We start from the raw sequence: 72089 nt of genomic DNA, 5'->3' as shown, positions 1-72089 counted from the left end.
TATGGAAAAAATGGCATGCGCCTACAGTAGCGAAGTTTTAAGTCTATGTAAACACAAACGCATATAATTTCAAACGCGTTTTAAAGTCATTATTTACGAATTAGAAACTATTACGATAAATACGAACAATAGTGGAAGTTTTAAACGCGCGAAATTAAATTATGTGGCCTTGAAAACTAGAAAAATTGTTTGATTGTATCTGAGTTTTTAGTCTTTGAAGTTTCATAAATTTGGATCTCCATAGAGGCGGTCGTACGCAACTTAATTTTTTTTAAGTGCACTAAAAGAAAGCCCTATTCATTCTCTATGCACTGATAAAAATAGGTTGCCATGACTACAATCGTTTTCAAATAATCAATTATCATCCGCCATTTTTTTTCTTAAAGTCAAACTAACTTAAAACCCATAAATGGCAGATATCGACATATGTGTATCAAAAGAACTGAAATTTCACGTAGAATCCAAAAATCCAATAAAAAATAGGGGTTGCTATTTAAAATAACGAAGTTACTGGCCGGAAGTGCGGCAATTTTGAAAATATTTTACATCGTTTTGGCCTTCAAAGTAACTCCTAAGTACAAATTTTCAAAAACCTATCTATTTTACTTTCCCAGAAACGTTTAACTAAAGCTCCCAAAAAAACACCCTGTACAGTGGGAACACAATATTGAGAATGAACCAGATTTACAGGACGAATAAAATGTACAGGGTCTCCAAAAGGTGTACAGTCTATGATTGACAGAGTCTGAACAACGTATAGGATCTTATATATTTCACCGAATCGTCATCTTCTTAACATTGTAATTTCCATGCAAGAGTTTAGCGCAATTTAATATCTACAGGATCTTCACATAATGCACAAAATCTATACATAATGCATAATGTAAAATCTGTAGAACGTACGAGATCTAATGGCCCTACCGTATCTAGAGGAGAATTTATAGACTTGGTTTCTTCGCTGGAAAATATTTTCAAGTTCTAAAAATGACCAACAGAGGGCGTAACTGCCATCTTAAATTTTAAAATTGCATTTTCTTTCAATTTCGCAATATAGCAGTTACTACGACCGTTCCGTGGTCCATCTTCTTTTTTTGCAAAAAGTTAAAGTCTCACCTAGTGCGAAGATTAGCGTATTACGAACATGCAATAGAAGAAGTATTTAAACGAAGGTTGCCACACTGAATGCCAGTTATATGTGATCTTAAACAATCAAATAATTTCGCGAGACAATTTAAGGTAAAGGTATCATTTTTAGCGCATTTCCACAATAAAAAAAATGCGCTATTGTGGTCACTTTGTCCGTCCGTCCGCTCGTTTTGCGACGCTACTAGTTCTTTATCTTAAGAGCTATTGTTCTACTTTTTTCGCTATTTGGTTCGTTATGGTGTCGAGTCTTGTACCAAGGAAGGATTTTTTCTGTACCGCTTACAAAAAAAGTTGTAAAAAAAAAACAAAAAACCGTTTTTTACATGTTCCATAATTTTACACTTTTGCCGTTTGCCATATAATGGATTTATGGCTCAGTGGTAAGAGCATTGGGTTATAAATCCGGAGGTCGGGTGTTCGAACCTGGGTTGAGGTGAATTTTTCATCTGTGGCGGAGATGGATATTACCTTAGACCAGTTCCGAGCATTCTACCGGCTACTCCAAATTGGTTTTCCTGCAGTTTTCCTAATTCGTAAGGTAAATACCGGAGTAGTATAGACCATCTTAAGACCTTCTGCAGAGGCACCTCTAAATAGCATTATGCGGGTCACTCTGTAATTGGGCGCATGCCTGTTGAGGACCCAAAACAAGAAAGGGATAATAAAAAAATAAAAAAATAATACGCAATGCCAAAAGTTGAGTCGAATCGATTCAAAATTTACAGTGCCCTTTTCGCATCTCGACCATTTATAAACGGAATTGCAAACTTTTTTAATTATAAAAGTATTTAAATGAAATTTGATACATAGCCACTTGGAATAAAAGCAAATTTAACGCCAATTTCAAAATTTGGTTTTGCGCATGCACAATGCCAACTTTCTTATTTATGGAGGGATTTTAATGAAATTTGATAAATAACCACTTGGAATAAAAGCAAATGTAACGCCAATTTCAAAATTTGGTTTTGCGCATGCGCAGTGCCAACTTTCTTATTTATGGAGGGATTTAAATGAAATTTGATACATAGCCACTTGGAATAAAAGCAAATTTAACGCCAATTTCAAAATTTGGTTTTGCGCATGCGCAGTGCCAACTTTCTTATTTATGGAGGGATTTAAATGAAATTTGATACATAGCCACTTGGAATAAAAGCAAATGTGACGCCAGTTTCAAAAATTGGTTTTGCGCATGCGCAGTGCCAACTTTTTTAGTTATGGGCGCATTTAGATGAAATTTTATACATAGGCACTTGGAATAAAGGAAAAGCGAATGCCAGTTTCAAAATTTAGGTTTGCGCATGCGCAGTTCCAACTTTCTTATTTAGAAAAGCATTGTAATGAAACTCTTCTTATAAACTGAAATTGAAGTAGCACGTCAAAAATGGATTGCACATGTGCAACGCTATCTTTCATATTTGTGGCCGGATTTTTACAATTTTAACAAAAGTTGCATCTTACAAATAGGAAATGAATGCAAGTGGAAATGCACTTTATGTAAATCGTTTACGATTACTTTTTAACTTGTTTTACGTTACAACAACAATGATGAAAGGAGTTGAGTGCGTTTTATCGAGAAAATTAGAGGGTAATTGTTGTCGTTTAGTGTGTGGGAATGTGACTAATTAAATTACTTTTGAAGTGATTTCACATTGAACGTTTCAACATTGCGGTGCTGTGGTTTTTCGAAAGCGACAAACAGTTACGTTGTACCTACATAACCGAAAATGGCCAGTCTTGTTAAATAGGAAACGGGTAAACCACGTCAAATTTACCTCATAAATAGAGCGCTCTTGCGGTTCATTATATTGCCCGTAAATTTCTCGCAATGCACGAAAGGTTTGTCAAACAGCACATGCAGCTTGATCATAAATTTTATGAACTTCTACTCCTATCAGAGCACCATATATCTTAATAACTTGCTGTAAAACTGAGGTAACAAAGTCTGTGCATTGTATGCCAAATCATGATTAAATTTGAATTGATCGTGCAAAATAAGTACAGACAGTAAAACGTTTCCTGAACAATTCTGATAAATTGGAAAGAGTAAATGATGAGCAAAAGATATTATCCTCCATCAAAATAATGACAGGCGTAAGCTGAGTTTTATTGAAGTATATTTAAATTCCGCTTATATATTATGAAATAATAAAATCCTTATTTAATGGTTTCCAGCACGGAAATTAGAGTGTTTGTGAAGTAAAGATAAAAAATGAAGGCAAGGAAACTTTAATTGTTGGACTACTTTAGTTAATGGTTGGGTAGATCATCATCAATTAAATAAGATGTCTCGCGAAGAATGGAAAAATTCTCGCTGCGGTTATGCTGCCATCCCAACTTGGAATTATTACTTAAATGTGTGGGTCCAAATTGTTTATGGCAAACCTTTCTCGTACCTTGCAAAATATGTATAAAATATGTGTACAAAATAGCACGAACTCTGAAAGGCATTCGTGGAGTAATTTCCTGGCATCGGGATACAATTTCCGTGGATAGAAGTTTTTATGTTTATGATCGCTGCAAATCTCGTGTTCGCTATATTTCTTTCTGCTATTTTGTAGTTGTAACACCATATTAACGAAAGAGGTTGTAATAGTTAGATAAGGTTGCTGAGACATTTGTTTTTCTTTGACCTAGAGAAAACCTGGTGTTTTCCCAAGTAACATTAAGTTCGATATATATCGGCTCAATTTAAGTACATGCCTCGATCTCCAGTGAAAAATTGCAAATAAACGTAACGCGTTGCGTTCTAACATCTTCACCAGGAACGAGTGCCGTGACGTCATAAGCTGAAGAACCTAGCTACCCAAATAGTTATTTATACATCAAGGGCATTAAGGTGATATTTATGCCGAGGGCCTCCGGTCCGGGGGATTGTAAGTCGCTCAAGGGTTAAATATCGAGTAATGCCTGAGGTGCATACAAAATTTTATTTTTCATCGTTTCAAATTCATACGGATCAAGTAGCATCTTTTTTTTATTACATAATATAATTCCATCAATATATTTGACAGGCCGTTTGATGGCATAATGAGATGACAATCCATTATGCCCCCTCATTATGCCCTTGGGCGTCATAGACTGCTTTCTATATCTCATGACAGATATAATTGGCATATAATAGGCAAATGAAAAATAAATGTGTTATATATACGAAGGGAAGTAAGCTACAATATTCATATACTTATTATCAAAAATGTTCTTATTTTCGTAAATACCCCACTGGAAGAAAGTACAAGTTAGTAAATGAGCAGTAAGACAATTGAAGCAGATAACTAAAGTACGCATAATGTGACATTTTCTTATTTTTTCTTTGTTATTTGAACATTAAATTTGTTTCGGGGTAAATTTAATTTTTCTGTAAGGAATTTTGGGGAAAGTTCTGGGTTTTATTTTAGGTTTATGATTATTATTATTATGATCGTTACACGTGTTCATGTCAGTTTGGGCAAGCCTAGATATAGTAGTGGTAGTTAATTTTGGCACCCAATAAGGTTTGGTGGGATACCAGGATTTTTTTTGTTTTTAGTGTGTGTTCTATTTGAGATATTAAAGTTAATAAGAAAAAAAGGAAAGAGAGAGTAGCAGTCGTGTAGGGTGTAACGGTTAGTTACATTATAAGGGTTGAAGACTCTCGCCAGTAGTAAACAAAATTGATCCTCTACGGCACATTTTAAAAATTCTTCTATCACAATTAATCTTACGTCTACCTCTGTAATAAAATTTTTAAATTAAAACTTGACGCTTTGATTTGACTACATAACATATTAATATGTTTCATATAATTTGCGATATCGTGGTTTGTTATCTATGCCATCTTTCTCTACGTCAGCATTTCACAGGTCCTAAAGTTACAACATCTGCAAATCTTAAATTTCTGAGTTTGTCAAAGGTTTCATTTAAGAGGGCGATGAAAAGGACAATACTTACAAGTAGGTCGTGATTCTTTAGTTACCTGTCGTATTGTAATACTTATATACTGCTTACCGAACATTTTTTTTAAGTTTTGTGCTAGATATTTAGTTACGAGCATAGGATAATACATGTTTATGTTGTTTATGTATATATGGTTGTCATTGCAATTTTATTTTATACCTAGATTTTATTGTGGTTACAGAGGGAAGAACAAATAACTGTCTTCAGTTTATCTGACCCTGTGCATTCGAATTGAATATGGTGTAGGAGCCTTCAATATTCAATAAAAGCTATTATTATTATTATTATAAATACAAAAAAAACATCTCGTGGCACATATCAGTTATAATTTTCCGCAAAGGATCACTTACATGAAACATAAATTCCGAACTAATGATCAAAATTCCTTTATATGCATCCACTTATACTAATTAAATTCAATACAGATTACCGACTATACTTTCGTTGGAATATGGCCCACCCTTGAAAAAGGCTCCCACCAAGAAAAATTGAAAACTGGATCGCTTTCCAGTGATACGGGTGTACCCTTTTGTGAGTTGCTCTTGCACCAAATTGTCTCTCGCAGTAGGGGAACCTTTAGGATAATGAAGCTTGTATTTACCTCGATCGCGTTCAAAAGTTGCATCAAATTCTCGAAGGAAATAACTCGCGGTGTTGCTTGTGCACAAAAATAAACAGCCAAATTCCAAACTACCTTGCACATGATAATTGTTTGGGCTTATGATCTGAGTTTGTACGTATGAAACATTCCACTTTAAATACGATTTCGGCGTCTTTCATCGTCTACGACGCGTTCGTTTAATTTGCCTTTCTAATCTAAGTTATACGTGCACATACACGAGAACTGCGTTGCGCACTTTTTCTCCAACGTTTTATCCGCAACAATTGCGTACACGAGTTTAAAATATGGCCCCACTCCAATTCAGACCCACTAACGATTTAAGTTTTATTCTCCAGTAAGAGTTGTTTGGGACTGTCTCGCGCGATTTAACCTGAACGGAAAATCGGAACTCTTTCCTTTCCCTTTCTAAGTTACTAATGTACGTGCCCAACTACAAAGACTAAACGGAGCCAAAGCCTGTGAGACAATAATCTGCTCGTGGTTCATTTCCCTACATCCGTCTCTAAACGACTCTACGCAACCTCGCACCTAGCCGGGGAGCGGAATAATTGCGGCAAAGTGCACGCTTTTCTAACAACGTTCGTTTTATTGCTATACTCACTCGCGTTCACCTTTCGTATAAAGCGGTACATACGTATTGTTGTGTAAACCGCAGGGGGGTCCCGTTTCTCTAGGTTGAAATATTGCCGACAATGAGAGCGAGTCACCCTGTAGTTGAAAATTTACGTGCTGTAAACGTAATTTAGGTTTCGCATTAGAAGTTTCAGGTGAGACATCTTGTTTTGTATTTAACGAGATTGAGAAATTTAAGGAACATTTAATTTGAAATCGAAGTAAGAAAAACTGGACAAATGTGTGTGTAAAAGCCGATATCGGACAAATTAATTCGCCGGTCGTAATAAAATAACACATGTATGATAAGAGTGCACATATGGGGATCAATTTGATGACGGAGTTGGCTGGTCGTTTTACGGGTTAATGGAGTGGAGATGATGAATGCTTAAATAAGTGGAGAAAGTTAAGGACGCGGCTGGTCGGATCATATTAACAGCGTGCGTAAATCATTTTTACGTGAAATTTGATACGCTTATTGTTCCAGTCATACTGTGAGTACTCAATTTTTATTTTTTGAGATCTCTTGAATTGGTTTATTCCGTTCTGTGAACGGGTTGTGTACAAAAAGGCGTTATGTCGCCTTAGAATTTTTATTACAGGGTTTTGTACTTGTGTTTCGTTTGTTTGATAAAAAATAAATAAATAGTGGGTATCGTTTACGAAGTATGTAGAGCTGAATTGTATTAGAATTTAAAGGAGGGGGATGCTCAGATGCAGCATAATGCTACCACCCTATACCTTATAATTCTCGACAATTAAAACCGCGCTACTATAAAGAACAGTCGCGTTCGCGGGCTCCCGTTACAATTAGTATTCAAGTGTAACCGTATGACGGACCTTATGTTGTGAATAAGGGATAGATACACGTATGAGTTAAGTGTTAAGAGTTAAGGGTATGAATAAGATAAGAGGAAGGTTTCAGGCTGATTTTTTCTAACAAGACGTTGAAACATTTGATACTTAAAAAATGGGGGTGTGTTCGCTAGTTTGTGAAGTGCCGTCTTTCGAAATATGGAAGTGGAACGCGACAAGGCGGGGTGAAGAAAAGAAGAGGGACCGGGTCATTCAACTTGCATAATCATAATATCTCATTCATTTTTTATTCCCATCTTCAATTCAGAATTAGCCGACCTGCGTAGCTCAGATGAGTTTACGTTAGTAGCTCTAACTTTTGCTACAAGGGTCGTGGGTTCGAACCCCAGGTAAGGCATGGCTGTTTGTGATTGTATAGTGGGTTGAGTGGGGAGAATAGCTAATTAGCTAACACTGCGCCTACTATAAAATAAGGGCAATAAAAAAAATTACGTCATCGATGCTAAATTTGAAGACTTTGTGTCTCACAAGTAACTGTTTTTGCCGTCACCCAAATTGCCCAAGTATAATCAACAAGGACGACCCAGACCGTCGTTTAAGAAAAAGTGCACTGCAAAATTACAGGCATTATCTCAGCTTTTCCAATAGAAGGCGTGGGAAAATTAGCGAGAAAAGTCAGTAAGTTTAACACACAGCGTATAGTAAGACACATTTGCAATTTTCTTGTTTGTCATTTGACGAACATTAAATTTCTTCCGGGGTAAATTGAGTTTACCCTTTGGGTTGCATTTTGGATTTAAGGTTAGTGTAATTGTTTAAAAAAATTCTCACGTGTGTTTGCGAACCCACTAAATTTTGAGTTTCATGTTAGCTTGGGCAAGCCGATTGATAATAGTAGTTAATAAGATAAAAATTTATAAGAAAAGATGATTGTTAAACTAAGACAAATAAATTTTGTGTAAAAGTTTTTGAGGATATTGTCAGTGAGAAATAATGGGATGACGATTTCATTTGTTTGAAGACAATTTTTGTCCCAAAACAAGACTATGAATACAAATTTAGTTCTAATATCTCCTGAATGTGACATGTATTAGTCTTGAATTAAGAACCCGCATTGATGAATTCGAAACACACGTGCTGCGATTTGTTTTGCCGTTTCCCATATTTATGGGTGTACGTTCTACAGAGGACGAAATACTTTTTTAGCGCATTTTTGCAAATTTATTTGTAAAAAGTAGCTTTTAATCTCACTTTGGCTGGCTGGCTGGCTGGCTGGCAGCAAATGTGGGCGCGTAGAAGAACTCTTGTAGAAAGGCAACGGGTGTACGTGTATCTACGGGGCCGTGAAATTTGTCAACCTTAGGGACATGGCTACATGATGTGGGGTTGGCGACATCTGGGCGTCATCCTCGAGCGTAGTATACTAACGTGAAGGTTTTTCAGTTTTTTTCTATCTTCTACTACAGTTTTGGTCCGATTCTTTTGAAATTGGTGTCGTCGGAAAGATGTTGTAAACGCGCACAACTCCTGCGTGGCGGAATTTTGTTTTTTTGTCATAGGGGCGAAATTAACGACCTTTTGCGAGGCGCGCGCGCGCGTCTTCGAGAAGTAGTCAGGCGCCTTTTACCTTCCGTTGCGAACTCACGCGGTTTAACGTTTCGTGAATCTCGAATCGCTGTCTCTCTTTCTCGTGTCGCCAATAGAAGTGAATTGCGAGTGAACGGGACGTCGGAAGTGGGTACCGTCAAAGGAAATGTGGTAGCCCCCGACACGATCTTCCTGATGGTGGAGTCAAATCTTCAAACGCGAATTGCGGGGGAACGGGACGTCGGAAGTGGGTACCGTAAAAGGGAATGTGGTAGCCCGCGACACGATCTCACTGATGGTGGAGTAAAATCTTCAATCGCGAATTGCGGGTGAACGGGACGTCGGAAGGGGGTACCGTCAAAGGAAATGTGGTAGCCCCCGACACGATCTTCCTGATGGGGGAGTCAAATCTTCAAACGCGAATTGCGGGTGAACCGAACGTCGGAAGTGGGTACCGTCAAAGGGAATGTGGTAGCCCCCGACACGATCTTCCTGATGGTGGAGTCAAATCTTCAAACACGAATTGCGGGTAAACGGGACGTCGGAAGGAGGTACCGTCAAAGGGAATGTGGTAGCCCCCGACACGATCTTACTGATGGTGGAGTCAAATCTTTAAAAGCGAATTGCGGGTGCACGCGGAAAGTGGGAAGCGGTTTGTGAATGTAGTAGCCTTCGACAAGATCTGTTATTGATGGTTGAGTCGAAAGTGGCTAATAGAATACTGATCTGCCACACAAAAATGCGCTGAAGTCCCTTCGATCTCAAACGAGGACTTTGATAATTTTTCTTTATTAAAACCGTTTAAATATATTTTTGTTTTAACTTCCGGGTTTAGTACAAATTAAACCTCGGAAAGTGAAATGCTGGCACACCGAAGACCTTATCTAAGTATCCTAATAAAACGAAATGGGCTTTCCTAAGAGAACTTCTTTACAGTTTGGATTGCTTATTGCTACCCTATGTAGTAAAAATTAGCTTAGAGAGAAAGGCATCTTATATCGGGCAATTGTTAGGGAATTACTACAGTCAATTTGACTTTTTATAAAAATTGTAAAATCTTTTGTGAATGCCTCGTAATCCTCTACCGAATTCATTATAAATAGTACGTTCCATTGTTTGGAACGAAAAAGCGAAACGAGAGGAAATATCGGCGTTGTGAAAAAATGGGTTAATTACCGGCCAAAGTTTAATTCGTTATTACATTTTGCGGTTTTATTAAATTATTTTGTTACAGAACGTTAATTTAATCATCGTTATGGGATTATTGCGGAACACGTATGGCGAAATAAAGGCAAATTAGCTGAAAAATGTAACTCAATTTACATTTTACATGTCGTTGGTTTTTCATTGGGGGTTGATTTCGAGTGTGGAATTATTGACAAAGGATTCAAAATAGAGCGGCACTGTTCTCATCCTTGTTTGCTACTCATCGATAAAGTGAAGCATCGTTCACTGGACTATAAAAGGAACGCAATCGATAAAAAATTGCAAATATAAATCTTCAGGTCCTGTAATGATAACTGACTGATTCAGATTCAGATTCAAATGTTAAAAACAAATATGCTTGTAGTCCTCGTCATCGATTTCAACTCAAATTTAATTAGGTAGATCATCTTATGTCTTTTGGAGAGGCTTCTTCAAATCAAGCGTTCGATTATGCTGCAATTTAGACACAAGTCGCATAAGGGTGGAAGTGAAATAGAAAAATGCTGGTGTGGAACAACACACGACCTTCCAATACTCGCGGCCCGTGGATCGTGTAACGTGTGCAATTCTCATAGAATATGGGCGTGTAGTGTAAACCCCCTGGTTCTACACTGTTTACACTACAACCGCCAGGAATAAAATTAACACGACAACGTTAAAAGTATAAATTGTATAGAAGTCTTTTGCAGATAAAGCGAATGTTTTTTAAACCGAAATGGTTCGGTTATACGGTATATCGATATTTACTTTCTTGGTAGATGATCCATAGAGAGGCTCTTTACACATAAACATTCAAAATCCTCCGACATTCCATTCTGCAGATATTTGCACTGAAAACTTTGACATTACCAATAGATATGTCTCGTTCTGACATTCCACTTGCCGTTTATGAGTACCTTCTTCCGGGTATTTGCTTCGAATTCACCAATAGATATGTCTCGTCCAGTCGATTGATTCATTTTGCCAAAAACACAAACAAGTGTTACAAAAAGACTAAAATTAAGACTTAATTACTTACATTACATATCCTGGAAATGAAATCCAAATAAACGGTATCCTTACACAAAACACAAAAAACTATTTTCAATTAAACACTCGCTTAAACAATTACACTATAACGACCGGGTAATCATAATAATAGTTATTTATGCAATGAGTGTATAAATGAGGCGTTTTATTGGTGAGTGAGATGTTTAGTCCACGCAAGTTTTGAAGAAAAAGGTAGGTACTAGCGAGGGTACTAGAAAAAATTCAGAGATTTCGCCATCCTTGCAACCATCGGAGACATTGGAAATGATAACCCTATAACCTATACAGCCATAAATAATCCTTATTCACACGGAATAATCTTGCTCCACTCGCTTGCAAACTCGCTCGTGTCGCAAACGTAAACTTTCTGAATAATAAGCGGCGTACCTAAACCTTGGATAACCGACAATGTAAAAATTCTAATGCGTGAAAGAGACAAGTTTAAAAGGAGGTTTCTTCAATCCAAATTCTCAGCAGATATTTCCGAAAATGTCACGTTGACATTTTACCTTGAAAAGGTACGTGAAATTAGAATGTAATTAATTCTTTTGCAACTGTACTAAAGTACGTGTATTAACAGTGGAAGATATGGAAATGTTCATCCCTGTGGTCGACGTACTCAATGTTGAACGGAACGGAAAGTAGTTCCGCTCTCAACGTGGCAAAAGGAGACGCTTTTCCTCTTCCGAATCTTATTTAAAGGGAAACTCTTCTTCCGAAACTCAAAATTATAACAACCAATCATACACAGTTGACAACAGAAAGTATCCCCTCAACTTACGTTAAAAGACCAAAATAATACAGAGCGAATAATTTTACTAACCAAATTCGTATCAGACATTAAGAGATTAATCCAAACTTAATTTCTAGGAAAATAAAAATTCATATCTTTTAACTACGCAGAAAAGGCGATAAATCATATCCACCTGTCAATTAAATTAAGCATTTATAATATTGATAACAGATAAAAGCAAACAGAAATTCCCGGAAATTTCTATGTTAAATAAAATAAAAAGGTAAACAAAAACAACCTTGACCACTTTCTCGTATGACAATAATTTCCCTGCCGTCACATTGACCAATAACAAATTAATAATTTAATTATGAATGTTAATTACACATCTTAATTAAAATTTCCAAAATTTCATCCTGCCGGGCGAAATAAACACAGTTCTTCCAGACGTTCCAATCGCCCTTTGTCAAAACCTCTTCCGACAATTCGTTCTGGAGACATAAGGGAACATATCCTTGAAAGCTCGCAACTGACTTTCCTTTATTACATCTTTATTAACACCAAAACTGAAAGTCTTGGGACAAACCGCTGACTGTGATACACCAAAAGCCTCCACCACACAAAAAAAACCGATTCACGTTCGTCTGTCCTATTTAAAACCAATTCCCATTCCGTTCCACTTCCAACTGCATCTTTGAATAAAACAAATACCTGTGTTTTCTTATCGACAAAACCCGTTTATATACCAGCCTAATTAGCTCACGCCGTGGTAACGCTCTTATCGCAATGACCGGAGATAACATGAGACATCTTTAACTAAACATTTCACGCAATTATATCTGAATAATAACATAAACAAGCGCTTATTTAAACAAAATTACACATCATTAAATAAATGACTTCAAATTCGAATAATATGATAAAAATTGGGTTCATTCTGAATTAGCCACCAATATTTAAGGTCAAAAATAAATCAAAATAAACACATACAGGGTGGCCCATCCTTATTATAGATGCTGACGTCAAATAAAACGCCTGCATGGCGTAGTTTACACAACAATAGATAATAATTAAACTTCGGGCCAAGACCTTTTAAAACAACCATAAATTGAGCAAACATTTAGACCGAGAATTCAAACAATAAAAGTTAACGGCAGTTTCCACACACGTGCTGCCTCACCTCGCACACCCGGCTGACTATAATATACATACCTAACGGTATGATTGATTCTCATACTCTCAAATATACAAAAAATAAATGAATAGTATTAGATAAAACACAAATAATTAATAAAAAAATCCAAAGATTACTACCTGCTTTAAGCAACAAAAGAACAAACTTAAACTATAACGATCCTCTCTCTACGATAATTCAAACCAAGATCGTTGTAGGAGGCGTTCGTGCGCCAAAGACAGCTTTTCCCTTTCTTCTAAAAATTTGCGTGGTTGCCAACTAAAAATGTGTGCATTGTCGTAGGATGCAATCTCTCAGGCGACAAATTGAATTTCATTTTTTATTTTTCACCACAGACTTTTCACCCCAATACATTTCGCTCTACAATAGTCGCCCGATATAAAATCCGTCTGGTACATTTATAACCAGATCTCTCCATAGAAATTTCTAAGAAACAATATATAAGAATATTTGTTTTAATGCTTCGGATCTTCCCCAAGTTTTCAGTGTCTTGCGTTTCTTCAAAGCCCCCAAGAATCCTTCCCTTCCACCCATTTTTTCCAAATATTCGCCGAGCCCAAATACCGAAACGAACCGAACGTAAACCAAGCTTCGGCCACGTTTTTTATACTCGTACATGTAAAGTTATAGCAGAAAATTCGTCCCTCATGCTCCGTAAGAACCGGCAACACTGGCGTTTTGAGTCTCCTCTTTTTGCACACTCGCTGCTTATCAGAAAGCGCTTCGTTCTCTCGCGTTTTAGTTTTGTTCTCTATTACTTATAATATAACAGTAGGAAGAGTTGGCGATGCTTTACCCAAACCCGCCGCATTAACGGCCAACTAGCTCAGGCTTGGAAAATAAAATAAAAGATTGAGATCTGTCACAGCGGTAGTTCGTTGTGGACATATGATCTTCTTAACTTTCTTGCACTTACCGATCGAGTTGAGCGCCACTCAATTTTTTTTCTTAACTCCCCGTATGAAATTGGGAAGGTACGAGGGTAGTAATAACAGTAAAATTTAGGTACCAAAAGAAATATTGGTTTATTCCAAACATCAATTAAAGTGTCTCAAAATATTCTCATTCTCATACGATGATATGGTTTGCATCTTAACCTGCAGTTTAAACTTGTAATCACTCCAAAATAATAAGATGAAACTACAAGTACCCTTTGAACACATACATTAACCTACCCCCAATTAATAAGAGAGTTATTTAGAAATTAATAATAATAATAATAATATCCCAACAGTTTAGAAGTAAATTGGTTCAATCTCCAAATAAAGCGAATATCCTACGAATAACGCGCAAGTGGTTATGCCAATTAACTTGCGTATTCAACAAATCCAATTCTATATCCTCCAAAATGACAAAATTGGTGTTTAAACTTGATCCAACATTAACTCGAGACAGAAAATGCGGTTAATCGCCAGAAGGTAATAAGACTTAAGAACATTGAATTTATTAATACAACTGTGCCGACCACCAATAAGAGTGTTCGCATTGAAAAAGGAAACGAAAAGGTAATCTAAAATGCACATTCCATCTCGCCTTAAGGATGCAGCGTTAAGAATATCGACAGGAACTAAATAATAATACCATTAAAAAGTACAGTTAATCTAACACAAATTAAAATCGAAATGATACAATTCTTCAAATTTTTCAAAAAAACTATTTGAATTCTTGCTTCTTCGAATTCGTCCGATTTTAGAAATTCTACAAATTCTGTGGGTTGTTGGTTTTTCAGATTTCAGATCTATCGAGTTCTTTGGAATATTAGGGTGCTTCCGTTTGTTCGAATTTTGCTGATCTTCAGATTCATCAGATTTTTAACATTCTTTGAGTGCTCTTTCCAATTGAAATTCTTTCGGATTATTTCGGTTAATCGCGCAATCCTAAATTTTCATTCTTGTTATCAAATTCTTTGATTTCTTTAGTCTCTTTGAACCTTCCAGATTGTTGCAGTTTTTCTGATTCTTTAAAATCTTTCATTTCTCGAACAGTTCGATTCTTCAATTTGTTAGAATTCTTCGTATTCTTCACATATCTTTCAGATTCTTGATATACGTTTGATTCCTCATTTTCCGTTGGTTTTTATGATTTTTAATATGCGATTTTTTTAAGTTCTTCTGTTCTTAAAATTCTTCTAATTCTTAAGATTTTTCGAAAACGTTACATTACTGTTCAGACAAATTTTTAACATATTTTTGAATTCTTTTGGTTTTTCCAGTGTTTCCGATTTTTCAAATTATTTACATTTTTATAGTGTTTTGGATTCATTCGTTTCTTCCAACTTCCGTCAAATTTTTCCATATCTATCAAAGAGGTTCGTATGATCTCTCATATTCATTAGATCCCTCACACCCTTCAAATTCATTCCCTTGTTCACCCATTTGGAAAATGCAGTCGGAGTGACACTCCGTTCTCAAGATATTCGCCCTTCCCGCACCGCACCCGTGCCTTTGTAAGCGGTCACGTATTTATAATTTTGTCCATTCTTCAAAATGAGCTTCTTTGCCCGAATCAAGACGCGCCTACATAGCGACAGACCAAAATAGATTTTCCCAAACAGAATTGAGAAATCTCGTTCTGTGCTCTCGAGAAATCGTCGTAATTATTTCCTTACAGACAGAAAATGGCATTTCCGCCTAAAGGGTATCGTCATGTAACAAACCTAAAAATAAGAACATCGGTACATGATACTCAATAACCCTTAACATCTTTAGGAAATAATAATAACATACTTGGCTTTCCCAAATTGAGGAACATTCGTATTATATACATCCCGAATAATAGAATGAATCAACCACCACATTATCTTCAAGTCGGATCGAACAGGATTTACCGCATTTTATCGTGTAATTTCCTCATCATTATAGTTTGCCCTGTAGCGTGTATATTGTATCAGATATGTTACACGCTCCAATTTCTCAAACTGTGAAAATTACCGAATATCCAATTCGGAGAGCCGTATTAAATCTTAAATTGACATTCCTTAAGAAATGCCATATTTAATTCCTTTACATATAAGTGGATCTAACGCAAACGCATCCCTAATTCCAAATTGAATTCCCAGAGGAAGCGAAAGCCCCATCATAATAATGACTGCGAAAGTAATCCTCATTAATAAGTAAAATCTGCTCGTACATATTTTCTAAATACAAAAGAGCTTAACCAGATCTACGGAATAAGTATTTATATTGCATTAACTAAAACGGAATCAAGAGATTACTGTGAGTTAAATTTCTATTTGCTATCCCTTTACAGATGATTCGTCAAAAAGTAGGTAAAGGTTGTTTGCCTGAACAAACAAGGGGCTACTCTGTCACTCTATCGCGAATAAAATTAATTAGAACAAGATTGCACGTAAATCTCTCCAAATTAAATTTAGCAAAAATTGTTTACACACGTGGTGATACAAACCCTAACCTTACTTACGCTGAAAGAGCTTTTTGTTATAACAAATTCAACGCTTTTTTGAGTAGCTACCTCTTTTCTAACTTACCACTTATTTAAACATTAAGGCAATAATAAATGTTCTAATTTTATAAAAAAATTCAACACCTTAAAACTAGAATATTGTTGTGTACGCAAAATAATGACGGCACATCATGTATATGAGCATATTTCAATTTATTAAATAAATCCGGGGGGTTATTTACGAATAAACACAAGGTTGGTTTGTTTTACTTGAATTTATCTTTTGGTATTAGTTTTCCGTTTTAAAAATGTGGTGCATAGATTTTCGTTTTAATTTTATCGATTTTGCAATTTATTCCATTTAGGTACTAGGGGATCGACTAATTTGCGATAAGGAGTTTTATTAGTATGAGCATATTTCAATTTATTAAATAAATCCGGGGGGTTATTTACGAATAAACACAAGGTTGGTTTGTTTTACTTGAATTTATCTTTTGGTATTAGTTTTCCGTTTTAAAAATGTGGTGCATAGATTTTCGTTTTAATTTTATCGATTTTGCAATTTATTCAATTTAGGTACTAGGGGATCGACTAATTTGCGATAAGGAGTTTTATTAGTAATTAGCGCACGTGTTTTATCGCTGTTAAGCAATAATCTGTTGATTTGAAGATTATTGAGGAAGGAGTGTATTTGATGGAGGAAGTGGTGTTTGTTACGCGAGTTCCGCGACGGTAAAAGCGCGTGTAAATTTATTTATCCTATACTTATCTCGGGCAGTCAGCCCTATTTGTTTTGTTGAAGACGCAGTTCGTCGGTTTCGAAGAAAAGTGTGCAAAAGAAATTAAGCAATCTTAATAAAAGATTTAAGTTATCGTGAAGTGAAGAGGTTTGTGGAAAGATTTTAAAACGGTCTGTCTGTGTTTAGAAAAAGTTAGTTCGGGTGTGAGTAAACAAACCAATTATCTGCTTAGTGCAATCTTTCCAAAAGGTTGGTCTATCATTAAAAGTTAAAAGTTTCAACCGTCCGAGCAGACACCGAAAATTTCTCATCTCATTTATCAACATCCAGTTTAATTTTTAAAAAAAAGTGTTTTTGTGTCTTTGATAAGTGCTCCTAAATATCGCAAATCTTTTACGACCAGATTATTGGGATTACTAAAGAAAAAAAATGTAAGTCATTCTAGATTTGTTTAATTTTTTATCGATCATCTGCGTGCGGCGTATTATATCCAAACAAGCTTTGTAAGCTTTTCTTTCTTTTAAGGATTGTTTCATGTGTTTCGGAATAATTTTTTGTCATTGTCGAACAAATAATTGTGTGTTTACTCGAATCCTTTGTGCGAGCCAGATAGAGCTTTCATGTCAGATTTTTTATATTGGTGCTCAAGATTTATTTCAGGTGTTGGACAAAATTTGTGTAACAAATCATTTGGAATTGTCGGAAGTTGATCGATGCCACTGAGTTTCAAACTGAGAAATTTTAAGTCAGTATTTGGATTTTTCTTTATAGCAAGCAAAGAGAGATTATAAAATTCTAATATAATAGTAGGGGAGCTAACACGAAATCCACTGAACGAGAATGATCAAAATTTTAACCGATGGTGTTCCATTTTGCCCTATCAGAGTATGCTAAAATCGATCGTCTGCCGCCTCAGGTCATACGACTTAAGGCGCTGCAGGTACTTCTTGTGGTACCAATTCTGAAAGGTTGTTTTTCGAAAAAATAAGTTATATACCAAATGAAAACGTTGATAATAGCTCTTAAAAAAATATTTAGAAAAATCCCGCGCATTTGGTAACTCCGTAAAAAAACAATTCTTAGTCGGTTTTTCACGAACTTTCTACGGATATAACTAGGTTACGGTGGGACGAATGAAGCTGATTTTTTTTACAGACTCATGATAGGTACTACTAATGACTTAACGGTGTTTCGTTTTTAAATTTTGTCTCTAATTACAAGATTATCTTATTAGCTTAACATTATAAGATATCTTATAATTAGAGAAAAAATTTAAAAAAGAAACACTCTCATAGTCATTGGCTGTACCTACCATTAGTCTGTAAAAAAAATCAGCTTCATTCTTCCAACGGTAACCTAGTTATATCCGTACAAAGTTCGTGAAAAACCGACTAAGAATTGTTTTTTTACGGAGTTATCAAATGTGCGCGATTTTTTTAAATGTTTTTTTAAGAGCTATTATCAACGTTTTCATTTAGTGTATAACTTATTTTCTCGAAAAACAACCTTTCAGAATTGGTACCACAAGAAGTACCCGGAGCGCCTTAAGTCGTATGACCTGAGGCGGCAGACGATCGATTTTAGCATACTCTGATAGGGCAAAATGGAACTCCATCGGTTAAAATTTTGATCATTCTCGTTCAGTGGATTTCGTGCTAGCTCCCCTACTATATAAGTTTCAATCTTGATTTATTTTGAGCTAGCAGGTGTTTTGTGCGTTGCGTAGTGACCTCATGTTATTGCCCAAATGAATACAGCAATATATGTTGTATAGGAAGTGGATGAAACTCAATATTTACACAGACTGCTTTTAAACAAGGGCAAACTCACAAGCGATTTTGGTTATTTTTAGCTCACTCCAAGCGCAAACGTGCTCCGCGTCGCACGAAAGAAGCGTTCACTATTATTGTTTTTTTTTCACTTTCGAATTTGATTGTTGAATTCTTTGACCGTCGGAATCAAACTTTTGATTCATTCGCTGGATAAGACCTGCTCGTACTGTTAGGTTTCTTTATTCGCTTCTACGCACTAATTTGACCGCACGCTTGTGTTACGAGAAAAAGCTTGTGATACTGAATATTCACTGTCGACGAATTTAACTATTCGCGATTTATGATCATGGAATTAATAAAAATTGTTCCTCGTCCCTAGGAAAAAAAAACAAAATTCCGTTCCAGAGTTGTGCACGTTTACAAGACCTTTCCGACGACACCATTTTGAAAACAATAGAAGAACTGTAGAAGAACATTTATGTTCTTCCAATTTCACATATATTTCCTCATTCGTAATGGTTTAGCATTCTTAAGTTGGTAAAACTGAAAACCCTGATCCATTTCAGAAGTGGAAACGTACACAGTCTAAACCTGAACGCCCTGGAGAAGAAGAAAGTTGTAGATAGGGATACATTTTGCCTTTCCCGTATCAACCACCTTATACATACTCGACTTTGATTTAATCCGCCCTTTTTCGTACTGACAGTTTGTGCGGTTTTTGAAATTCGATTTTTTACAGCATTTTGGTTTGAGCTGTATGACAGTTCGACGCTAATTAACTTATGACTTGAGCTCTCCCACGGCACAATGCAAATTAAAATTTCCGCTCTCTTAGAACCAATTAGCACTACAAATAACAAAAGTGACAGTTCTCAGGCTGCGTAACTCCCTTATCAACGACCGGATATGATCCAGCAATACTGCCACGTATTTCTAGTGAAATCTATCATATCGCTCGCAAGGTTGGCGCTACCTAATTCTCTCATGCAATTAAACAACTAGTGACTCATCCGGTAACCACTGACTTAAAAAACAGAGAGTAACAGCATTTTGGAGAAACCTGCCCTCTAATGAAACCACTTTGTATACCGTTACTCTGCATGTAAGTGTGCGCATGCGTAATGATTTTTTCGCGTCTTTTAGTCTGCGCATGTACAGTCTGTTTTTTAAGAAGTACCTTTCCTTAAATTTAAAAAAAATACCCCTACAAATTAGAAAATTTGATCTGCGCATAATAAATAATGGTTTTAAGTAATAACCACTACTTCTTTCTATCATAGCGTTTACCGTTTCCACAATCAAATTGGAGTTTAAAAAAGTACAATGCACGGCAAAAGTTTAAAATGTGAGGAGTGAAAAAAATAGATTTTTTGCTATAATTTCTTCGTAAGTGCATGCCTCGGTCCCATAGCGAAACAAATACCGAAAAAAATAGCGCTCTACCTATCGTTTTTCCAAAAGTGCTCCACAGTTCGAAAAATTCGCTTTTTTTGCAAATTGCGATTTTAGGGGGTTTTAGGTGAGCCCTTGGGCAACCATGGCGCCCTAATCCTCCGCGTGCAAAACTCACCCACTCACACACTTGCGCAATTTGCCAACTTCGAAGGCGAATTTGTCGAGTTTTAGGGCTCTTTTCCAAAACGGAGATGAAAATAGGTCCTGGTGCCATCACTTTTGAAGGCCGTTGATAAAAAAAAACGAATGTAACTTTAGCCCGGCCCTAATTATTTTTTGTTTTTGTTTGTTGGTACTATCCCAAAAGCGAATGTCCTTAAAAAAACCTAATGTAACTTCAGGCTAGTGAATCTTGCACTAATTAACGCGATTATCGCTCTTCCTGGTTACCACCACAATCTCTTCTGATTATTGTAGCGCAGTCTAACGCTTAATCTAATTCGGAACGCGCACCCTACGCTTTAGAAGCCAAAGACCGAATCTTAGCGCCTTCAGAACTTAGCGCTGAATGTCCTCTAGGACATTCCACTGGATGCGGCCCTACTTTTTCCAAGTTTCCAACACACTCCCATAATGGCGACTAATAGGTTATAGCGCCCATCTTTACTTGTTTAGTCAATGAACTTCATCCTTCCTGACCAGTTCTACTTTTTAAAAAGACATTAGGAATAAACCTCTGGAGCCAACTCAACGGTTCCATCGCATCAGAAACAGATATCTATAACCCATTAACTCCACCTAATATGCCGCCAGACAGGCGCTAACAGCTTTCTCACGCAATTAATCGCTCACAGCTAAACCTGGTAACCATTATTTTACAAAACATACAGCAACAAATTTATTGAGAAACAAATGACTTAAAAACTAAACAAAATTTTGAGAAATCAGCCCTGCATAGCCCTTAAAAGCTCACAGCCCTAAAGAAACTGAACTCTAACCACTTAATTTTGAGGACACGACCATTAAAATCGTTTTAACTACCAAAATGTAATAAAAATGGCGCCTACACCCAATTTTTCTATATAAAATCAAGACATTTAAACGCTCTAGCGGGCTCCCGTTACAGGTTGCATTTTGCCAAAATGAGAATAACACGTTCTTATAAAAGGCAGGAAGAAATGCGGGTTTTTTGGTCAGAATTCGAGTTTACGTAATACAAATTAAGGTCGACAAAAAATCGTGTTTCTTAAAAGAAAGACTGCAAACTGCATATTATATTATCCTAACCAAAGATTAAAGAGCTTTTTGCTCACTTAAATAATAAGAAGATGTGGAAGAATGCGAACGCACACCGTAAAAAAGATCCTAAAAGTGTAAAGTGACATTTTTGTTTATTTTAATCTGTTGTGTTTGATGAACATTCAATTTGTTTCGAAGTAGATTAAATTTAGCTTGACAAAGTTAAGGTTTCACTTTAAATTGAATTTTTCTGTAATTGTTTTAAAACAAAATTGTTACGCGTGTTCACGAACACCGGAATTTTTGAGTTTCATGTTAGCTAGAACAAAGCCGAGTGATTATGTATTTGTAAAATAAAATTTTTTTAAAGAATCTAAATTTTGTGTTAAAACATAGTTATTTTTGCCTTTTGAAGTCATTTTCAGCGACGAATAACGGGGCACCAGTTTCATTTATTTTGGTAAGTCACCGTTCTGAAATTTTCCGTAACATTTTTGCCCTTTTAAGAATGGATGGCAATATTTTCAATTGCTTGTAAGAAAATTCCTAAATATTTCTTGATTGTAATGCAATGATTATTTCCATGGCTGACTAAGTAAATATTGTATGAAATTGAAATGTGAATATCCCAGTTACCGAAGCATCCATGGTTAAAATTGCAAAGAAATGTCCATAAATAAGAAAATTGGCATTGCGCAATCTACGCATGCGCACATTTGATTTTTAGAATATGCGATGTGTTTGCCTTTACTAGAAGCATCCGTGATTGAAATTTCAACAAAATATATTATACAACTTATAGGATTTTTAATTAATGAAATATCTTTGTGTTTGTTGGCGCGTGCAATCAGTGATTTTTTGAAAAAATAATAGATTTTTCAAAAAAAGGATAAGTTTTTGTACCTATCTGTGTATATTTCTGTTAGCAATTCGTATTGTTAATTCATTTGTGAAAGTTCAGATTTGATATATTGGGTTTCGTTTATTTATTAAGGATACCTTCTAACCGAAAAAAAACTGTTTATTTTCGTAGAAAAAGTTCTAGTTTAGATATGATAATTTCGCGTAGAATTTGCGTACGTGACTAAACGGGCGTCCCGTGGGGAAATTTTCATTGGTTTATCGAGTTGCCAGGCGTGGATACTTGGAAAAGAAATTTTGTTTCAATACGGGAGTCGGAGTAAGATCGAGGCCTTTTATCAATTGTGAGGCCGGGGTGCTGACCGTTTAAAAGAGTTTTTTTTTCGCCAACTTCGAGACCGAGTTGCGGTCCTTTGAAAATTGAGAAGATGCGCCGTTCTTCGGTTAAACAACTCCACTTGATTCGTCTAAGAGAAATCAGCACGTGGTAATCAAGTTGGAGTTAAAGTAAAGAGCATGGGATAGCAGTTTTCATTGAAGTTATCGTCCACGGTAAACAGACAACCATCGATTCATCATCGTGGGTTTAATTCAGATCTGAATACCATCAATGTTTCTGCATCCTGTCCAAAGTCGAGACTTAAGAAGAGCGTTTCGGTTAAGTGCGTTGTTTCTTTTCGCAATTAGTATTTTGATGAACTTAACTGGCTGCCAATTGATTCTGTCTACATTGAAATAACTTTATAACAATATCTAAGAATAATTAATTCCTTACATTACGACTGCTTTAAAAATTGTATGAGAGCTGCATGTGGTATTCTCTTACGTCGTTGATATAGCATCCCACTTAGCAAGTCCTGACAACTGTACGCCACAATCAGCACGTATGACATAGGTCACCGTAGGTACAATGAATTTTGACGCAATTAAAAACCTACATGGAATGAAGAGATGAATATTCCCATCATGAAAATTAATGCAGAAGCCGGTCACCCCAATTTGTTAGAATATTTAACAAAATCATTAAAATTGGAAGCAAACTGCAAACCTATACCCAATGTAACCCTTCTTTATACTACACCTCTACGTCTACCGTTGAGCGTTAAACCTTTCAAAATACAAAATTCATGCGTGTGCGATAAAACGTTTACGGCTGAAAGTTTTTCCTGTAACACAAATAAAATATTTATTTGCAAATCTCGAAGCGGGCCCACCGAAGCCATATAACTTTCCTTTCAAGTGCCATAAACCATCCTTCCACCTAATCCTATAAGACGTTGAGAGCGAAACTCCGCCGTTAAATTGCGAAAAAGGCTTCCAGCAATAGTAAAATGCGACTTCTTTCTTTTTCCAGGCTGAAAATCGCGCGCTCAGATTAAAGGAGAGTGCGACAATGGCTCAATACGCCGACGATACAGGACAAGGTCCCGCCTTACCTTTGGCGCTGCAAAGCTTCGAAAGCACAGACGGGCGAGTCACCTGGAACTACTTCGACGAGTCCGCTTATATATCAAACGGCGGTCTCAAGGCTGGCGAGGATCCCTACGTTCGCAATCGCTTTAATCAGGAAGCGAGCGACAACCTGCCGAGCAATAGAGATGTTCCCGATACCAGAAACGCGATGTAAGTCGATTTTTTTCCATTGATTAAAACTTTTTAGCGGCGAAAGACTTAAATTTTAATTAAACAAGGGAATGAAGTGTATTTTTTGTAACTTAGTATTTTACAATTTCCGCTCATGATTTATTGATTGAGTACGTTATGGTTTATTGGGTTTCTTACCGGAGCGCTCCGTGCAAACTTCCGCGCTCACGTCATTCAATAATGATTGATGATGAAGTGAGGAAGTCTGGTAATTGTTTTAGTCGTGAAATGCCTTTAATAAATACTCTTGGAAGATGAAGGCGCAAGTTCCCGATTACACAGACTTCGGTCGCTTAAAATTCAGCTCAAACAACACATTTCTATGCAACTGGTTTGCAATAATCGTCGAGCTTTACAACTTTGAATCCCGCACTTACGCGACTGGCCAATAGAAGTGAAGGGAATGACTTTATTTGTTGAGCAAAGCCTAAGTTCTCCTGATACTTTATTGCGGGAAACAATTCCGTAGGGACCCTTTGATACAAACATTATTCCGTAGACTTAACAGCAAAATGTCGACTCCAGTTGAAGGTGCATGAGTAAGTGATGATTAGTAAAGCTCTTCGTGACCCAAAGCAATTAGTATATCACTAAATTATTAACTGCACGATTAATTAGCTAGAGGATTTGTAAGGGTGAGTCGGTAAATAATTAAACGGGGACCCATTATGGCCGTGAAACCAATTATGGAAATGCGACAAATCTACTGGAAACTCGACCTTAGAGTAATTCATCGGTGTCTACGTGACGTATTCGTCATCTTACGTATTTAGCTCTATGTAAGTGAAGACCACTATTTCAAGCAATGACAATTGCTTAAATAATCCACCCTCGCCCTTACACTTACTACAGAACCATAGGCCATTCTTGTCGGTTGGGCTTGGAATTGCGCATTTAAATCTTCTTCATTCATCATGAAATTATTTCCAGATGTCCCTAATCTTCCTTAATTAATTAATTAATTAATTAATCCCCTTCGTAGTTTCACTGTAGTTACGGTCTCGGATAGAAAAAAAACATAAGAAGTGACACTAAAAAATGGTAAGAGATCAAAATGATCCTTCTTTGCTAGGGTATCAAAAAATGCAAAATATGCCCTGTACATTTTTGCATTTTTTAGACCATTTTCATTGACTAAGACTGTAAAAAGATGACAAAAAAATCCCATTATTAGAGAATATTTTATATAATGCTAATTTTTAGTTAAAATTTGATTTTTGAGATTAGTGCCCGTGATCCCGATCGTTGAACTGAAACGGAAAGAGGGCTGGTCTGGTACCTAAATTGAGTTTACACATTTTCAAAAAAATTTGTTTGAATTCGTTAATTTCACGTTGCAATATCTTCAGGTATCAAATTTTGTTAAGATCAGAGATTCTTGCACACAGTTTGAGATTTAAGCGAACTTATCTTAGGATAGGAATTTTGGAAAAAAATACCCCAGAGCTTAGTTAACGCACTTAGGTATGTACGAGTATTATTGTCAATTACAAACATCAGTTGGTGCTTTTAGCACAATGTAGAGGTTGTTTTTTAGTTAACAGAGCCAGACATACTTTAGTTCACGTTCGCTATAAAGAGGTACTTGTGTAAATTTTCCTATGCTGAACAAAATACAAATTCGAAAGAAATGACCGTTTTATTCTAAAGCAACCACCCGTTCCAGTACCCCCTCCGGTTTTTAAAATGAAGAGAATCTGAGCGGAGAATAAAAAACAAACTAATCTAACCTAAAAAGCCGTAAACCAATTCAAAAAGAATATACCATAAAGTATCTGCATTTCTATTAACTTCACTTCCTTTATCTTCTTTGATCTTTACTTTTTGTTGTTCATATCTGGCAAGGAAAGCGATTCTTCTTGATTCTGCAAATGTTCTCACTTCAAAATAGCAATTCTGTCTTCTGCTTTCTTTTCCAGTGTTAAAGTTTACTTTTGCGCTCTGAGGATTATCTTCTCGAGCATCTTTTTGTTGAATGCTTCCACTCTCTCCAAATCCTATTTTCTTTAGTTTGCTCTCCTACCTCCTCCAAACGTTCTTTCTTTTGCTTCATCATGTTCAATTTCTTCCTTAACTTGTTTTCAGTTTTCAATCAAATTACTTACATTTCCTTCTTTCTTTAATTTTTATTTGTCTTATATCTAATTCTTTTTATCTTCTTCGATTGTTTTCGTGTCCTGTTTTCTTTTAATTTGTGGGAAATAATTTCTGGTTGATAAAATTTCTAAATTCTTCGTACCTTTCAAGGGACTAGTGGTCCCCGTCTTCGTAGTTTTCCCTATGTGGAAAGCCGTATTCTCCTCTTCCCTTTTCATAGTTCCTATTCTGTTCATAAGGTCCTCTTTCTCTCAATTATTATAACCCCCTTCAATTCACATGATCGGTTCTCTCGTTATGGTTTCTTCTAATTTCTTGACCTCTTCCAGCTGCATTAGTTCTACATGTTGGTCAATTCTCTCTTTATTCTTCTTCACTCCCTCTTTCAGTTCACCAATCCCAGCCTACTCTTTCACGAAAATTTCCATGTCTTTCTTGCATTTCCAAGATGGTATGGTCTTGGTCATCCAGTCTATTGGTAGGTAATTCTCGTAATGCGAGTTTCTAATTTTTCTTCTCGCAGACTTTTCTTTGTTTTTTGCCGTTTTCTGCACTCACAGCTCGCTTTTGCTTAATTTCTTCTCTTAACTTATCTTGGTCAACCTTAATCTTCTTTTCTAATTGAATCTGTTTCTCTTTGAATTCTTACCGTACTTCAAGCATCACATCGTTATTTTCTTTTTGTTTCAGCCTGGCCTTCTTGGACCACTCCTACTCTTTCTCCATTTTATCTTGACCTGCTTCGATTTTCTTCGCCATTTTAACTTGACCTTCTTGTACTCCTCTCTTGGTTTCTGGTTGTTCCCGTCTATTTGGCGCATTTTTTATGAATAAAAAAATATGTGCTATTGTCTGCATTTTGTCCGTCCGCCCGTCCGTCTGGACCCACTTCTGCCGTTTCGAACTACTTCTAGGAGAATGGTCCTAGAGTCCTGGAATGTTTTGCAGTAGGTAGCCTATACCTTTAAGGTGTGCCAGACGGCCATCAAATTTCGCTGACTAAAAGGGGCCCCCTCCCCCCACGAATTATTTCCTGCGATGCTGTTTTTGAAAGTAAAACGTGCATAACTTTTACATACTACAACCAATTGGTCTCAGATTTTGCATACGCATGCCTTTAGTGGTACCAAGTTAAACTTTAAATGGGGGGGGGGGGGGGGTAACACATGTTCTACCCTTCATGGTATTCTAGTGAAAGGTCTCATCGAAATAAATTGGCTTGTACAAACTATAACTTTCCCGTGCGACTCTTTTTCGAGATCAGTGAGCGACGGGGCCTGGGGGGTGGGGTGTGGGGTTAAAAATTAATTTTACCTCTCATTGTGTTCTAATTAAAGGTCTCAACGAAAGGAACCGTTTTGTACCAACTACTGCCCTTCTTTGTGTCCTTTTCTCAAAGTACGCGGTGGAGGGGAAGGGGGGTGGAACTAGTTTTATCCTTCATGGTACTCTAATGAAAGGTTTCAACGAAAGGAATTAATTTCTACCAACTACAGCCCTCCTCCTCGACCTCTTGTCGTATTCCCTTATACCTCAAGAACGGATTGTCGGAAGAGGGTACTCACAAAGGGCGATTGAGACGTCTGCAAGATATATATCCATTGGTGATGTCCAATCAAAAGCTATTTCGGTTTAAAATGCCCTTTATCTGCACAAGACTTGTGCACAATTTATACTTATTTCTTGTTGTTCTCGTCTTTTTTCTTGTTGTTCTTTTTTTGGACCTTTTGGAATTTTTAGGGTGCTTTCTTTTGCGTAAATTATTTTTCTTAAAGGTTCTGAAACCTCTTTTATAAAAATATTTACCCCACCACTGGTAACAATAACTTCTATCCTAACTTCTGCGATCACTCTTTTGTGTATTTAATATTGACCCCGCTAAATCGGTAACGGTCAATAAACCTATCGTGTGCGCGTACTAAACATTTTTCGTTTAAATTCCAATCGCGTAAGCAAACCGATTTACTGTAATTTTGAAATAAGAGGCCCTTACATGGAGTTAACTTAACCCCACGTCCATGCGTGACTTGTAACGGGCCTCGACTAGCGTACCCTTTTAAACGAATAAGAAACCTGCATTTTTCATCTCGTGTTTGGCTTCACAGAACGGAACGAAATTTTTAGGTTCGAAGATATCGTGGCAACCGCGCTTGTTTTCCCCAATTCGGTTCTTGTTATTTCCTGCTATCGCCAAACATACTTTCGTTCACGTTCGCTATGAAGCGGTAAGATGTGTAAATTTTCCTATGCTGAACAAATACAGAGTCGAAAAAAGTAGGACCGGATCAATGTCTAATAAAATATATAAAAACTGTTACTGATGAGCCAACGGGAGCAACACTTTGGCAACTATGACAAAAATTAACAATCTACAGCTTAACATATTCTGTGCATGTGGCCTTCTTTTTATGCGCATAGTGTGTACTCACCCACTCTATTAAATACATATTCAGCCCTGTGATGTATCACTAACGTTAAATTTAACGTGCAGGTTATCTGCCAAAAAACGTTAGTTGGCGTTATCTAGTATGGGCAAAATAACGTTTTCTACAGATAACCTGCACGTTAAATTTAACGTTAGTGATATATCAGGGCCGATTCATGTCATGTAGACATTATTTCCGTCTAAACTATCGCTTTTGTTATTTATCAATTTAGATAAGGTGTTAGGAGTAAGACACATCTGGTCGTTGCGATAAAGAGTCTTCTCAGACGAAAATTAATGAACGCACGTGTTATATTGCTATTAAGAGATAACGTGTTTCGAAGAATTGCGCGTTTCATAATAAATCTCTGCAGAAGCAAGTTCGCCAAAGTTGTGTTAGAAGTTTAACGCGTATTGTCCGTTTACGGAAAAAGTTTTGTCGAATGGAAAAAGGAAGCAGAGTGGTACAGATAGACCTTTTGTTAACGTTCTCTTCTTTTTAAAAGTTAAAAGTTTCTACAGTCCGAGCAGCCACCGAAAATTTGTTCATTTTATTAATCAAACCAGTTTTGATTGTCATCTAATTCTTTGTTATAAAGCAGAAACTGTCAGCGCTTGTGTGGGCACCTTATATAGCAAAGATTTCTTACTTCCTTTGTCGACCGCGTGCGTGCGGGGTAATATGTCCAAACAACTGATTTGTAAACTTTTCTTTCTTTCTGGGATTTTGTTTTAAGTTTTTTTTTCATGTGTTCGGAATAAATCTTTGTCATTGTGTGTTTATTCGAATCCATTGTGCGATCCGGATACAGTTTTCATGTCAGATTTTTCTTTTTGGGGCCAATAATTATGTGCACGCAATATTTTTAACGTGGATCGCTTTTGTTTACACATATTATTAGATACACTTCTTGTGAATCGGGACGGGTTTAACTGGTATAATACATTAACTAAAAAAGGTACGCAACTTATTTGAAACATGTGCACAGAATTATTGCAATTGAAATTGAAATAAAATTCATCCACAATTTACATTATTGTAGTGAAAATAACTACTTGTCATCAGGGGTTTGGAGGCCCTTCATTTACAAAATTGTGATTGATTATGGACGTACATCGAATGGGTTTCATGCGAATATCATTTTATCCCTAACCTCATTTCCGAACCCGGTAATGAATTAATACCCGTAACTAATCCTCCCCCATAACTGTCCGTTGTATTGGAACGTTTCTCCCTTATAATTTTGTTATTACGGACATAACCTATAAGGGTATAAGGTGCGTCTCGGAACAATTTCATTTTCAAAAAAATTAGATATGTAAAACACTTAATTTAAAGTCATGGAAGATTGATCATGAAAGTGAAAGACGTGAGATACATATAAATATTTTCCGCAAGCCGCAAGATGAAATTGGGTGTCTCTTTTACATAATTTCAGCGTGAATGTTCTACATTATCTGGAATAATTTATGATTTAAATATACTGTTTTTGCTCTCTACCATTATAATGTTGACGTTAGGGATGCTTTGTTTATTGTTGTTTATTTACACGATTTCATTTGGATGCGCTTGATAACGGCATTCGTTTTGGCTCGGGTTGGGATGAGAAGATAAATTACTGTTTGTACAAGATTTCAATTCTTTTTTATGGACGGCGGTTTTACGTTGTTATAAGATCTCGAACTCTGTTTCCTCTACAATAATATTGGTTCTAGGGTTTCAATTTGAAATTTGTTAGAATGTAATTTAATTAGGATGTTTTTGGGCAGACACAAAGAATTTGCGGAATTTGTTTGACAATTTGCAAATCTACGCTTTCACATTTCAGTATAAAAGTTTGAATAGGACGGTAAACAGTTTACTTACCATTACAGACGTTTCCTCGGTACAAATTGGAACAATGTAACCGCGCAGAATTATCCGTGAACTTTGTCTACGAACTGATTGGTTGTTTGATGAAATTCGAAATTAACGATAAAGTGTAACATTTATGAAAGGCTCCTCCTACCTCCTACAATAATATCTAAAAATGAGTGACAATCATTGTAAAATACTTCCGCTGTTTCAAACGTGGCCAGCCAGTGATAACAACCAATGCCGGAAATAGGGAACAGGGTACATAAATTAAATGGCCTAACTGATGGAGTCCAGGCACCCCTATTTCTGTATTATATGTGTTTGCTTCGTTAGGTATTGGTAGCGAGATAAAATACCCATATAAATGTGATATTTTCTTAAGGGTTGGCGATTTATTGAGCGGCGGAAATAATAAAGAAGACATTTTACGAAGATGAGCGGAAACTTCTCACATTCTTTTCAGTTATGTTTAAATGACCACGTAACGACATTGGCTTTAGATTTATTTGTTATTAAAAGCAAATTAGAAGCAAACAACTCAAAGACGATATAAAATCAATGTCTCTTTTGAATATACAGTTGAAAGTGCCATTTAATCGAGCCAACTATATAGTCTTTTTTTTAACAGGGAGGACTAAATGATGCACACTGAAAATATTACTAGAATACTAGATTGATGTGGGTTTAATAGATCCATGGGTTGCGTGATGTGTTTTTCTTTCACATACATTATTTGGCCTTTGAAAACTGACTATAATGGTCTATTATGAATTTATTGTAGTTGTAGGTATTTTATCAGTTATGTAATACTACACAAATCATATTACATTTTACAACATATGTTGTTATTGAACAAATCCATAATAGTGGAATTATACTTGTACTGGGTGATCTGTTAGTTCTGTTACCCAATTTGTAATAGCTTTGCTTGACAACTATCAATAATTCGTTGACGAATCTCTTCTAAATATAAAGGGCTATAAACAACAGACTTTAAATGTCCTCATACACAAAAATCACACAAATCAGGACCACTCCATAGATCCTCTTCGTCCTATCCATTTATTAAGAAATCCGTTATCTAACCATTTTCGAACTTGAAAAATGTAGTGGGGAGGAGCTCCATCCTGTTGAAAATGTAAATGGAATTGCCATCTCTATCTACTTGATTTTCAACAGCTTCTGTAATTAGCGAATTAATCGTATTTTTCAGCATGTTCAAGTATTTATCACCATTTCGATTTCCATTGATAAACAATTACTAGATAAATTGTGTATCTTAGTAGTACAGGGTGAGTCAACGATTGCGCGGAGTAACTTAATGCCCTGAAGATAAGATTTTTCGATAGAGTGCTTTTGTATTATGATATGGTTGAATATTCTCCACATTTTAAAAATAAGTATTTGGAATTATACAGGGTGCGTCCACAACGTAGGGCGCCAAAATGATACATTTTTTTAAATAGAATCCCCTGTATTTGAATGCATTTTTGAATTCTACGTGTTATCGTACGTCTTTTTATTATATGGTTAATATCCGAAAAGCTAGTAGTTTTAAAGATACTTCGATTTTTAAGAAAAATTGTGCATTTGCAAGCGTCAGTATATTGTCAAAATTATTACTTAAATTTTGATTTCAGGTTTTATCCTGGGTTAAGTAAAAGTAAAATAAATTCATCTACTATAAAACATTAAAAAATAGCTTACAGAGTGTTTTTTCTAGATCCAAAGTTACAGATCATCATATTAAAAATTTTCACTTTTTTAAATGGAACATCCTGTATATTTTTCTGTCATCTTTTAGCTCCTCTAAAAACCTTCAACTTTTGATAATAATGTCCTATAGACCTATGCCTATCTCTGATAGTTTTCGAAATATCTTGGTTTTCCTGGTTTTATATTCTAATCATAAATAAGTTATATGTATTTACATAATAGTAAGGTAAATTTGATAGTAAATAAGTAAAAACATAAACAAATATCTTGGTTTTTCTACTTTTTATATTTTAGTCTGAAATAAGTTCTAATTTACATAATAACGAGGTGAATATGAAAAAAAAATGAAACTAATATCACTGACTGGATGACATTAGGAGTTAAATTAAATTTGCTTTGTAGTCAAATGTTTTTACTTATTCTCCAGTTTTTGGACTTAAAAAGATAAAAATTACCTTTTTTTGCATGGCCACCTCACTATTATGTAAGTTACATATAACTTATTTAAGATTAGAATATAAAAACCAGGAAAACCAAGATATTTCGAAAACTATCAGGTTTTTGGAGGAGCTAAAACATGACAGAATCCATTTAAAAAAAGTGAAATATTTTAATATGAAGTTTTGTAACTTTGGATCTACAAAAAAACACTCTGTAAGCTATTTTTTTATGTTTCATGGTAGATGTATTTATTTGACTTTTACTTAACCCAGAATAAAAGATATAAAACCTGGAATCAGAATTTAAGTAATAATTTTGATAATATAATGACACTTGCAAATTCCCAATTTATCTTAAAGCGATGAAGACCTGGCTCGCAACGCAGCGGTTCGATAGGGACGCCGAACTTCAGGTCAGCGTTATCAAGTGCAGGTTAAAATCTCAGGCGGCGGATTTATAAAAATTGGAATCAAAACACTTGTGGCACGCTGTGATAAGTGCCTCAATTTGAATGTCGCTTGTGTTGATAAATAGCCCAAGAGTGTAACCCCCAAATGCATACAATAATAGATTTTCTTTAAGTTTAAAATTTTTTATTTTAAAACGTGTGCTACTTTCTGGACAACCCTCGTATTTGTGTTAAAAAGTCACAATTTGATGCTAATAATAAGAAAAAAATTGCTATGGCAGCGCACAGATACCACCCATACACCTACGCATGCACGATTCTGCCCTTTTATGTCTAAGAATATGTATACCAAATTTGGTTTCAATCGGTTCAGCCGTTTATCCGGAAATAAGAGTACAGGTGGACCGACAGACCTACGTCACCGAGAATTGATTGTTTGATTCGGATTCCCGGTGTTTCAAAACGTCAAAAAAGTGGGGGGAGGGTATTTTTTACCCCAATGCAATACCTAGTGCAATACCTTCCTTACTAACCTGCGGTTGGTAATAAAGACTAATAGGTAACCATAATTTGACATTAAGTAATCAAGTTACTGTTTTCATAACAGACGCAGATTATCATTTAAAACAAATTCGTGTACAGTTGGTTGCCTATTATAGCCATCGATTCCGTGAATTTGGTCCCTTGCATAGCCCATATCATTGAATAAATTACTTATTCAATGCCCATATCTATACATTAAGAAAATTCCCTATATCTACCTAATTGGCCGGATCGAAATTTCTAGATTCATAATTCTAATTGACACCTATTATATTTTGGAATGTCTGATCAACCGCGACGGTCTATTTATGAGCTACGTACGCTTTCAATTTTAATACTCGTGTTCACTTGACATAGGGAAACTAAAATCATCCCATGATTAATTACCGGAACTGAACTGAAATCCTAAAATATTAATTTTTTCTGCTTCTCCATGTCGAGAGCTGCTACGAAAATAATTTACGTATCCTTAGGGGTGCAATTAACTTCACACATATTCGGCAACTGGTCCCTTATCGGTGGTTAAAACAGCTCTACAAATTACAACATTATTTTTACGTTCTATTGCTCACTTCTAGAAAAAATATATAAATCTAGCAGAGCAGCTACGGTTTCTAGTAACGAAGCACACGTCTGAATTTCTCCAAGTACCCGATGTTTATTTAAGCTGGTAGATTCCATCAATATACGGTGTGTTCAATAAAAGTGGTATAATTCCTTTTACGAAAACGGGTCACTTCATTATAGCGCAAGACGGTAAGTTGTACGTAATGAAGTATTAGGATTTATGTCGAAATGATCCAATACCTTAAATGGAGCAGTTTCATTTAAAACTCGTGGTTTAGTACATTGATTTTCGGGTCCATATATTAACACAAATTCGACTTTTCACCTCAAATAGATATAAACCATTTTTGTTAAGCTACTTTAACAACTTGTCACACTAATGTCGCTAAATAGCAATTCCATGGCAAAGTAAAAAAATTAATTCAATAAATAAAACAACGTAAACACAATCAAACTGGGAAATTTTGGATCCTTAAATGTTTTTTTTTTAATATTTCCACAATAGTCCAGTCAATTTGTTCTTTCTGATTACAAAAGGTCCGGTAGAAGATTTTATTTTTCCGATTTGTTTAAATGGTAAAGAGCGAGAAAAATCTAAGTTTGCCAATTCGACTGACGTCGGGAGAAATTTCTGTGGTCAAAAATCTGCAAAAATTTCTGCTTTTTTCGGTATTTTTTTTAAATAACTCACCAACGGTAATACTTAAGTAAAATCATCCTTTACTAAAAAATATAGTGTATAAAAGTACCTTCAATTTATTGTTTTTATTTGGCCCCGTAACATGTATAGTTTAGGAGATACCTACACTAATTTACAGTTTCGTGTTTATAGTAATTTTTAAAAATAATAACATTTTTAGCGCATTTTTTAAGAATTAAAAGAAATGTGGGACCACTAATTTGTCTCAGATTGTGTATGTCCATGCATCTAATGATGTCATGTCAAAATTTTGAAAATGGTCGATCAAAAATGATCGATCAAATCGATGACTGCATCTTAAAACAAGTTTCCACAAATAAATTGATATTCCGGAGAAAAATTCGCACGTATAGGGCCAAGTGCAAGGAAAACATATAAGGCACGCTTACCTTGGAATAGAGTTTGATGTGGACGGCAAGAAGTGAGCTCAATTCTCGCATCGAAAATCTAAAATCAATCATAGAAAACCCTACCAAGCCGCAGACCGCGGTATATAATTAATTTACTAGTGGCTGAAGGGCCTCGTTCTACTCGTAATCTGTTCCCATAACAGGTACGGTACTTAATCGGCTAACCACTTCATAAATAAGTAGCGGTCTTCGCGTTTCAAACTCGATCATAACTTTACCGAGATGGCAAAGATACTAAGTAGGTACTAATATTAACAAATTACTTGAATGCAATAGCATATAACCCAGAAGGTTATGGTTAGCTATGAATTAATATGCTAAAAAGTTACGGAAGTTGTTTCTTGGTTGAGGACCCATTTCACTGCAAATGGCCGCTCGTTACCAGCAGGTGGAAGATATGTCAAGGGCGTCGGCACTCGCAGACAAATGGTGAGCTTAAATCCAAGGCTACCCACATTTAAACTGGTACTTACAATTAAGACTAAAATTAAAAACCCTAAAAAAAATCAAAGGCAACCCCTAGAGTAACCCTCCTTTGTTGATGTTATAACATGTACATACCTCTTAAATAATAGGGCTAATTGTAGATGAAGCAGGAATTTTATTGTCTATGGTAAATTGTCGTACACAAATTACAGCCGAACCTAAAGAAAGATGCGGAATCCTCAATTTAATTAATCCAACCGCCAGAGATTAATAAATATTGATGACGGAAATTAAAATTCCATGCGTTCTAACTAACGCTTTCGCACACATCTTGCCTTAATGTACTACTAATAAACTGTGATGTTCTCATAGTTATCCATTCACCATCACTATGTACCCTCGCCTTCAGCACACCAACCATGATAAATTTTGAACTAGTCCGGCGCATTTTCTTTTTATTGTTTTAACGAATTTTGGCGCTTCAGTGGCGTAACATTAAAGTTGAGCATAAATAAACAAACCATTAATTTTAGTTTATTTGTGGTGGAAATTCAAAAATTTCAATTTGATTGTACAGGGTCAGACTCAACGATTGCGCGGAGTAACTTAATGCCTTGAAGATAAGATTTTTCGATAAAGTGCTTTTGTATTATGATATGGTTGAATATTCTCCACATTTTAAAAATATTTGGAATTATACAGGGTGCGCCAACAAAGTAGGGCGCCAAAATGGTACATTTTTTTTAAATAAATCCTCCTGTATTTGAATGCATTTTTGAATTCTACGTGTAATTGTACGTCTTTTTTACTATATGGTTAATATCCGAAAAGGTAGTAGTTTTAAAGATAATTCGTCTTTTAAGAAAAATTGAGCATTTGCAAGCGTCAGTATATATTGTCAAAATTAGTACTTAAATTTTGATTCCAAGTTATATCTTATCCTGGGATAAGTAAAAGTCCAATAAATACATCTACTATGAAACATTAAAAATATAGCCAATATCAGAGATCAGAGATAGGTATAGGACATTATTATCAAAAGTTGAAGGCTTTTGGAGGAGCTAAAAGATGACAGAAAAATATACAGGGTGTTGTTTTTTAAAAAAAGTAAGTGTTTTTAATATGAAGTTTTGTAACTTTGGATCTAGAAAAAAACACCCTGTAAGCTATATTTTTAATGTTTCATAGTAGATGTATTTATTTGACTTTTACTTAACCCAGGATAAGATGTAAAACCTGGAATAAAAATTTAAGTAATAATTTTGACTATATACTAACGCTTGCAAATGCCTAATTTTTCTTAAAAATCGAATTACCTTTAAAACTACTAGCTTTTAGGATATTAACCATGTAATAAAAAAAGACGTACAATTACACGTAGAATTCAAAAATGCATTCAAATACAGGGGGTTCTATTTAAAAAATGTACCATTTGGGCTCCCTACTTTGTGGGTGCATCCTGTATAATTCCAAATATTTTTAAAATGTGGAGAATATTCAACCATATCATAATACATAAGCACTCTATCGAAAAGTCTTATCTTCAAGGCATTAAGTTACTCCGCGCAATCGTTGACTCACCCTGTACAACAGCTTCAGGTAAAGAAGTGACATATTAAAAACACCGCATGCCCAAAGCTTCAAATTACAATTTTATATAATTCCATTCGCGCTTTTGTTGTATGTACGTTCAATTGAAAGCACGAGATTTTCGAATATATTCATTCGTTTTTCCCAAGCAAAAAAGAAAATTTACGAATGATTGGTCAATAATGGCGTAATGAACGAGCGAACGGAATCCATCACTCAACTTTTTTTTACAAAATATTGTTACAACATGAACCTCAATTCGAAAGCTGGATTCTTTCATATGGGGTTAAGGAAAAACTACTGAAAATGATAGAAATTGTGTACGTATTTCACTGGAAATGCCGTTACTGCTGTTCGTATCTTACGCCCTTTCCTCTTTCTCCTGTATAGTTTAAGCATTGAATAATAAATTATTATTCAATGGTTTAAGTGAATAAAGCGCCACGTATCTCGCATCAAATTTCCGGCTTTGTTTAATCCGTCTCAACATAATTAGTTTCAGCTTAATTTTGGACCATAGGTAATTAACAAAAAGTCCAGAAAAAGACTCCAGTTTAGATTATACATGAAAAGTAGAACAAAGCCTTGTATTAAAACGCTTTTTTATTGAACGCTTCATCTGTAATCCTTTGCCTTGCCAAAGTTTCTATTTTTGGCAATACAAAACTTGGGATTTGGAAATTCAAACAAACATAAGCTACTGCAACAACTTGTAAAAATGATTGAGGTCATATAAAGAACCCCTGTATCAACGACCAATCAATCGTATTAAATTATGACTAATTGTTGTTGATTTACCAGATTTATAATCTCGACATTTTGTATATCTACTTCGATTAACCGTAAATGGCACGATTTATCCTTTCCTGTGGCTATTAAAAAATTGATGAAACTGCGCCTTTAAAATCGCGTCTCCTTTCAAAGTGCAGGGAGAAAGTCTTCTACGGTCCTCGATTTTACACATAAATCCCGGATTGTAATTTTCTCTTCAATAGAAACTTGTAAATCATTTCATCTTGTGTGCATGTAAAATTTATTTATTTTCATAAGGATCAAGGCGCACGATAAAATACCGGCAAAACTAATACTAGAATGAATTTCTACGACCCATATGTTCTAAAAATGTCCCTCCAATGTAATTAACAAGAAACTAAAGCGTCTGAATAGATTAGTAGGTATACGTACACAAAGGATTAAGGGTCTCAATGATAATTTAAATATGAAATATGAAAATGTGCATACTAACTCGTTTCACTTCCGGTTTTACACACACATTTTTGGACTGCTCCATATCACCAAATTTGCTTAACAAATCATTACATAGTTTTGGTACCAATTTCAAGAGGGGGTACTGCACTCTTCTGGTGACAATTTATTTTGGAGTTTCTCTCGATATTTCTTGAAGTGACATCAGTGAATTCGGAGATAGACAAGAGGAATCTTTGGTGCACCATTCGTAGATCTTAGCGTAGTGTTGTGAATCTTTCCTATGGCGTGATACTCGCCAATCCTCATACTGTTTTTCACTGGAGAAAACAGCTCCAAAGTCACACAGGTGGCGGCTTTGCCGTTTCAAAAATGTTGTCTCGAGTTTGTATTTTAACATAGGAAAATTTACACATACCGCTTTTTAACGAACATGAACAAAAGTATGCCTGACGATAACAAAAAACGTATTGGAAAGCGAGCGCTGTTGTCACGATCTCTTCAAACCGAAGAGTTTCGTTCTGTTCTGTTTAAAATCGAGAGCATATGACAAAAATGCAGGTTTATTAACTTCTAACGAGCGGGATTTAAATAGCGAGAGAAGTGGAAGAGCGAGGATTCTAAGTTTATTTTCGCGAGCGGTGACGTACTACGTGAGGTAGGCTGAAATTAAAAGCTTAGTGAAGTTGCGAGTATGAGCCTGTAGCAAATTAGGGCACGCTTATTATTATTCTTGGTTCATTTAGCGTCAATGCAAAAGGTTTTCGTTTAACCTCAGGGGCGACCACGTATAGATATTGGTGTGTAAAAAATTGATTCGCGGTCGACTTTTTTTTACTGCGTTGTGAGAAATATTCACGCTATGTATGCGACTTCAAGAATCAGAACGTGCATTTATTGAGTGGGTAAAAACATGTTAAGTAGCGAGAATTTAATTTCGAGTACTTCGTGGAGGAACATTTAAACAAATTTGAACGTGTGAAAATTGCGGGTTACCTGCACTTTCATATGTGTGCGAATAGACGAATTATGTTTAATTACGGGACGAGGAAAACTTTTTAGCAGTCTCATTCGTTATAAGGCCTTTTTATTTACGAGTGGTAAAATATACGCGAAGGAAACTTTTCGAATCATAGAACTGCTTTTCAAATAAAACCGGGATTAAATAAACTGACATTAAACTCATTGTGGTAAACAAAGTGACGTCTTTGGACAGCGCCTTGTGCGACAAATAAACATGTATACAATGGCATATTGCAGGAACTTTAAATTTCGACATCAAGTTTTATCGATGCATTGACCCGAAACAAAGCCTAGATATTAAATTGGGTAAAATTAATAACATAGCGGAACATTGGCATTTTATTCCTTTTCATAACCTCGCTATCGAGTTTTACTTTCTCAAAATTAAAAATCAATTGTTACCAAAATGGAATATTAATCACGTCAATTACTGTAAATTGTTTTCGACAAAGCAGTGGTCGATTATTTTTAGGAACTTGCAAATTAAATTTGAAGTTATTTTAATATTCCTAAAGGAATCGACCTATGGAAACGATATGCATGAGCAGACTTGTATGTGTGGGTTGAGCGGGAAGAGTAGCTAATTAGCTACTGACATGTGATTTCAACAAGACGGGGTCACCGTCATACAGCCCGCGACATAATTCAGTTGCTTCCGTTTTGGCGATCAGAATTGGCCGCCACGATTCCTTTGGGTTATTTTTAAGTCCAATGTTTATAACAACAAGCCCACAACGGCCCATGTATTGAAAGAAGAAATTGAGCACCGTATCAACGAAATTCAGCCACATTCATACCAAACGGTTATGGAAAATTTCATCAAAAAAGTTCGTGTTGTATCTGGTGGTCGCTTTAGAATTTCAATAGTTTTTTTAGAATATTTGTTATTAAATATTTACACATTTACCGCTTTATAGCGAACGTGAACAAAAGTATATCTGGATATAAAACCCGATAACAACGTGTACATTTTCGATAAAAGTGTGCGGTGCGAAATAAAACGAAGAGTAGGGGGATTTTCGGCAGAGGAGGTTACAATTTCAAAGAGCTAGCACGTATTATTTGTGTGTTAGAATTTTATTTTCGCGTGATGCGATTACTTCGCAGATAATTTCGTGAGCGGTTACGTTACCATCTTAGGAGCATTAAAACTGTAGTTTTTGAAAATTTATCACGGAGCGATAAAGTGTTTCCAATTTTATTCGAGCGAAAAATTCTAAACAAGAACGTAGCTGCGATTTTTCTTTCATTCGCGTAACGGTTTAAGACTCGGACCCTAACGTCACAGGTCGTGAGTTCGAATCCTACAACTTGCCAGTTTTTAGTGATACAGAACATCTACTGACCTACTGACTACCATTCTTCGGAGGACAACTAAAGCGGCCCCGGTAATCATACCACGACTGTCGTTAGGTCGTACAGACTCTTGAAAGTATCTATATCTAGGTAGTGTCACTTATACAGTACATACATACATAATCGAAATCACATTGGTGACAAGGTTACCTGCAAGTTTAGTTTTGCGTTAGGACGATAGTTTTGGCCTTTTAGTGGGAAAATTTACGCAAAGGAACATTTCTCAGTCGCATAAGTGCTCTTCAAATAGAAACGGAAAGCAATAAACTCACATTAAAACTCATTGTGATAGACAATGAAGTTTGTTTTCGGATCGCTAACAGTAACGATAGATTAAAAGCAAGTTTCTCAAAGTTGAGTGACGCCATGGGACAGCGCCTTGTGCGATAAATAATTTTGTAAACAACCGCATACTGCAGAGAATTTAAAGACAATTAATCGGCACATTTTACCTGCAACAAAATTGGACGAAATTAATATCGACACAGCAGAACGTTGGCATTTTATTCCTGTGCATAATCAGGATCTAGAGTATTACTTTCGCGAAATTGAAGCTGGTTTGGTTAGATTCGCAATATGTATAGACATTTTTGTTTTGGATTCATCATGGAATCAACTGTACCATCGAAGCGATATGTTTCCATATTTCTAAAGGAAGCGGCATTTTCCAAGGAGAGAAAAGGTTAATAAATTGTTACCAGAATTGAATATTACTGTAATTTGTAATTTTTTGATTTGTATAAAGTAGTGGTCGATTATTTTTAGGAATGTGAATAAATTTTGTTTGAAGTATTCCTAAAGGAATCGACCCGTGAGACTTATTTGCATGACACAGATTTTGTATTTATTGCTAAGAATCGAATCCAAACAAAGGACTTGGTTCCCATTTATTCATTCATTGGGAATTGTGCATTTAATTTCAATGATACCTTTCCTTTGGTTGGAATATCATTTTGTTTAGCATTCAGATTTTTGTGTATTTTTTTCTGTGAACCAAACCAATATTTGCCATCCAGAAACGTGTAAAGGAGTATGGAAATTGATCGCCTTTTTTTAATGAATATATTCAATCAACTAAGTTCACATGAGTATTCGAGTTCATACAGGCCACTTCATTAGATTTTGAATTTCAGGTTTTCAGACGAGATAAAGTGACTAACTTCCGCAAGGGTACTGAGCTAAACGTGGATAAAATAAAAATTAGGTTTCACAGTAAAATTTTTGCCAGTGCCGTAGAGGTTCAATTTTATTTAATGCAGTATGTGCCAGTAAAGCCGTGGAGGTCACTTACCTAATATGCTATTCCATACATAACCCTATTGCGTATAGTTTCTAAATCAATTCCTTCATGGTATTCTAATGAAAGGTCTCATCGAAATAAATTGATTTGTACAAACTATAACTTTCCCGTGCGACTCTTTCTGGAGATCAGTGAGCGACCGGGCCTGAGAGGGGGGGTTAAAAAAGGATATTATCTCTCATTGTATTCTAATTAAAGCTCTTAACGAAAGGAACCGTTTTCTACCAACTCGGAACTTCAGAAGAGGGTACTCACAAAGGGCGATTGAGGCGTCTGCAAGAAATATATCCATTGGTGATGTCAAAACAAAAGCTATTTCGGGTAAAAAATGCGCCTTATCTAATTGATTGGTAATAATGTGCAAACTCTCTCCCGAACGGTTCCGTATTCTTCAAGTCACAAGGTTCTGTCCTTTGTCGCGAAGCACGCAATAATTTCTAATGAAGTAAAGGTTTGTTTCACATCTTTATTATTATGCATTTTTGTTTTTTTTTGCTTTTTGGACCTTCGCCTAATACAGTTGATACAATTCTCAAAGCTGTAGGTACTTATCTATAACAATTATCTGCTTCTATGGTTTTTTTAAGTGCAATATAGCCACGAACTGATTCTCCTAATCTGGATGTCCTCTATAAAACAACCACAACGAAACTGCAATTAATCTTTCCCTGATTTACAAACATCCACCCCTTGAATATGATACCCTCAGATATAAAATGTCTAGAAAAAAGATCAAGTAAATTTCATGTGGGCTCAAAATTGTAGATCGCGAACTTATTCAGCTCTTACCGTCTTAATCAAATTGGAGAAGGAAATTACCGATAACAAAAATATAAAAAGGTCTGCTGGTGGTACTAAATTAAGGCACATCGGGGACGCAACCCCCGTATTACTTGATGAGAAAGACCTAAACTTTAAAGTTGGGGTCAGCCAGTCGCATCAGTTATCACTAACGAGAACCCTGAGCTAAATTAATTAAAAAAATCAAAATCTTCCTCTTACACCACAAAATTACGGTAGGGTTATTCTTTTCCGGATAGAAATGTCCGATCCACACCCAATCAAAAAAAAAACAGAAAAAGAAACAAAACTTGCCGCTTAACTCATCCCTCCGTTAGTATTCTGTGCCAGAAATGAAAAAAGAAAACTGTTAAAGGGTAATTGGGTCAGCGTAGCGACGAGTAGTACTTAAAAGCAAACGGTGCCAATTTTTTCAGCCCTTGAATCTCGACCACTTCTTCGCGTAAAAAGAATGACATATCTGAAATGGTATCGTTCAACGTTAATGGCTTCAGCTCTATCTTTGATGATATTCTGCGACCGATGAGAACTTCATTCTATATAAAAGCACCAAAACCTTAAGTAAACTATCTTTTATTCTTATCCTTAGTTACGATGGACGCGCGTTGCACATTTCCCATAAAATTCGGTTCATTGCCTTATTTCAGGTTCGCGTTACGCCATTTCTCTGCCAGAGAACGCTTTTCGATTAGATTTCCTTTTATCAAACGGTCCTACGTCTGAAACGTATTGAATGCGACGGCATCTCACCATTAGTGGATTCCAAGGAGGTACTTCAGTTTCACTTCATCCACTTATTCGCAGTATTTAGAAACTCAATTAAGCGATAGTGATATTAATTCAATGATTCTACTGATTGTTAAGCGCCGATTAACTGCTAAAACGTTCTGTATGGTGCATTTATATGCCCCAAGTTTGCCTTTTGAGGGTGTGTAGTGGTGGATGACGCTGTAACCACCTCAGAGTAAGACCTTCTAAGGTAACCACCATTTTCTTACGTAAATGAGAATCATAGGTGCGCATTTGCTATATCCATTTCACGTATAATGTTTCATTCAATCCCAGTGTGAATAGTAGCTTGCCACGTTTTGCTAATGGCGGGTAAGTGGAAATGCTATCGTTAAAAGGCACACAAAAAGCTTCTCGTCCCCGGAGACCGGTGTGGTATTTTTTATTTGCATACGTATAGGTTACATTAGTCTTACTTTTTCAGATTAAACGTTACTTGATTGCCATTTTTGTTGCTCAAAATACAGATTTGAGTTCCATGATTGAAATTGAAAGCTTAGTAGGTTGGAACGTTATAATTTTTTTGGCGGGCTTCTGTGCCCATACACTTTTGTTCAATATAAATTCCGTTGCTTATTGGCGACAGAATAAAATGGAATCGCAATATAAAAATCTGTGTTTGGTGTTTTGCATTCGAACACAATATTGAGGGTAACAGCGTGTTACGATCAACGCTGCTTTGCTCTAATATTAAATTTGAAGTTGACATGCCTGTTTTCGTTTGTAGTTTACTCTTTCGTTATTCATTTTTCCGCTTTCGTTTATAAGAAAAATTGTTCTTTTCATAACAAAATTGTTTAGTCTATGGCGCCCCTCTTGCTTGTATCTGGAGCTGTTAAAGACGTGTGTATTTTCCGATATTCAAAAGCAAATCACTTTACTTATGTTAGCGGTTTGGGCAAGTTTTGAAACTGGCGTTAAATTTGGTTTTATTCCAAGTGGCTATGTATCAAATTTCATTTAAATACCTTCATAAATAAAAAAGTTTGCAATTCGGTTTATAAATAATCGAGATGCGAAAAGGGCACTGTGAATGTTGATCGATTGGGCTCAATTTTTGGAATTGCGTTTTATATGGCTAAAGCTATACGCATATTGAATTTCATGCAATTCGGTTCATAACTCACGGAGATGTCAGAAGGGCCTTCCTTATTTTTTGGGCTACATTGCCAATTCACAAACTCCGATCTACAAATTTGATAAATAAATCCATCTACTAAATTTTATCGTAATCGGTCCATTCGTTATCGAGATATCGTGCTAACGGACGGACAGACACCGCAAAATTATAAACTCGCTAGGAGCTCGTTAATAATTCGACCGTTAGGTAATGCAATTTTGAAAGCTGTTACGAACAAGTACCAACATCCATCGATTGGACCTATGAAAAAATCGATCGGAAATGTTTTTACAATATTTGTAATGGAAATTATCTCCAACATACACGTACGCGTGAAAATCTTTACGCCAAATTGTTATTGAACAAAGATCTTTGTCAATAGTTGTTAAAATAAACAATCTGTATAAGCTGGGCACATATCTAGATAACCCATCGAAATCGCACGTCCCGCTCACAAGGATTGCGATTTCGCATCGATTCTGAGGAAATGGTAACTGGGAGATTTGGTTGGACGGCTGGGGAGCATCGTCGTCGAGGTACGCGAGCGCGGTTAAAAAATTGCATCTATACGGTTTGAGTTAGGACGTCGCTGTCCCAGCTCGAGGAGGTTTCAATAATTAACGCAACTTTTGGCGAGGTGGAAAAAATTCGTACGGCATCCGGCGGGGTAGCTGCCATAAGAAGCAAAAATTTTGGAAAAAAAATCGTAGCTCGAAAAAGAGACGTAGAATTCGATTTCGATTTTCTGGAGATCGTGGTGCACGTGGAGGAGCGTGTTTGTGCGGCGGTGGAATTCCCGGATTAATTCAAGTTTGGAAACTGCGCATTCGAAATTGGGGTTTTTCGCATTTTCCAACTTTGAGGCCTATTTTATTTGAAAAATTATCAAGTGAAAATAATTACTTTAATGAAGAAATAAATTTAGAAAATTAAATGATATTGAAGAAAACATTATTAAATTGACAAATAATATTCAAGACATATACAATGAATCAATACCTAAAATTAAATACAGTAAAGGAAGATATAACACTTGGTGGAACGAAAACTTAACAAACAAAAGAACTGAAGTAATGAGGATGAGGAAGTTATATCAGATGAACAACAATATGGATAAAAAATTAGAATTAAAATTAAAATATGAAAATGAACGTAAAATTTATACATCACTAATTAGAAAAGCTAAAAATTATCATTTAAAAGAATTTGTAACTAAACATGGAAATGAAGAACCTTAGGGAGCAATTTATAAATTAACAATTAGATATAATAATAATGAAGAATTAATTACAACCACATGGATAGAAACAGCGGAAAAATTAGTCACAAATTTAATAACGGATGATGATTTTATTGAAACAACTGAATAACAAAAAAATAAAAGAAAATATTTAGAAACACAAATTCAAAATTATGAAAATTTCGAAAAATTTACACACGGTCAAGTTTCAAACGCAGTATATAAACCAACAGACAAAAAAGCTCCTGGTCCAGATTTAATAAATAACGAAAGTATAAAAAAAGTATATCCTTTCATAAGAAAAACATTAAAAATGATATATTCTTGTTTAAAATTTGGATATTTTCCAAAATATTGGAAAAAAAGTGATCTAATAATAATTAAAAAACCAGGAGAAGGAAAAGCTCCCTTAGATATCAAAAGTTATAGACCAGTTATGTTACTATGAGGTTTATGCAAAATATTAGAGAAATTATTAAATGACAGAATAAATTATTATTTGGAAAAAAACAAAATTCTATCAAATAAACAATATGGATTCAGGGAAGGAAGATCAACGGAAAATGCAGTCTTAGATTTATTGAGAAGCCTTGAAAGTTCATAAAAAAATATGTATTAGGAATTTCAATAGACATAGTTGGTGCGTTTGATAATGTATGGTGGCCGCCTATTTTATATGAATTGGGAAAAATAAAATGTCACATTTCAATACAAAAAATTATAGAAAGTTATTTAACGGACAGAATTACAGTATACACTATACAGTAATAAATGTCAAATTACAAAAGAAATTAGCAAGGGATGCCCACAAGAATCGGTGCTGGGACCAACTTTGTGGAATATAATATTTAATAACAGTTTTGAAACTAATGTAAACGAAATCGCAGATGCAAATGATACAATTTTTATTATAGAAGAAAATTCAAGAAATAATTTAGAAACTACTGGAAATATAATAATACAAAATTTGGAAAAATCGTGCACCGAAAATAAACTAACTATATCACATGAAAAAACAGAATATGTACGATAGAACTGCAACAAGTGCAATAACAAGTATAGCAGATATCATGCCTATTACATTGAAAATATAATTCAAAATTATAATTTAAGAAAAGATCAAGACATTATTTTAGGAGATAATACAATAATCAAACCTTTTGTAAAACAATGGGGTAGGTTCCTGAAAAGCAAAAGAGTTAATGCACACTCACGACATCAACTAAATCGACTGAACTTGGTGTAATTTACACCTAGTTATATGCAATCACTTTGAAGCACCGTAAAAGTACATCATTGGTTTTTAAACAATTCTTGTACCAAACAAAACCGACTGCACTCACTTTACATACAGGGTGATTCCTATAGTACCTGCCACCGTTTGGGAGCGTGTAGGTGGTGCGTAGGGGAGTATTTTGATATAGGACACTTGGGGTAGGAAATCTAAAATAAGGGTGCCAGAGCCAAATTTACCTTCTGGAATTTCGCGCCTGTAGGTAGGCAACCCAACCGGCCGGCGGTGCACACGGAGCGATCTCAGGCGGCGATGTGTGGCTGACACTTGATCAGAATTTTGTTTAAACCCACGAAATCCCGTCTGCAACGACGCGTATCAAGTGAATAAACACTATGGCAATAGTATAATAATAGTTGGCTAGATGTAGGAAGTGCATTGAGAACAACGGTGGCCACGTTGAACACTTGTAAACGTTATTGCTTTTGACTGTCGTTTTCCCTCCTTCCCTCCCATGTCGCTTCCTCGCGCTAACTCGCTCTGCATCGCTCCGCGCGAAACGTCGGTCGGTTGGGTTGCCTACATACAGGCGTGAAATTCCAGAAGATAAATTTGGTTCTGGCGCCCTTATTTTAGATTTCCGACCCCAAGTGTCCTATATCAAAATACTCCCCTAGGCACCCCCTATACGCTCCCAAACGGTGGCAGGTACTATAGGAATCACCCTGTATGTTAAATAGAAAAAAAGGTCAATGTATCTATGAAAAAATCGATAACTTCAACTACCAAAACGCAACCGATATTTGAAATGTTCTTACAATATGTACAATGGCAATTATCAACATACGTGGACACAATAAAGTTTTTACAACAAAGTCTCTTTTAGTAGTATTGTTTTTAACCAGCACATCAACAAAAAATGTTCGTTTTAAGAACCAGCTGAGGTCTTTGCCATTGTGTAACCCCAGAAGAATTAAATTATGGACCAAATCAAAGAAGGTAAATCATCCAGTTATCGAGAAAGATGTCATTTCTAACAATAACAAGATATTCCACTCTGCCCTTATTGTTGAGCATTTGAAGTTTGATAAAGTTATTAATAAAAGGTACGAATATAAATGGTTCGCCCTTAATTCGTTCAACTTGCGGAACATTAATATAAATCTGCATGTGAAAGTTTGCGCTATTCAGAGTTTGGCAATTTAAACATCGTTCCGACAGTATTTCTAATTCAGCAGTAGGGGAAACTAATATGAGCGCGAAACGTGCTCTCCATATTTCGTCGTTGGGGTAAACGCTGACCTGCATAGATTATCTCTCGACTATATCATGAAAAGCTACTAATAATGCGCGGTGGTGGAAGTAAATTAGAAATGAAAATTCCTATCGGCTTGAGTTTGACAGCCGGGGCTTTATGTTTAATTAAAATGGCACGTTGGTATATTGTGTGCTTCACTTCCGTGACTTCTAACAAATCCGGGAATTTATATTTAGAGGATGGTGTAGTTGAAATGGCATACAAATCGTATCACTGGGAGAAAATTTAATTCATTTTTATTTTATATCTAGTGGATGTCAATAACAATAATATGGATTAGCAAAGATCAGTGCAGGGCAAAAGCGTTTGGTGTGAAAGTATATTGGTAAAGGACAATTAAGCACTTGAGGAAGAATAAACGAACAAGTTTAAGATAAAAAAAATAACTCACTTGCTCCGATACGCCTGTGGGAGCTTATCCAAACACTTTGTGTCTTGAAAAAGTGGACGTGCTTGCAATTTAGCTACTAATTTATGTAGACTTGTACAAATTACATATAATAAAAACACACAATTTGCGAGCAATTTCATTTTAAGGGTGGCCTCCCTCTGCCTCGTATTCCCTCTGTGACCCCGCTGTGGGAAAAACATTTTCCATTATATTACCCTCCGCGTCGCCTACAAATTTGTTATTTTAATTTATATCACGAGATTTTTTATTAGTAGATATCAAGAACACTTATTATACAGGAGACCATTTCAGTTCTACCTGAAGTGCTTTTTATACATAAGATTTAATCATTTTTGTAAAGTATCAAGTGTGTGGGAGCATTTGTTTTGTTTTGACAGTTGTCTGAAAGAGCTTTAGTTAGTTAGAAACGGATAACATCGGTATTCGGAGTGTTATAAAATATAATTAAAATAATTGGACAATATGAAGGTTTAAAGTTAAATAAAACGGCAATACAAACGGTTGAATGCAAAAATAAAACAAAAACATGACCTTATTTACAGTAATTAACAGTAGTGAAACTACTACTACGTGAAGTTCCAATAGCATCTCCAAAAAGCCGACAATCAAGGAAAAATTTCACTCGATTGCAAAAATTTTCACAATCCGTCGGAAGACCACTTTGGCATTGAAAATTAGTTATGCGTACAAATAGTGAAATTCGGCGCTGGGCTGACGTTATGCAACGTTTAGTCCACTTTCCGGGTCATGATCTGGTTCCACGGTCTGCATTTAACTAATTTCTTTTTGGCAAATTATATTCTTTGATATTGAAGAATTCAAAACTTCAATTTACTCGTATCATCCGTACAGAAAAATTTGATTGCGCGCTTTAACGCACAAAAACTGGCAATAATATTTTCGTATATTCCTTCGCGATCCAAAATCAACACCGAAATTTTTATCGGCTGATTCGACTTAATTTCGGATGGTTTAAACTGAATTACGAAACGATTCCGCACCGCTTTCGGCGATTGAGACCTTTTTTAACCGCTGCAACACGACTGCGATCGTGTCGTTGTGCGTATTTCTTTGTGGATTCACGGGTAATTTGTTTCTTACCTTTTTCGCGACATGAGGCGAATTGCCCGCGGCTATTTTTCACACCGTCTAATCCGAACATTTTCATCTGTTTTACGCGAATATCGGTGCTACTCGCGTAATGCCCACGGTCCTCTTCGCACGAACTAATTATAACACAAAATACTACCACTCTGGTGCACTTTTGCAGTTCGCTCTCACGGACACGGTCTAACTGTTGTCTTATTCAAACCCAATAAACTTTTAACACACCTGTCCATTTTGCACTAATTAACCTTTAATAAATAATATCTAAAGATTAAATACATTTTATACAAAGAAACACCTGCAAATTTTATCAGCTTAAAATATCTCATCAATTAAATAAAAGCGATAATTTCGAAAATCTGTATGGCCCACATTCAAGTTAAACTTACAAACCATATGTAGTGTCTTTCTCATAAAAAATGCGTGTGTCCCCAAGATTTATCTCGGGTGTTAAACAACATTTGTGTAATTGATTTCTTTGTGGAAATGGTTTATAAAGGAGCCTCAAGATTGGAAGATACACAAGACGCTACAAAGCGTTTATAGGAAACCCTTGCCTACATTCTATAGCGCTAAAAATCCTTCTACGTCGGTTTCGGGGATGGAAGAAGCTAAAAAGCTCCTAGGACGCTCTGGATGGAGTTGAGAGACCTCTATAAATAACGTATAAAGCTTTGCTAAGCGCCTAAAAGGTTGTGAAATGTCCTAGATTGCTTTGGAAAACCTTCAAACGGTTCAGTTGATCTGGGAAATACAGTTTTAAGATGTTTGGGGTGTTTCCCAAGTTCTACACGTTGATTGATCGGTTCTTAGGTTTTTCCCTGACCTTTCTAGGCTCAAAGCACTCCAGAACTCCTCAAAAAAGGCACCGATAGCTCTGATAGTAACTTAACTGGCAACTGGTTTAATGGTGAACTACGATGAAGCACTGGAATACTCTGAAAATCAACGATAAGGTCTATAGTAAGCGCTTTGAGGGCTGGGGAAAGTCTGCGGTTGACCTAGAAAACCAAACCACAGATATACACAAACAACAGATTGCTAACCTTATACATTTCATGGTATTAGGTATACAGTGATAGCGACCCCAGCCGCCATGTTGCATCAAAAATTCAAAATAAAAGTAGACAATGCACAGTACAATACAATGCACAGTGTGTATATTTTTCAAAAGGATCCAGGAAGCCATTGAAATTAGCGTTCATCATACTACTCGGAAGTTAAAACTGTAAAATGACGCTTATGGAATTCGAATTCCTTATTATTGGTATTATTGCAGTGATATATGTAAGGAGGTAAGCTGAGCTACTAATGTTTAATTGAGCAATGGAGCTACTCAATCGCTTCAAATTTTTTGCAGCGACATCTACTGCATAAATCCATACACGTCATTTTACAGTTGTAAACTGTACATGTTTATACTGCTGCTCAATAGAGGGCGCTTTTAAGTATATCTAATGCATGGAAGTAACCTAAATGTGTTACCCATGAAATGCATAAGGTTAGGAATCTGTTGTTTGTGTATATTTGTGGCCAAACTAAAAAAATGGAGAAACATAGAAAGTAAATTCAAGTTACTCACATAGTTAATGTTGGCGGTGTGGAGAGCGAATTTCTGCAAGTAAAAACTTGGGTAGCTCTAGATCTCAATGACTATGATAATGTTGTCAGTTAAAATCCACATGGATACAATTAGTTTTTCCGTTTACACAATGAAATTGAGCACAGAAAGCAGAACCAAAACGTCAAGGATTTGTTTTCCAATTAAATTTTAAAGAGCATAGAGGAGCTAAGTTAAATTTGCAAATAACCCAAATAAATTGGTCCTTAATGCAAACCATTTTGAACAAAATAGCGAAGGAAACGTCAATGATTTTTAAGAGAAAGGTCTGAGAGCGAGAGTCAATCAAACGAACATAGGGACAGATAGAGAAGCCACAATGAAGCAGTTTTTCGGCAATAATGAGTCAATGACATTAATTTCAGTTAAAATGGCATTTTTTGTGTGTTGGATATTTTTACTTTTACCACGATGTAATTAATTTTAGTACAACGTCAGCGCTATATCACGTTTTCAAATTTACTAATGAGAGTCGACGGTGTTTTATTATCGCTCAAAAAAAGGCAGCCTGTGAATAAAACGAAAAAAAATATTCGCTGATTTGGGTCATATTTCTCGTCTCGCCCTATTAATTTTTATCCTTTTCCATCGATCAAATAATTAGTAAAATTGTAATAAAATGTCTGTGTACAGTACAAAATTTGTGTTGGTCCATGTACATAAATTGGACGAACCATTGCGCCGACTATCTCGAGTTCAAGCAACCTGTAACCCAAGAACACTCAGAAGTAAGTTCATTTTTACGTCATTTTCCTTCGCACCCTCCACAAACTCGCAACTCGTTCGCATTTGAATTGCAGCGGTAATTTCTTTTGATTTCAAACTTACGGACAACTGTTAACAGTACACCATAAAATTGCAATTTATTAATTGGTAACTAGAATTACCGCCCTCTTCCTTTCTCATAATTATAGTCGACAAATTGCATTACATATTGCTGTGTAACTCGCCTGGATTCCAAGCATGACCTAAACAAAGGAACGAGAATATGTAAATGTCACGCAGATTTTTGGGGCTACTATTTATTGAAACGAGTGAAACCGCTACCCTGTTATTCGTTACTAAAAATGACTTCAAACGTCGAAAACAACTGAACTTTTAACACAAAACCTACGTGCTTTAGTTTAGTAATAACTTTTATAAATTTTTATTTTATAAACTACTAAGTAGTACTACTACGACTCGGATAACCCAAACTAACATGAAACTCAACATTTACTGGGTTTTTAAGTACACGTGACAACAAACAAACAAATCACAATAACCTGAAACTTAAAATGAAACTTTCCCCAAAAACACCTGCAGCTAAACTGAATTTCTCCATTGCCCTGAACAAATTTAATGTGAGTCTAATAACGAAAAAGAAAAAGACCAGGTTACACTCACGTGTACCTAAGCTTATATTATCGGAAAAGTGGAACGTATATAGCACGCTTATTAAATTTGAAAAGCAAAAGAAAGTTTATTGAATAATTGATCAAAAGTGTAAAATGTCGAAAGAGTTTGTAATGTTCCTAGGGGTCTATCAAGCAGACACTGAAAACGTTGACTTACCCTGTAATTACCGTTGGCAACTCTGGAAAAAGAAATCTACAACCAGAGCCACCTACCTTTCAAGTCGAAACGATGGACGTTTCGCGGCACTTTTGAATTTGGATAGCAGTCGGCTCGATATGGATGGCACGAATGAACTCCTACGTTGTGTAATCGGTTTTTGTATGTGTTGGGACGTGAGACATAATCGGGTAGGGAATTAAATAAAACACAGAACTTTTGTGCGTAACAAATGACAAGACCATGTCAAGGAAACCTTCTACGGGACAAAACCCCGGCATAGGCAACACAAATATATGAAATAAATCACCTACAACAATAAAATGCAAGAGAAAATACTCATAAATAAAACATCTCAAATTGTATGATAAAAATCAGATAATCAAATCAAATGCGATTAATCAAGTTCATAAAAACAAAATACACAAGACATCATAAATGCAGTGGAAAACATGATAAACCAATTCAGTACAAAAACACATCAAAATACCTGTACAATCAATTGGGCTAACACAACTCGTAAAATAAATAAATTGCATGTACATAGGAAACATGTAAATGGTGTGACTCTACTCCAGCCTTCAATTAACATAATTTTATTCAACACGAAAAGTACATGTGAGAATGCCAATAGCAAGTATTCATGTGAAAGTCGATTATCGCTCAAGCAGAACATATTTTAAATAATGGAAATGTTAATGAGAGGGCTCCACTCGCATTGCTAAGATGCTAAGAACTGCAATCCGCACGAGACGAGTAGGCAACAGATACAGCGAAAGGTCGAACTGTATTAGGTACCTACTCCACGAAGACAGAATGACCCACTCGCACACACAAACATCGAAACATCAAGTAAGAGAGCTCCCCTTCGTATAGCTAATGTACAAGAACTGCAGCGCGCCACGAATAAGAAAGTAACAGATACAGCGAACAATCAAACTGTATTAGGTACTTCCCTCACGGAATAGTTACCTTCAATCGGACAGAGCAACATCGCACTGATAATCAACTCCTCGTGAATACATAAATAAATACTTAAAATAAAACAAAATAATGGCATGATCACCTGTACAGTATAACAAACACGATTCAGATAACGGTACTCAAAACAAAGGCATGGAGTACGCCATGATTCAGATATCGTAGTTTATGCAAAATTAGCAAAATGTAAATATGTAATATCAAATTGTGGCAAGAAATTCAATGATTAATAGTTAGTACAAGAAAGAATAAAATGGTACTACCAGTAATTACACCTTCAAAACACCACAACCAAAATAATCAAGAATAAAAACCGGGAATGCGTAATGCCTTCTGTCGACCCCGTCGCCATCTTCTTCCTTCTCCTATAATAGCTTCGTTACGAAAATCCCCTAGTATTCGGGATTTGCGCAAAACGGTCGATTGGTTATATACCGAGCATATCATATTTTTGTTTCAGATGTAAAGGTGTGTTGCCTAACCATAAGGGTGGGTTGTAACAAGTTTCTACAAATTTAGACAGAATGCATATAAAACCAAGGGTATAATTCTGTGTTCCCCTAGAATTTATCGGATAAAAGAACCGCGCTGAAGAAGATTCAGAAGAGGTTAAAAAAATAGGGGGGAAACCTGGAGCAAGAGAGGTAACTGTCGAAAACGCTAAACAGATTTTAAACCACATCTACAATATATAAAATTTAAGAATCCTAGGAAGTAACTCTTGAATTTGAATGATTTAAATTTGACGTTAACTCAACATTTGATAAGTTAAGAATGGCTACCCCAGGTACATTTCACAAACTCCAAATCTTTCCCATTTGTGAAAGAAAGTCTCTTACATATAGTACATGAAATACATCGTTTATTAGCCGAACGTCCTTCAGTCCAGAAGGTATCTGAAGGTCCTGGGTCCTTAAAGTTGTATTTCGGAATTAATGCCGCTAAGTATCTTAATCACTTTGACATCTACCTATGCACGGGCCAAAAATTAATTACACTCAAAAAAGGTAGAAGAATTGAAGTAGCTAATTAGTCTAAACTGAATTTAGAAAAAAACGAACAATTATAATTACAACTAAACACATTACCTTTTTGTTATATGTAGCACAAACACGAAAATTGAATTATAGAATTAAATCGAATTCAACTACCTTGACTGACTACAGAAAGTAAAGTGGCGCTGAAATTTAAAATAAACGTTTAAATAAAATTTAAAAAAAATAAATAAATTCAACAAAAATGCACACTCGGCAAAACTAAAACAAGACACCATTTTCGTATGCAGGCTGACATTTTTTAAAATTACTGAATTATCATACAGTTGTAAAGTTACAGCATTGTATTTAAGTCTCCAGCGGTGTCTCTATATACGCCTACGATACTTGTCGTTTGAAGTTTTGAAAGCAGACATCTCAACACTTGATTTACAAGTTCTTCACAACTTTGTATCGATGACCTCAATTCTAAGGCGTCATTCTGAATTGGAGGTGCAAATAAAAACGAAAGGACTCACTTTTCAATCTTCAACGTCAATTAAGGATGGCCCATTTTCCTTTCTTCTATCCGCCTTTTATTAAAACGCATATCGCATTCTCATTTTATACAATAACACGCCTAAATCATATTCTCAAGAGATGAGAAAATTTAACAAAGGCTACACCTGCAGATTTAATTCAATTTAACATTTGCTATTTATATTTTTTTAGTAAGACGTCTTTATCCCCTTAATATGACTTTATTATCACTTAAGTAAGATGCTTTGACGTGAAATAAGTGTAATGTAATTTCAAGTTTGAACGTTTGGCAACTCATGTAACTTCAAAATCGATCTTGAGAGGAAGCAATTTAAGTTTTAACGTAGTATAAATTTTAATTATAACTTTAAAGGCATTATTGTTCGCCTTTAATTGCTCTTAACTTTAATCAGCAATAAATTAACTGTTCCTTCACGTAGTACCAACACGTAGGCACTGAAATCACCGAAATTATTATCGTATACCAATAGATCATTTAAATATCAAACGTGTGCTACATGCAGCTGCTTTAGGGCAATATATTTAGGGTACCGCAACTTTGATGTTGAAGGTGCTCCCAACGATCTCAAGCAGTTCATAAATTATGTATAAATGTAAACCTTTGATAATGAAGATTTACACTTACGTAATGAACGAAAGTAGAGAAAATTAGAAGTTCCAATTAAACCCTTTACTTAATAGTCTAGACTAGACAACCGGGAAAGCATGGATCATATTTGAGCTCTCCTGAACCGTCTCATCGTTCTATTGTAACCATTGCTCATCTGAAAGTGTTAAAACCAAAAACCTAATTAAGTGTTTCTTTTTTTCCAGGTGCAAGAAAAAAGATTACTCAAATAATCTTCCATCCACTAGCGTTATAATTACGTTCCATAACGAAGCCCGCTCTACGTTACTAAGGACCATAGTTAGGTGAGTAAACGATTATTTTACACGTGAAACGACTCGCTCACATTTATAATTTATCCCTCGATTCAAATAAAATTCCGTTTGTACGCCACCAAGTCTAGACATATAATTTACGTAGTCTAAATCAAAATGCATCCTCCTTTCGGAGAATCGATAAAGTAAACTCTGGGTGACCTCAATCAAATATTAAACTGCGAATAAAATAGATGCTTCCACTTGAGACGAAGTAACTAAAGTATTCAGGTTAATCGAAAAACTTTTTTTGGCTTAATTGATTTTTTTAGAATGGGAAGGTTCCGATCAGAACTCTTTTAGCTATTTAGATGTAACTAACATCTATGGGGGAGTTATGACCCAGAAACTCTACATCGTGGGTGTGTCAACTTTATCTACTCCTACATACTGTTAGTGTACTATTACGAAATTAATCAGATGGGAGCTTATCCTATTAATCAACAGTGTTTATTATATAGCGTAGCGAAATTAATATCTCAATAAAATAAATGGAAAATCTGCCTTAGGTAATATTAAGCCTGTCGGCGCTCCCTTTTTAAAAGCTTTTATTTTGTAACTCCCCTTCAGTAAAACGGCTCCTTAATTGCATTCAGTTTCTCAAATGCGATGCAAATTTGTCTTTGAGAAAACTTAACTGAAGGAATTAGTATAACTTTATATTCATTTCATTGACAAAAAGAAAGATTTAACGTTTCCATTTCCAACCGAATGTAACTTTTAGTTTATAATCTGCTTGAACCATTCTAATTGCGTAGATTATAAGTGTTTGAGAGCGATTGAATTACAAAATCTTAATGGTGTAAGCGCTAGAAACTGATAGTAAAATGTTTTAGTGTCCTGAATAGAAGTCCGGAGCACTTAATCAAGGAGATTATTCTGGTGGACGATTTTAGCGATAACCGTAAGTACGGCCGCCTGTTTTTGCAGACGTCGCAATTTGTTACATTTAATTTCGCTAACTTGGCATTCGATTTCAATTAGATTAATAATTGAAAGGTTCCTCGGAAAATAACCCGAGTTTCTCTTTAGCGGCGGACGGGGAAGAGTTGGCAAAAATTCAAAAGGTTCGTGTGTTCAGAAACGAAAAGCGAGAAGGTTTGATGAGGTCCAGGGTTAGAGGAGCTGATGCAGCCACCGCGGAAGTACTTACATTTTTAGATAGCCACTGCGAGTGTAATGCGAATTGGCTGCAACCCTTACTGGAGCGTGTAGCAGAGGTAATTACGCGTAACCTTAATGGGTAAAGTGCTTTTATTACCTGTTCTAGGATCCGACGAGAGTAGTTTGTCCGGTGATTGATGTAATTAGTATGGATACGTTTCAATATATAGGAGCTTCTGCGGATTTAAGGGGCGGATTTGATTGGAATTTGGTATTTAAATGGGAATACTTGAGTCCCAGTGAAAGACAGAGCCGCCAACACGATCCCACGCAGGCCATTCGCACGCCTATGATCGCTGGCGGGCTATTTGTTATCAATAAGAAGTATTTTGATAAATTAGGAAAATATGATATGAAAATGGATATATGGGGCGGGGAAAATCTGGAAATTTCGTTTAGGGTGTGGCAGTGCGGGGGAAGTTTAGAAATCATTCCTTGCAGCAGGGTAATAAAGGTACAAGCGGTTTCATCTTAATTTTTCCCATTATTAGGTGGGACATGTATTCCGCAAGAGGCATCCTTATTCATTTCCCGGAGGGAGTGGAAATGTCTTTGCAAGAAACACCAGGAGAGCTGCTGAAGTCTGGATGGATGACTACAAAAACTATTACTATGGAGCTGTGCCTTTAGCGCGAAATGTACCATTTGGAAGGTAAGTATGAGAGCCAAAATGATAGTGTTTGCATTCTCTTTTGACATCGTTTCACGTGATTGATCTTTCGCGACCCAAGTTTTTTATAACTTTTGGTACATTTATCTACAAATGTGTATTCTCTTAGTGACGTAAAAATTATGCGGCTTATTTGGTGCAATTAATTTCACTTTTTGTTAATTAAGTGTTGGGAAAAATCGTATCCCTACGAACTACGGTAACAAATTTAATCCAAAAGATGTAAGTGAGGACGCCAGCAGTAGGTATTCAAGCTAAATTAGACCAGCCAGCACACAATCCCGCATTTTAAACAGAAGAAAAGTTAATTAGAGGGCTCCTCTTCTCGTATTGCTAACATACCATCCGGCAGAGGGGACGAGATGAAAAAGAAACAGATACAGCGAAGAATTCAACTGCATGAGGTTCTTTTTCCACGGAAATAAATGATTAATCCGAACATACAGGGCTAACATCATACTGATGATCAACTCCCGCGTGAACACATTAAAATAATAATGAATATTATCATAAAATTTACAAATGTTTTAAATGTGACTATCGTGATTACGGGACAAATCGAAAAAACAACTTTAAACAACACCTTTTGACACATACCGATTCTAAAGATTTTAAATGTATTAATTGTGATTACGAGACAAATATCACTGCTTTAAACGACTCCTTTTAAATCATGCCGATTCTATAGTTTTTAAATGGCTCATTGAGATAATGGAACAAATAAAAAACGACATCTTATTAGTTATTAGAGGACACATTTTAACTGTCCAGTGATGTAAATGTGCTAAAATGTGCCAATTGTAATTATGAGACAAATAACAAGCGCTACTTGAAACAACACCTTTTAAAACATAAAATTTCTTACAATTTTAAATGAGCTAATTGCAATTATGAGACAAATAACATAAACATTAACTCGTAGAAACTGGTTTTATTAAAAGGAGCAAATTTCTCGTTAAGTTAAATATTAATTCTTTGGTGTGTGTCTACAATCTGCATGAAAGAGAGGTCTACGTGACCTAACGTACCTACGTTAATAACATCTAAAATGTTTGCGGATGTGGAAACAAATATCGATTATCTCAGAGCAAGACATAATGATAGAGATGCCTGGGGACCGTTCTTTTTGTTTACAAATATTGCGAGAAATATTGTAAGTAGTGAGGGTCTCTGGTTTTTAAATATTTACATGAATTTCTGAAAACCAAACCATTTTAGCTGCAAATTAGACGGCTGTAGTGGACTTAACCCCCAGGTTCTACGCTAACTTCACACTACACTAACTAAAACAAGAAGAATTGTAACTCATTAATCCCGCTCCTGCAAGATAGGTAGCCCGCCCCTGGTTTCGAGGTTTTGAGCCTACAGTTGAATGTCGAAGACAATCGCGGAATTAGGTGTTGTACTTCAAATGGATACAGTTTTTACCACCCCCGTGACTGCTTCATTCACGGAGAAAATTGTTAGTAACAAACAAGAAGTCAGTACATACATCAAACGAATCGGTAATTTCCACACATTAAAATAAAACGATCAAAACTTATATGAATGTTACTTCAGGGACAAGGCCAAGTAATCAACATCAATAAACATAAATGAAGCAAGCATTACACCAAAAACGTAAACAATTACAAACAATAGCATAACGGTATCACATTATGTGATTCTGCATTGCGGTTAAACCAAGTAAATTTCAAAAACAAAGATTCAAACACACACAAAATATAAAATGTGGCGTACAAAACACAAATACGTTATAAAGAAATGCAAAAATTACCACCTGCATTAAATAACACAAAATAACAACAAACCCCCCGTTCGTGCTTTCTAGATGGCGCAGGTAGATTTTTCCCACCTAGAAATTGCATGGTTGCCAACTCTCAAAAATGTATGTATCGTCGTAAGTTGTATATACAGGATGGAATCTCTCACGGCTTAAATATAAATGCTATTGTTTTTTGTACAAGGAGACCGCTTTCATATGTTTCACTCACTGTTACTAGTTTAAATCGTATTTGATTGTTTCATAATTTATTAGTGTTTTGAAACCGTTAAGACGTGCATTATTTGTAGAATATGCATATGGAATCTAACATAACAAAAAAGTAATAAGTTATCTATTTTATCTCTTGCTCCAAGATTTTAACTCATAAGAGTTTTTTTTAATTTTCTTCTGCTACTGATAGCTGTCAGAAGATACTAGAATTAGAGTTTAGTGTTAAGGGATTTAATGTAATTTTTTAATGATAAAGAAATAATTTTTTCATTTATTATTCATATTGAATTCAATTGACTGTTTTATCATTAACAAAATCGTATGTTTTCCATTTTGATAGAAAGCATCATTGGATCGTTCAAGTCTAAGTACTGACTGATCTACGAGTTCATCCAAATGTTTGGAAAGACGGTCGATACAAGGTCTCATAAATGAATGGCTGCTTTGATTTGGAATTGAAGATTAAATACGATGATTCAAAACTTTAGGTATTCCGATGGTAAGCGTCAGTGTCATTAATTCACCTACGTGCTGTTGATCACTTCAGCCAGGTGACAAATTTCGATATATAGGTTTATTCTAAACACATTCTCCTTCAAAATATTGCGATCTACTTCCTTTCCGCTCGTTTCATATTTACGGTATTATTCGTCTATATCGCAATTATTCTTTCGCTAAATTTCCTTTGACCCTGAACTTTACACGTACGGTTCAGATTTCTTGTAGTCACACGCAATTTCTCCCCTGAATTGGAAATCACTAGTTTTTCTCGCGGCTCGACGCGAATTGTTTCACGGTTTAATCTGAGTTCTTTACACAAACTAAAATCCACCCTGCGCTACCAGCTTGCAGGTGGTCGTCTTAACTTTTTTATTCTTTCGACGCAAACGCCATCGTGGCTTATCAACACGGGTAATTTACGCCCATTCTGTTGCTCAAACCACCAATCAAAACTAATTTCTTCATCCAATGAGATTTTCTGGCATACCGGGTGACTCAATAAAACTGTTCCTCGGCCATATCTCGGAAACCGTTCGTCGTATGACTTAGGGGGTAAAAAAATTGTTGGGTAAATCGGTTATGAAGAATCGCTGGAAAATATTTTCAAGTTCTAAAAACGACCACCAGAAGGCGTAACTGCCATCTTAAATTTTAAAATTGCATTTTGTTTAAATTTCGCATAATAAACTAAACATTCTTTTTTCACATTTTTAAAGAGAACTAGTTTATCTATCATTATCGTTAAAACAAAAACTCAGTTATTTCAAAAACAAAGATGGTGTGGGGCGTTCAATTGTTTTTGCAATAACCTGCTTTAACTTCTGAACCGTTTGACCGATTGTAACAAATTTGGTATCGTTGAAAAGAGCATTCCTTGGGCAACAAGAATCAACCAAATGTAGTTAATTTAGTTGAATCATTCTCCGTCAGGGGGCTAGTTTTGACACTATGATCCAAAATGCTAAAAATCAAATGGAATGATGTGACTTTTTCTTTATGAAAAAGTAGCCAAATAACACCCCAAGAGGCCAGTGAAAACCGTTTTTCAAAATCTCGTTCCTAACCTCAAATATGGGAAAAATGAGATTAATTAATTCATTCATAAAAATGCTTAAATTGTATCTTATTTGACGTATTTCCGGTATTTGGCGATGGCGCGAAAGATTGTTTGGAAAATGATCCTACACTTTTAGGTAGGCCTTGGAAAATTAAACAAATGAAACACGATGCATTATAAAATAATAATAGCCGTAATTTGTAAATTAGGTATTCTGCTGTGTTTACATTCAGAAAATGCAGCTTTTTGAATTTGTAATCTTTTTTAAAATGCCGATTTCTAACCAAGAAGCATTTTATATGCTGGCGGCGATGGTTCGTGGTCGATTCGGGTAACGCAAATAAAAAATGCAGGCAGCGACGGTCGCATTTTGAAAATAGTCAAAATATATCGCATTTAGGTTTTAATTTGTTCTAATTAGCGGGATCAAATGTTAATTGGTAAGAAAGGAATCATTCAGAAAAGAGATCATTTTGATGAGTTAGTTCATTTGTTTGACGAAGCCATAGCCATACTCTCATAAATAGGTAGGTATGTATATGGTCGAACCCCCGATTGTATCTGCGACAATGAAACTCTTAATTCGACCAATTATATTTCATTAAACGCTCTATCGATTGATATGATGTATCTTCTACCTAGAATCACGTTAATTATCAAACATTGTAATTAATTTCTTTACTTCGCAGCATTCAAGAACGACTAGATCTAAAGGAGCGTCTACAATGCAAACCATTCAAATGGTACTTAAAGAACGTGTATCCCGAATTAACGCTACCGCACACTTCGACAAGCTACGGATCGCTCAGGCAGGGCATCTTCTGTCTGGACACAATGGGTCATCTGATAGATGGTACCGTCGCGCTGTATCAGTGCCACAATACCGGTGGTAATCAAGAATGGGGACTTACAGGTGGTGGTTCGATAAAACATCACGATCTGTGTTTAACTTTAGACAAGTACGTGAAAGGTGTGCAAGTTATCATGCGAATATGTGATGGTTCCGATAGCCAAAAGTGGAAATATATGGAGAGTGGTAGTTTGCTGAAACATTCTAAACTTCCGTTATGTTTAGATTCGCGATATACAGATATTAAAGGTATTACGGCGGAAAAGTGCAATCCTAATTTAGAAACGCAAAGATGGCAGTTGGCCACTTGAGAAAATGGTACTACCAGTGGTACTAAACGGAAAAGACATATGGTGATAAAAATGTAGCTTAGTTAGATTGAACATTTTTATAATTGCTAGAATCTGTCTAATATTTATGTGTTGATGATATTCAAGATATGGTTTGCCCAAGTAGTTGGCTTGTTGATCGATGAAGCTACTATGAGCTTTCATGGTTGTTGGTGTACGTTTTCCTTAAAATTATTACAGGTACATCTCATGTCTCTAGTCATTAATTTCTCAATTTTTCATCTATATACACTTCGAGAAGTTTTTTTAGACATGCAATCATTCCAAATGGTTTATAAGAATTCCATCCATTATTTTTTAAAACTGGCATTGATCTTAAAAATAATCATTTTCTGACACCATGCAACGCACCCATCACAAAACAAAAACATTGCCAAATAATGAATATTTTGGATTATTCTATTTTAATATTCAAGATGACACAAAATTTAATAAGTTTTACATAAGCTTGTCTTTCTGTGCGACATTTTTGACTTAGATTAGATTGTGATCCTCATTCTTTGGATTGGAAGAGTTGTGGTATTTGCGTGGTTGAAGTAGCAATGTAAAGGGTTCAAATGATGAGACAAGTACTTAGTTGAGTATTATTTTCCGTATTACGACATAGCTTTCCAGACAGACGTCATGTAAATAAAATTCAATCTAGTCTGTAAGTCTTTACTTATACGTTATTTGCCGGACAGAACTGTACCTATCAAGCAATTTTAGCAAATTTAAAAATGTACAGGTTGTGATATGCAGGGAGCTTTAAAATGATGGACTGGGAGATATCATTTTTAAAGACACATGTTGCCACATGTAATAATAGTAGAAATTAGAGAAATAGGTTGTAATTAGGTACTGGCAACATTGTACATCTAAAATCGGTATCTTTCTAACATTCATTTTTATCGCACAATACCTGCTCATGCTTATTTTACTTCAGGTTTAAGATGCTGTACCATCACTAGAATAAATAAGGTCAATATGGACAACTTACCAGGTACTTATTTGCAGGTGATTACTGTATTCACCTATATGGCACTAACAGCATTTTTTTTTATTACCTATGTGATCGTGCTAGACGTGTACCTTTGATTCACACTAAATTGATGATATTTATGACACTTTGTTTACTAATTATAGAGGAGCAACTATCAAAATCAAATAAGCAAAGCATCTTCTAACTTTTCTGGTATGATCGCCGAATGTTACTGCGGAAATGCGTTTTGTTTAAAGTGTCATGACATATGGTGATTATTCAGGACTTTTCCATCTGTTTTTGCTAGACAATAATGCGAGATTATGAAAGTATACTTATCATACTTTTATTTGGTAGTTATAGTCATCAAGTAGGAATAAATTATGTCGATTTATTAATATAATGTGGATATGTAAATAGTATATAAAAAAAACTACATACCAATATTGTAAGTATGTTAATGTTTTATATTATGCTTTGTTTATAAAAAATTAAATGGTTAAACCCCCTAGAGAGTTTAATTAAAATTTCAATGTAAAATGTGTTTTTGAATGTTGCCTCCATAACAGTTCATCTATGCTGAGCCAGTCTGTATAGGTAGGAGAGTTTGAGGCAAAACGACCCCAAGAGGCAAAGTCCAGTACTTTTTAAGTTTTCTGTATGGACACGGGATCTATGGCCATCAATAGGTAGGTATACAGTCATTCTTTCTGAATAGCTAGTTAGTTGAATGTTATTTGTTACCATCAGCACGCAATCTTTGCAAAAAATAGAATTTGTGGTGACATACCACTATGGTTTGGCAACAAACCTCGCCACTGAAAGAATATCGCAGTATGGGAATAATGCGAAACGCTCTGGGTACGTTCGGCATTGAGATTGGAGTACATAAAGTGCACCCCAGTAGTGTGCTGTTGCTCTGTATGGTTCGATTTTACAATTACTTGGAGGAAGTATCGAATGCAGTTTGATTCTCGGCTGCATATTTTGTTACTTCAACTCGTGGCCCGCTGCTGGACGGCGCGTAAGCGATACGAGAAGTGGGGCCCCTTGTTATCATTTCTCTTATTTTTGTGATTTGCTTGTCCAACTTTTACATGAAACTTACTATTGGCATTCTCATACTAACTTGATGTTTTTTATGTACATGCAATTTATCATTTTACGATTTGTTTTAACTCATTTACATGTAGGTACATGTGTTGATTGAAATTGGGTGCGTTCGCCAGACGAAGCACTTCATGGGCGCTACCTAAAGGCGGGAATATGTTAGCAAGGTTTCTCGCGCGAGTTGCTGTCTGGTATGTACAAACACCTCGACGGACAGTGTTATCAGCAACTCGCGCAAGAAACCTTTTTTCTCGCCTATACACCGCAACGAGTGTGGTGCCGCTAGCACGTATAGTTTGTTAGCAAAATTCTGCACCAGCGCCCTTTCGAGTAGGTATCAACCCAACGTGCATTTTGACAGCAAATTGCAGTGGTATTCGGCATCAGCCAATCAGAACGCCGGAACCTTTCATGAGGGTTCCGGCAGATTGTGCATTCTACTTAAATGCTTCCTGGATACAGTCCTGTCGAGTTAAATGTGTATGAAAGCTTGGCGGCGACAGGAAGTCGCAAGACAAGGCGAAAATGATGAGATGTGTGCACTTGACAGGTTCAGCTGAATCAGAACTGCCGTTATTTAGTGTGGTTTTTTTTTGCAGAATCTGTGGGAATTTTCTATCAAGGCAAGCCAGGGTTTCTAGCAAATTACCTTTATAAAGGCGTGTAAGATTCATTGACATTTTGGGGCTCATTTTAAAAAAAAGGATATGCTTGGTGTTGCACGGTCATAAAATGTGAGTAAAATCGACCGCCGGTCAAAAATAAGTAAAAGCCGCAAGTATCTCGAAAAGAGTACCTACTCGCAAAGGAAAAATGCAAGGTTTGAACGAGATTGTACTTGTCGGTGGGGTAAAAACTCTAAATGCCAACATTTCGAGAACGGGGGTACTCACAAGAGGAAAGTGTAAAGTATAGACGAGTAGCTGCATCTATCGGTGAATCCAAAACTTTAAATGTGAACATTTCGGGGCGAAGTACACGTTATGAAACCGTAATGCCTAGTCGTCCGTCCGCCCGAATTTATTATGAGCGCATACAGTGATATTCAGGTAGAAGTAGACTAGAGATTACCTATAGGAATTTCCTATAATCTACTTTTAAATGATTAAATGTCGCTTGGAGGACGCCTAACTTTATGCAACCAAAATAACTAACTACAACAAACGAAGATCGACCTGCCCTAATAATTAATTTGAATATTATCGCTTTGACTTCCGTATTATAATTGTTGTTCGTGTCGTGTGCGATGTAAGAAAAAGTTGATATTTCCAATTGGTATAGTGCCGGTAACAGTTAAAGGAGCTTAAGAGATTTATTTTCTGTAAAGGCAAAGTAACAATATTCTATTTGTTTCAATAAGTTATTTTGGTTGCATAAAATTGGGCGTCCTGCAGAAGACTTTTTATGATTTGAAAGTAGACATAGGAAATCCCTATGTCTACTTCTATATGAATATCACTGTATATAACTGTCTTAGTTGTAGAGTTAGAAAGATGGCTACATTATCAAAGTTGTGTATTTTTTTTCTACCGAATCCAAATCTGTATCAAAACAAAACCACATCAAATTTTTCAAATAAAAATCTGACTTTTATATGGAACACCCTGTATAGTAAACATCATATGACAGTTTATTGAATTCCCTACAAAAGTTGTTACTTCTTATGCACCATAGCATAGCCAAAATACTTCAAATAACCCAGACTTTTCCATTATTTTCATTTCGATCTAGTTATCCCTAATAATGATAAAATGACGATTGACGTTGTTGTTTGACGTTTGTTCATTGCTAGGAAATCACAAACTATGATGTAATAATATACCTGGTGATACATCTTAATGTCACATTTTTGTTATTATCTGAAAAATGCGATGCCATTTTGTTTATTTTAATTACAGATTTGGATTCAGTAGAAAAAAATACCCCATTTTGGTAATTTAACCGTCTCTCTGCAACTAAGAAGGTAGCAATATGCACTTATTTTGAAACAGACTGTTTTTGTACGCTGGTGTTATACCATAGAATTTTTTAAACAAATCTATTACTTTTAATGTTAACTAAGCAATTATTTTTAATGACATATGCATTGTACCTACCTATTTATTGTGAATAGGTACATGCGATTGCAGTAGTTTAGTGCACATGATAAAAAACATTATTTGTAAACAATAAACAACATAAATACTAGCCAATTTGATAAAAAACTCCTCAAATCTACTCTATTGACTTTGTCGCTGCAAAAATATCACTCCCAGTTTGTTTGGCCCTATTTACAGCATCATCAGAACTAAGCGCTTCTTCCACTGAAGGCTCGACAGGTGATCCGTCATTGTTCAGTTTGCCCTCCTTGAAATCTTTTCTAATTTTTGGAGCATACACCACTTCAAATAAATCTTTCGCAGTAAATTCTGATTGCACTACGTCCGGTGCCCGATACGAGACGTACGGCTTTAACTGAAAATCAATCCACCCAATTATAGGGAGTGGGCTTTATATTGTGCCTACCTTAAAATCTGTTAAGTCGGGCACAATTATGTCGGGTATCATTTCAGGTATAGCGACGAACTTTCCATCAATTTTATATCCTATGTCTCTGACACCTCGTTCTAAAAGTAATTGTTTGTAGATGTACATTTATGAACAATTAGAAAGTTTACTGTCTACTGGAATTTCTGGATCTGGGTTCTCCATTTGCTGTTGTTTAAAAATCCTCGATCCTCTTTTATTATACAATGGGAATTTTCTAAAATTCTTCTTTCCATATCGCACAGCGGACGTGGACAAAGTTCGTCTTAAAACACAATTTATTAAAGACATTTGAAAATCAAAATTGAACACAAATAACATGTGTGGTTATGTTATGTATGGAAGTGGAGGTGTACACGCGGTTTTGGAAACATTCATATGCGTTAGTACAGGGTGGTCAAAAGTCAGAAAGTCATCGTTGGAGAAAGGTTTTTTTTTTTATGGCCGTTTGCACCGACAAATTTTAGTGGAGCTTAGCTTAAAATCCATGGCAACGATTATTGAGACAATGGTTGCCATGGATTTTAAGCTATGCTTAAGCTAAGCTCCGCTTAAATTTGTCGATGCAAACGGGCATTAATCCCGTACACACCCTATACACAGTTGAACGCTTTATTGCCTCTTAATAAATAGCGTTTTCGTTTGGCAAAACTCGTGCTGCACGAGTGCAATTTTTACGTTCTATTGGTAATTTTAGGGCAATTTTCTGTGTTCCATTGGCAAATGTGATGCAACAATTAAGCCCGCTTGACATGGAGCAATAAAAATTGCAATTGCATGCAAGTTGCAAGAAAAATTGCGAAAGGCATGCGCAGTTCAAAGCCAGCTGATCAATTGCTGCAAGAGACTTGCATGCAATTTTTATAGGACTGGTGCTATTCTTCTTGCATGAATCGTGCAATTCTAGGGATAAATCTAGTTGTTTTTTGTGTCACCAACCTAGTAAAATACAGAAGCGGCAACTATGATGCTGAGAGACTTCTGTTGGTAGACATGTGGCAATTGAAATAGAATTGCACCATGTCAAATACCATGCAATGCTTATTGCATGCAAGGATTTGACCTTGCAATTTCTTTCTGCAAGTTCTTGCGCGTAGTATTGCTCCATGTCAAGCGGCCTTTACGCACTCAGTGCAAATTTCGACGCACGAGGTCCGAGAGACCGTGGAGCTGCTAGTTAACAAATTTTCAAAACAAACGTGCAACAATTTGAATTTGTTGCTTGCGTTGGGAGAGTTTTTTGTCGTCATCTAGCAATAGCGAAGATGATGAACTAGCCATAACTTCTATTTTACAAAAAGTTGCACTTACTCATTAAACTGAACGTCAAAAATTGGTCCTTTACAGGAATTTCAAATTTATATTCCTCATCGTTTATCATAAATAATACTGAAATCGTTTGTCATTTTTTAGAATAGAGATTTGTCGATTACCTAAATCCAAAATGAGGTTATGGACAAACGACAACAAATACCTATTTACGAATATTTATGTTCCATTGAGAGCAATTTTCACAGTTTCTCGTGCAACACTCGTGCAGTACGAGTTTTGCCAATCGAAAACGCTAAAGTAGCATTCACAACCTCAAAATTAATACCTACAATTAACAATCGAAAATTAACGTAAATGTTTAAAGCTATGTATTTTAAGGGTAACATTCACAATATAGAAAATTAATCGTACAAATTAATACTTAACGCAGAAGTTTGCAAACTGCAAACTTTGTCCCTTAATTTTACGGAAATGAACAGAGGTGCGCATGCGCGCTTTTATGTGACAGCCGACATAAACCTGTTTTGTTTGTTTTGATTTTGTTTACATATACAATGAATGTGGCGAACAGAAACAAGTATCTTGCCACTTTAGGATAAGGCTAGTTATAGTTAAAAGACACACTAACACAAACACTGATTCTTGTGCTTGCGCTACAAGGTTATGTTGAAACTGGTTGTATAAACAATTAACCAATTGCCTCGCCGGTACACGCCACGACACTGCTTAAACATTAATTTCAAGTATTAATTTCAGGCATTGTGAATGATTGCTTTGCGTAAAGTTAACGAAATAATTTCACTCATTAATTATAAACATTAATTGGAGGTTGTGAATGCAGCTTAAAAGTAAAAATGACTCTAGCAAGGGAGCTGTCAAATGTATTCATTTCTGTCACAGAGTTGTAATATACAACTCTGTGATTTCTGTAGTTGACTAGCTGTCATGAGACGCGCCTCTAAAAATAAACAAAACCATCTCAGACGGTGCTTTACTTCAATAACTGATAATTCGCCTGTGTTGGATGAAATAACCAAAGACGATGTGTCAGGAAACGTCTCCCGCCTAATATCGATTCTGAACGTAGCCCAGTTATATTTTCAGTAAAACTGATCCACGTTTTGGTTATTTCCAGACTTGTCCACAGTTGTACCCACTGCTCGTGTGATAATGTCAGTGATTGTAAAAGTTGAAATCAAACAAGAAGAAGAAATAATTGCTTCTGTTGATGACAAAATTTTACTTAGCAATGATGTCTCTGTAAAGCTTGAAGCAAATGAGAGCATCATTAATGTGGGTTCTTGTAATGTTATAAGTAATTGGAAAAGTGAAAATAAGGTCCAGCATGAAAATTCCGAAGATTTGCCATATGGTGGCCGACCACAAACTTTGACAAATTTCAGTTGTGCTCAGTGTGATTTTGCAAGTAATTATAAATCCAGTATGATAGCACATTTACGAAGACATAAAATTACCAAGGATATCAAATGCTTTCATTGTGACTATGCAACTAATAACAAATACCATCTTCAGAGACATCTGTTAACACATAAGGTTGCCAAGGATTTCAAATGTGCACAATGTGATTATGCAACCAATAATCATTCGCACTTTAAAAGACATTTGTTATCACACAAAACTACCAAGGATATCAAATGTGCACAGTGTGGTTATGCAACCAATGATAAATCACACCTTAAACGCCATCTGTTAAGACACGGGACTGTCAACAGTTTAAAATGTGCACAGTGTGATTATGCAACAAATGGTAAATACAAACTTAAATTACATCTGTTAATACACAAGACCGCCAAAGATTTCAAATGTACACTATGTGATTACGCAAACAATAATAAATCATCCTTCAACAAACATCTTTTAACACACAAGGCTTCCAAGGATTTAAAATGTGCACAGTGTGACTATGCAACTAATGATAAATCACACTTTAAAAGACATTTGTTAAGACACAAGACTATCAAAAATTTCAAATGATTATGCAACCAATAACAAATTCAATGTTTAAAATTATCTGTTAAGTGCAAGACTGTCGAGGTTTTAAAATGTGCATAGTGCGATAATGTAACAAATTGCAAGTCCAATCTTACATTACATCTGTTGACACAGAAGACCGCCTATGATTTCAAATGTGTGGTATGGTTGGTGTTAAAATAAAATACTCGGGTTCTAACGTGTAACACCTTGACTATCTTTTAAACCCTCTCTAGATGAAACATGTTTATATTTTACTGACATTTAGATACTAACTACAAAATTGCACTTTATTTAATACACGATGCCAAAGATTTAAAATATGCACAGTGTGACTATGCAACAGATAAATCACACATTAGACAAGGATTTCAAATGTGCACAGTGTGTATATGCAACCAGCTTCTGACAATTCTGAATCTAATTTGGAGACGCCAAAATTAGCAAGCTTAGGTTCTGCCGTCGCGATCATTTCCATAGAAACTGAATTTTCATATGTTCTGAACGTCATTTTATATCATGCATTTGAAATAAGAATGACAAATGTTATTAGAATGCACAATAATTTTTTCTCTATCTACCCTTAGGCCGCGTGTACATTGGCGAGATTTGAGCGGTGAGCGTTGTGCGATGGAGCGTTGGCATCTTAGACCATGTTGGCATGTGTACATTAATGAGCGTTAAATTACAGTGTTACATGCCTCCATCAAGGGCAGTTCGTTTGCATTGCTATTTGGATGGAGAAAACAGTTGGAATTCACAGTCATGAGTCTTGACCTTCGGAATGATTCGACAAGATTTTTTGAATTTTTTACGCATGTCAGTTGATACTTTCAATATACATTTTGGGAAAAATAGAAAATAGATTGGAAACGAAATCAATATATTTTTAAAAACCTTCAAGATCACATTAATTAATCTAAGTACAGTACCAAGCTCGTCAGTTATAGGTAACAAAAACACCAGGTTAGTGCTTGTTTACAATGAACGTATACGTAAGAAATACAC

The 72089-nt window shown here is 35.7% G+C and overlaps 2 protein-coding genes across 2 annotated transcripts; one reads left to right on the top strand and one right to left on the bottom strand.

Moving 5' to 3' along the window:
* Window positions 1-23622: 23622 nt before the first annotated feature.
* On the top strand, window positions 23623-65020 carry LOC116168735 (polypeptide N-acetylgalactosaminyltransferase 2-like). The gene is made up of 7 exons (XM_031484699.1): window positions 23623-23911; window positions 56525-56623; window positions 57469-57536; window positions 57665-57852; window positions 57903-58241; window positions 58288-58448; window positions 62710-65020. Exons 1-7 carry the CDS (start codon window positions 23682-23684, stop codon window positions 63179-63181), a joined length of 1557 nt encoding a protein of 518 aa, XP_031340559.1. The 5' UTR covers window positions 23623-23681; the 3' UTR covers window positions 63182-65020.
* Window positions 65021-67305: 2285 nt separating this feature from the next.
* LOC116168734 (39S ribosomal protein L41, mitochondrial-like) lies at window positions 67306-68162 on the bottom strand. Its single transcript, XM_031484698.1, has 3 exons — window positions 67949-68162; window positions 67797-67897; window positions 67306-67745 (listed from the first exon to the last, which is right to left on the bottom strand). The coding sequence occupies exons 1-3, from the start codon at window positions 68136-68138 to the stop codon at window positions 67506-67508; spliced, it is 531 nt and encodes a 176-aa protein (XP_031340558.1). The 5' UTR covers window positions 68139-68162; the 3' UTR covers window positions 67306-67505.
* Window positions 68163-72089: the final 3927 nt, after the last annotated feature.

The sequence above is a fragment of the Photinus pyralis genome, unplaced genomic scaffold (genome assembly GCF_008802855.1).
Source record: "Photinus pyralis isolate 1611_PpyrPB1 unplaced genomic scaffold, Ppyr1.3 Ppyr1.4_LG4, whole genome shotgun sequence".
NCBI classification, from domain to species: domain Eukaryota; kingdom Metazoa; phylum Arthropoda; class Insecta; order Coleoptera; family Lampyridae; genus Photinus; species Photinus pyralis.
This window is presented reverse-complemented; position numbering and strand designations above follow the sequence as displayed.

Bases quoted from the DNA above. Each gene is read 5' to 3' on its own strand.
- LOC116168734 (XM_031484698.1), bottom strand. From the start codon at position 68,138: ATGTTATTTGTGTTCAATTTTGATTTTCAAATGTCTTTAATAAATTGT. The intron at 67,898-67,948 runs GTAAACTTTCTA...AATTACTTTTAG, and splicing joins TCCAGAAATTCCAGTAGACA to AACGAGGTGTCAGAGACATA. The intron at 67,746-67,796 runs GTAGGCACAATA...ATTGATTTTCAG, and splicing joins CCGACTTAACAGATTTTAAG to TTAAAGCCGTACGTCTCGTA.
- LOC116168735 (XM_031484699.1), top strand. From the start codon at position 23,682: ATGGCTCAATACGCCGACGATACAGGACAAGGTCCCGCCTTACCTTTG. The intron at 58,242-58,287 runs GTAATAAAGGTA...TCCCATTATTAG, and splicing joins AAATCATTCCTTGCAGCAGG to GTGGGACATGTATTCCGCAA. The intron at 58,449-62,709 runs GTAAGTATGAGA...TTTACTTCGCAG, and splicing joins CGAAATGTACCATTTGGAAG to CATTCAAGAACGACTAGATC.